Here is a 61,865-nt window from a genome sequence, read left to right as displayed (position 1 = left end):
GCATTCTTTCACCCAGGCCGTGGGTGTGGAGGAGAGGATGTGTGGGTGGCCAGCCAGCATCACTCCTTTGACTGAAACTCGTCATTTTACCTGGAAAGGCACGAGGCATGTGACAGAAACCAGTGCTTAGGTGATATCACCAAATGTGTGCTGCGTGCATTTCCTGAGAGTCAGAGTTGAGCAATGCAGTGATGTGGACAGAGATCTCCATATTGCATGGTGAGGGTTGTGCCATATCATTTCCTCCTGGAAAGGGCTGCATTTATAACTTACAACTTACCAGAAGGAACTTTCTCTATTGCTATTGCAGGCAGAAAGGACGTGTCTATACAGCTGTGGGGTTTTTTGCAGTCTGTAGGACCTGTGTCTGTCTCTGCTATTCCTGATCTCCTGCGTGGTTGAATCCTGTTTCGTTTCCAGGTCATCTTTTGAGATTTCAGAGCTGTTTCTGTGACCTCTCCTGACTTTTTCAGACTGTGTTGTTTACTGTGTTTCCAGGTCAGTGCTGCAGGTGGGAACACTTGAGATTGAAGGTATGCCCCTTGTCTCCCTCCATTCATGGTTTGAAAGTAGCATTTCTTACCTTCATTCATTGTTTGGTGTTTTGCTTCTGACATCCCTCCAGCCAGTCCTCAAACCACAGGCCTACACCCCAATCATATTCAATTTTCAGTAGAGCTGTTGAGGGGATTGAATCTGTACCAGGATATTGCAATGAGCTGAAGTTTAACTTTAGCAGTGTTTGGGATGCTTGCACCAGTTTTTATGGTTGCATGAAATACATTTTCAGAAGTACAAAACAGCCAATGATCTTGGGAGCATCCATGCTTCTGACCATTCTGGGAAGTTTTATCCCCAAAGCCAATCATGCTTTGAAGCATCAGCCCTGGGTGGGTGAAAAGACAGACCTTTATTTTCTTCTCCAAAGCTGCTTCTAAAGCAGGAAATGTCCACACCTCCCTCAGACTTGATCTCAATGTTCTTCACGGCACATATGCGTAATCTTAGCTGCTGCTGCTCCTCCTCTTTGCATCTTTTTTTATTCCCTCCCATTTAAGTAGCTCTGTGATCTGAACTTTATCCCTGACATACTTGACCTTGTTTTTCAGCAGATTATTCACAGACATCCCCAGAGTTTTTCATGGCGTGTGTCAAGCCCTTGGGCTAAAACCTGTCTCCTGGTTTATTCCTGCCTCCCAGGGAAAGGAGAGCATGGCTGAGTGATTGTCGTGGTTTAACCCCAGCTGGCAACTCAGCCCCACGCAGCCGCTCACTCCCTCCCCACTGGTGGGATGGTGGAGAGAATTGGGAGAGTAAAAGTGAGAAAATCTGTGGGTTGAGATAAAGACAGTTTAATAACTAAAGCAAAAGTCGTGTATGCAAGCAAAGCAAAACAGGGAATTCATCCCCTGCCTCCCGTGGCAGGCAGGTGCTCCAGGAAGGCAGGGCTCCATTGATTACTTGGGGAGACAAACCCAGAATGTTCCCCCTTCCTCCTTCTCCCCAGCTCTGTGTGCTGAGGGTGATGCCATCAGGTCTGGGGTGTCCCTGGGCTCAGCTGGGATCAGCTGTGCTGGCTGTGCCCCCCAGCTCCTCTCTGGTGAGGGTGAGGAGCAGGACAGGCCCTGGCTGTGTGCAAGCCCTGCTCAGGGAGAGCTCAAACACCCCTGGGTTATCTGCACAAAACCAAACCCAGCTGCTGTGAAGGAAATTCAGTCTGCCCAACCAGAACCAGCACGGTGATGTGCAGAAAACAGACACTGAGGAGTCAGTGAGAGGAAGGGGCTGTGCTGAGTGAGGAGGTGGTGAGCAAAGGGCAGCTTTGATGCAAGCATCCATCAGCAGAGAGCCGTGAGCCTGTGGAAGCGTTCAGCAGCCTGTGAACAGCTAGCAGGCTTCATATTCTCACCTCTCTGTGTCTGACATCAGCAGCAAGATAAAAATATATGCTCCTTACAGCAACACATGGGTCTTTTGGCATTTCTTGAGCTGATTTGTTTTCCCCAGTGTGAGGAAATAACACATGAAGTAGTTCTGTGATGGAGCGTTTCCTAAATGGATGTAGCTTGGCAAGCTGCAGCTATTAATTTTCCTTGGAAAAGCTGGTATCAGAGTAGCTGGGTTTGAAACTTGGCACTTCTGCATCTTTCAAAACTCTCTCGAGGATGCCTGTGCCAGGATTTGCTGCCAGAGTAGTTTGGGGGATTAAGTTGTGTAGTGGAGATAAACACATATTGGAGGTGAGGAGGTCACAAAGGCATCTGCAGAGATAAGGATGTTTGGTAAAGCTTCTCCTCCCAGTGCCCACTGTGCCAGCACCATGCTGTGCCCCATGAAGTCCTGTGGCTGCAGCCAGCAGCCCTGGCAAGGCTTGTGGGGACCCAGCCTGTCCTGCCCTTGGTCCCAGCGTGGCATGGGGGTGTGCAGGAGCAGGCAGGGGTGCAAGGAGCCAGGGAAGAGCAGTGGTGTGTTTCCCCTCAGCTCACTCTGCTGAAGGCACTGTGGCTCTCTTCATCCCATCACTGAGCTGGAGCTTTAGTCCTGCATTTCCTGGGCAGCCTCCCTCTGCTCTGCAAAGATCTTCCGTGGGAAAGGGCAGCTGCTCTCAGGGACAGCTGAGGGAAACTTGTCTCCTCACACAGGACTGGGCTGCCTTTGCACTGTGTTTGGCACTGCTTATTCCCTTTTATTCCCCATGAGGATTTTTCTCAGTGCTGAAGTTGGCTGGATTAGCTGCACCTGTGGCCTGTGAGGCAAAAGAGTTTCCAGCTGCAGAACCCCAAGGCAGAAATCAGCCCTTGGCACACTGATCACCCAGCACAGCAGAGAGATGGGGCTCCCTGAGCTTTGGGAATGAGGCCATAACCCCCAGCAAGACCCTTGTTTGTGAGCAGGCCCTGAGGTATCAGCTGCAAGCACAGGTCTGCCCAGGCAGGTGGAAATTTATTGTGTGCTAGCAGGGTCCTGGCAGCTCCCTGGGCTGGGCTATGGGGACTTTGCTCTGGGAGCCACTTCCAGGGGCTTGCCTTGCAACAGAGGGGTCCTTCCCCTTACCGAGGATATCCCTGGACCCAAAGCCTACTCTCCTTGCCTTGAAACAAGGAGCTAATTGTTTGTCTCCCTGATATCTCTCCCCTGCCTCCTCCCCAGCAGCACGGAGGTGGAGTGAGCCTTGCCCTGCCAGCAGCCAGGCCTGGGGCGAGATATCCTGCCAGTTCACCATCTGGAAACATTAAAATAAATGGTGTTTGGGAAGGGCAGGAGGCTGAGGAGGAGGTGCTCATTTGTGGGAGGATCAGAGGCTCCAATGATCAGTGAGATGTGTGCTTGGCTCCTGTGGCAGTGGGGAAGAACAGAGACAAAGAGCAGTGCCCTCATTCCTGTAAAAGTGTGCTGGAATTGTTCAAAGGGCATGTCAGCATCACAGTGGTGCATCCAGGGATAGCTGAGGTCAGCTCTTAGCTCTGTAATGCCTGCAGAGTCTCTGGGCTTTTCTATGCCCTGAAAAATACTGAAGGCTGAAATTGTGCCCACTGCCTCAAAAGGAAAGGGCTAAAAATTTGAGTAATGAAAATGCATCTGTTGGAGAAATCTTGGGAGCACCTGCCAGGCAGAACTGGTGCTGTGGGACTTTGCTCCAGTGACCTGAGAAACCTAGAGAGACAGCTTTTCTGAGAAAGCAAGTTCGAGGCAATCGTGCTGCTTGTGACGTGAGTCTTGTTCTGCTCTCAGACCTTTTTAGGAGGCTGGACATCCCAGAAATAGAGGGTGTTGTAAGTTCTGTGAAAAAGACACCTGACTTGGGGAAAGATTAGCTTGCCAGTGAGGGAAAAACTTCATTCAAAGCACACCCCGAAATCCTGAGTGGAGATAAAAGGCAGCCCCAAAGCTGACTGGTTTAACTGCTTATGGGGACATCTGTTCCTTCCAGACTCGTGGTGCTCAGCAGAGAGCCTGGAGGAGCTCAGCTGTGCCTGGGGTCTGAGCATCTTCTAGGCATGAACCTTTGTTAGCAGCTGCCAAAATGTTGGTGCCCTCAGGCATGGAGGTGCCAGGATGGCAGGGATTGCTTGGGGTGACTCTCTAGACTTGCCAAGGGGGTTGCAGCTCTATTTGTCCATGTAAAGGTGTTTGGGATCCTCTGCTCTTCCTCTCTTCTGTCCATCACAATTTATCTGCAATTCTCTAAACCAGTTCTCCAAAGCAGATTTTGACAGATTTTGGAGATGTTTTTCCCAGTACTTCTGTAAAATCTGTGGAAGACCTTATGTTTTACCACTATAAAAGTATGCCATGCTCCCAGAATTGGTGTGGGTTCTACTGCAAAGCCTTTTTTTGCTGCTACAGATTGCAGGTACATGAGGCTTGCTGAGATCACTAACCTGAAGCTCCTCCAGTAGAGATTAGACTCCAATTATTATGGAACAATCTGATTGTGATGTTAATGCAATGCCTGGAAGATCAAACATCCCTGTCCTCTCCACGGGTATCAGCTTTTCTGAGATAAACACCTTTTATAACCCTCCTGATTGATTTCTGAGCTGCTGTTCAAACAGGAAGGTGCTTTCTAGCAATCTCCAAAGGCCTCTGTCCCCTGCAGTGTCATGGGGTTCATTCTGCCCTCATATCTTTCCTCCAAGACTGAAGGATCCTTTAAGGTGCCTTTAAACAGGTCTCACCTGGGAGGCTGTGGACAGCCATGAGTTTGTGCACCAGTTTTTCCCCTGATAGGAGGTGTTTTCCAAAGAGGAGCTTGTTGCTCACCTCCAGTGCCAGGTGTCCCAGCAGGACCAGAAGAGCTGGGTACCAACAGCCTGTGCTTGCTGTGTGCCCTGACTCCATTCAGGGCCATCCCCACAGCCCCAGGAGGGCAGGCAGCCTCTGGAGGTGAAATTGAGTGCAACTGCCAGCTGAGCACCACAGATACCAGAGCTGAATCCATCAGGCTCTTTCCTGGGCTCAGGGGCATGGCTGGAGCAGGGAATGCCTCTCCCATTCTGTTGGAACTCAGTGCATCCCTCTGGGTGTCCAGAGTTGCTGGGACCCTGCCCGGGGGGCTCAGAGACCCTGGCACACAGTCCAGAGCACCTGGGGATTTGATTTTGACCCCTGGAGCAAGTTACCAGCTTTGTATGAGGACATGAAAGTCACAGAGGTTTGAATAGTGTAATAACAAAATGATCACAGGGTGAAAATGTAGATTTTAGGATTTTTGGTATGGGGGTTATGGGGACAAGATGGAGGAACTTGGGCATGTCTAGCTTTTCTCCTTCTTCTTTTTCTTGTTCTCCATTTTCTGCAGTGCTGTTGGCACTTTGGGATTGGTTTAGAGTAGAAGTGCACTGTCTAACATAGGTGATAGGTATTGGGAATTAAGTGTAAATATGTTATATGTAGTTTGTAGTATAAAAGGACAACACAGAGTGCCTGTGGCTGCCCTGCTGAGCAGATCTCAGCTGGGCAGAAAGAAAATTTTATAGATAAGAATTAATAAACAACCTCAAGACCGAAAAGTGAAGAGTCCAGACTCGTTCTTCAGTTGCATGGGCTGAAGCAAAGACATCCTGCACATCTCAGGGCAGCAATTAACAACAGCAACCCGAGACCATTCCTGCCAGTGTGTGACTTGAGCCCAGCCTGGCAGTCAGGATCTGGGGTGTCCAGAGCAGCCCCTTTTGGTTGTGTATCCTCTGCTGTTCCTGAGAGGCTGTGCAGAGCCATGGGCAATGTTCCATATCAGCCCTGGCCTGCTGAGGGGCCAGGAGGCTCTGGCACGGCGTGGGAGGCAGCTGGGTGTGTGCTGTGGCTGGGGAGAGGGTGGAGGAATGTGCTGGTCCTTTCCAAGTGCCTCAGCCATCAGGAACCTGGCCTGAACCTCCTTCCCCCTCCCTTCTCTCCTATCTGAGCAATTCCTGGGGGCTGTGGGCAGAGATGGGCCCTCCCAGAGAGCTTGCATGGATTGTTTGCTGCTGCTCCAGGTCAGCTGTGCCAGGCAGAGATGAGCAGCAGGTTGGGAATGCTAGAAGGAGCTCTGCTTGCCTGGAGGGCTCCAGGGAGGCAGGAGGTGTGTGATCCTGGTGGCTCTAGGGCAAACCTGTGCCCTTTTTCACCTGGGCATCCCTGCCCAGTGCTCTGCATGAGAAGAGGCTCTGCTTGCATCTGGGGCAGTGCTTGTGGGCAAGGGCTGGGTGCAGGGCCCTTGCAGATGGGCTGGGCTGTTCCCTCTTTGGAAGAAGAAGTTGTGACTTTCTGCACATTTCTCGTGACCAGCTGATGAGGTTGCAGTCCCTGATCCTGGGTTGGGGTGCACTGAGTGTTTATAGTGCCTCTATCACTTTTGAAGATAAGGGCACATTATTTTATTGCTCCTTCCATCGAGGCATCATCCAGAGGGGAGAGAGGGGAAGGACTCATTTCCTTATGGCAGGGGATTAGTCACTGCAGCCTGGCCCTCCAGAGAGGGCTGCAAGGCTCCCCACTCCACCACACCATCCTGTGAGGTGGGGGCTTGAGATGGAGAGAGCCCTTCCCCACCCAGCCCTCTGCCCAGCCCTGCTTCCCCATCTAGTCCTGAACTTGGCTGTGCCCTCCTGTGCCTTTCCTGCAGGAATCCTGGAGCACCCTCAGCTTTTGCCACTGAGCTGGTGAGGGGCAAAAGGACATCTGAGGGGCTGGCTCTGTGCTGGCTGGCAGGGCTCCATCCCTTCCCTCACACTGTCCATCAGCAGAGCTGCCCCTGGGGCAGTCTGGGCTCCTGTTCTCCCTGTCCCCGGGCTGGGCCACATCCAGGCTGCCCTCAAGAACCTGCTTTATCAATAATGAGAACATGGTTATTGCAGGATGCAGAGATAACCATTGCCACCACAGCTGTGCACCCAGTGTCCTCCCCTCCCTTTCCCCATCCTCCTTCCCAAGTGGAAAATCTGTGTCACCGTGCCTTGCCCTGTAGCCAGGTTTCACATCTTTGGGTGCATTCACACTGAAGGCCAGGAAAGCTGGAGGGGAGAAATGTTCCCTTCCCTGAACCCACCCAGTGCTTGATGCAGGGGCTCCCCTGTGGCAGGGCTGGTGGCCCAGGGGCCTGGGGAACTGGCCCCTGTTCAGTGTGATGGTGTTTCTGTGCCCCAGCTCTGAGCTCTGCCTGTGCCAGCCGCCTTTCTCCTTCTGGGGGAAACTTCCCTTCTGCTCCTTGAATTAAAGCATTAATAAGCCCAGCACCAATCAAGCTCTGAGCATTTCAAATGCCCCTTTGTTTAATTAGCACAGCCTCTGCCTGCAGACAGGGGTGGGAGGCGAGGGGCAAGGACTCAGTGCCCAGGAATTCCTCCTCTTTAAGGTGTGACGTTTTGTGCCAACTATTTGCTCTCCCACTCTCTCCACCAGCTGCCCAGAAAAAATAATAAATTAAAATTTATAGCCAAAGCACCCTCAGAACTTGCAGCATCTCCTGGGGGGCTGCACCAGCAGGTTGAGCCTCTTTCATGCCCCAGGGCAGGAATAAATAACTCAGCTGGTCCAGGGTTGATGCTGTGCTTTGTCCCTTGGCCACGGAAATGGGGTCACTGGCCTTTGCCTGGAGATCCACCTTGGTCCTTTCAGCGAGTGTCACCCCAGGGTGGGTCCCTGTGTAGCTCCTTGCCCTCTGAGGAGGGGAGAAAGCGTGGCCCAACGTTATCAGGAGCGTGCTAACCCCACAGCAAACACGGTTTCACTGGTGCAAGGGTGATGCTGGTGACGTTCGAGTGTGCAACATGGTCCCCTCCTCTCCATGGCCTAATCTAAATTGCTTTATGAGGGGTCAGCAGGTAGACCAAGGCCTGCTGCTCCCTGGGGTGGTCTCTGGGTGGCCCTGAGCTGTGGCACAGCAGGGCAGGGGTTCTCTCACTGGGTTAGTGGTACAGCACATGGATTCAAATGTTCTTGCTCCCTGGTGGGCTGTGGGGCTGGGCTGCCTGCACCTCCTCTCCTGCCATGGCCTGGCATGTGCCAGCACCCCCCAGTGCCACCAGCAGCCTGTGTGGATGTTCCTGTGCAGGGCTGCAGCCACACAGCCTGTCCCTCCACACCATTGCCTTCTGCCTGCCCATCCCTTGCAGCTTTCCAATGTCTCACTGGTGGCATTTTCTCCCAAAACAGACCCTTCAAGGACCTCGGGGCTCAGGACCTGCCTGTGAGGCCTCTCTGCAGCTGAGCTGGGCTGCTCAGACTCCACCATAGCCAGGAGCTGCCCCTGGTTCTTGGGAACATGTTTGCCCAGGGTGCCAGTGCTCACTAGGGTGGGGATGTGGGAATGCCAGGGCTGCCCAGCACCTGGGGACTGGGGTGTGCCACACACAGGGGCAATGAATCCCCCTGTGGGCACCCCAGCCTCATCACACCTGCACTCCCAGAAGCAAGAAGGGCTGGGGGAACAGAGGGAAGGTGTTATTATCCCGCAGGGAGCTCTGCATGTCCCTGCTGGCACCTTGGCAGTAGTGGTGCATGGCAACGTCCCAGCGTGGTGCCCAGGGACAAACTGTGCCAGGGAGTGGCCCTCCTCCCCCTCAGCAGGGCTCCCACCTGCCGGGGCTCCCGGGTGACAAAGCCATCAACCGTGGGGTGGGGGAGGCAGCCAGAGCAAGGGCCAGGGGCACCTTTCACATCCTGCCCCCCTCCACAGCCCCTCGGTGCCGGAGAAAAGCTCGGATACAGTGTGGCTAGAAAGACGTATTTATTGCTACATCGGTTTGCAACCAGCACTCACCCCCCACCCCCGGCAGCACCTGCAGACCCACGCACATGCCCTTGACCCTGCTGCGGTGCCTCCATGGCCAGCGGGCCGCCCCCTGCGGCCACAAGCCCGCTCCCCTTTGCAGGCAGGGTCATCGGGGCTGCGGGCTGGGGTCCCGCCGCGCCAGGAGCTGCACGGAGTAAGGAACAGGAGCCGGGTTCAGAGTCCTTCAACAGTGTAAGCCACCGGCTGGGACCTCCGAGCAGTCACAGGCTCTCAGAATGCCGGGGAGAGAGCGGGGCCAACCCCCCCAAGCACCCGGCGATGCCCGTGCCCTCTGCTCTTACCGCGCTCCCTCGGTGCCAGCCCGGCTGCCCTGGGAGCCGGGAGAGGTGCCAGCCTGGTTCCCCCTGCAGCCACTACACGTATCCTGTCAGGTTGTAGGAATTGACTTCACTCTTGGTCTTGTGCACCTGGCTGACGGAGGGCTGGGGGCTCTTGCTCGCCAGCAGCTGGGGCTGGTAGGCGCTGGAGTAGGCGGTGGTGGTGTCCCGGGCAGGGCAGGACGTGCAGAGGATGCAGCCGCCGACGAGGGAGAGGAGGGAGGAGATGATGCCGAGGTAAAGAGCCTCGCCGAGCTCGAACTTCATGCTGTCGGGAATGACGGGGTTGCGGAAATCCCGCAGCACCACGTGGATGTTCCACACCAGCGGGATGAAGCACAGCAGCCCCCCGAGCACGAAGACAGCGCCGCCCGCCACCGCCACGCGGTCCTTGCCCGGCGAGCCCTGGCTGAACACGGTGCACCTCATGCCGAACACGGAGAGCAGGCAGGCCAGCGAGGACACGGCGCAGGAGCTCACCATGAGCGCCTGGGCCGCCTGGATGTCGGCGGGCAGGTTGAGCAGGGAGCTGTAGATGTCGCACTGGGTGATGCCCGTGCTGTACGTGGCGCACTCCATCCACAGCCCCTTGGTGAAGCTGATGGCTGTCACGATGCTGGAGCCGATGTAGGAGCTGGTTTTCCAGCTGGGCAGCAGCGTGGCGGTCAGCGTGCCGATGTAGCCCAGGAAGGCCACGGTGTAGCCCAGCAGCTGGAGCCCCATGGACACCATGGTGGCGGCTGGCTGTCACCTCTGTCGCTGGCCGAGGCTCGCAGCTTGTCGCCCAGGTCCCTGCCGTGTGCTCACGTTCCCATGGCCCTGCGAGAGGCTCCGCTCGCAGCGCTGCAGCTCCACCCCGCTGCCGGGGGTGCCGGTTTTGTGCGGGGTGGGAGCCCGGGGAGTTACCTGCGGGAGCGGAAAGCAATCCCTCCCGATTAACGATTGACCCGAGCCCGTGCAGGAGCGCCAGGCGCCCTTTCACCCCCGCTATCTCCCCTGGCAGGCTCCAGAGGCAGAGCCGCGCTGCCCAGGACGGACGCCAAAGCCCTCCCCTGCACTGACGCCGCGGGCAGGGATGGAGAGGCAGCTGCTGCTGGGGGGAAAGTGCCCACTGCCTTCCTCGAGCAGTCTTCCCTGTCTGCTGTGATGCCTCGAGCTAAGGAAGCCAAAAAAGCCATGGCTGCACCACCCTATTTGGGACCTGCTGGAAGTGACTGCAGGTGGTGAAGGCAAAGCTCCCCCAGCTGAGGAAAGGGGATGGCACCTTGTCCCCGTCTGCATGGGGCTCCCCCGAGGCATCTGCAGCCACCCACGACCCACTCCGAGCTGCTGAGGCTCCTTTGGCACAAAGGGACACGGCCACCTGAGATTGAACCATGGATATCAGCATTTCTGAGCTGCTGAGGACAAGGATGGAGAGGGATGCATGTGACAGTGACACCTGCATCCCCAGGAGAGCCTGGAGGCCCACAGAGGGCAGAATTACATCAGGGCTGGCATCTCCTTTGGGATGCTTCCTGGAAGCATGCCAGCCAAGCGGGGTGACCTGTCCTGTGGAGGGGTGAGCAGTTCGGGGTGCAGCTCCTCTGGGATTTTGTGCTGGTGCCACCTCCCGCCCACAGCTCTGTACACAGGCAGGGGAGGTTGGCCGAGGTGGTGGAGAGGTTGGTTTGTTTTCCCTCTGCTTTGTTTAAAAATTCCTCCTCCTGTGGTGCCTTGCGAAACCGGGCTGAGCCCGGCACCGCGGCCAGTGGCCTCCCTCCCCCGGGAATGCTCCTGGCTGAGCGTGCTGCCACCACCCGGGGCCTGCCCTGCTCCCGCCCCCCCCGCTGCCACCTCAAATGCTTGGCACCAAAGCTTGCCAGCTTTCTGTCTGCTCTCCTGTGCTCTCACCAAGACCTCCCACACCTAGAAAAGAAAAACCTGGGTGCTCAGGGTGCTCTGGGTGCCGGCAGAAGGCGAGGGAAGGGGCTCTGAGGTACTTACGGAGGTGGCTGGAGGTGCAGGGTGGGACCCGGGGTGGCTGCAGCCGGGGGTCACCCAGGACTGGCGGCGGCTGCACGGGGCAGGGTGAGCAGCCAGGGCCCCAGCCCAGGGGATCAGGGGCTGCAGTTGTTCAGCTCCAGCTTTGCACAATCCACCTGCAAATCTCCTGGATCAGAGGCTTATTGCAGATCAGAATTAAACCCTTTGGGTGTCGGGAAGGATTGGGGAGTTGGGATGCCCAACGTTTTGCTGGTTGTCTATGAATTATTGGGGTAGATTCACCTAATGGGTTCAGCTTTGAGGCTTGCTGTCATCCTTCTGGACAGCCTTAGTGGCTGGCAGGTGACTGTGCCACCATCCATGTGTCCCCTCTGGGCTGTGCTGCCTGTTTTGGGGTTCAAGGGGCAGTGAAACACCAGCAGGTTGAGCTCCCCACTCCTCAGAGCCAGCCTGAACTTTTGGTTTACTCTTCCTGGCCCTGCTTGTCCTCCACGGGGTTTGTTGTTGTAAGACTGCTGGCCCAAATGAGGAGCAAATGGGGAAGGTAATGAGAGCCGTGCTGGCCCCGTGCCCCCTCCTGCTCACCGGCTGCCACAGATGGACAGGGGCAGGCAGGGCCTCTGGTGACAAATTGTGCTCAGAGCTGAGCAGGGTCTGGCCGGCGTTTGGACAGCAGTGTTTGGATGCTGATAGCAGAGCTACAGCAGGGACCATTTGCTATTTTCTTTCCTTGTCCCAAACTGAAACTCTCCCAGGAGCTGGAGGTGACCTGTTTGCCAGTGGCATTTTCTTTGAGTGCTTGGCAGGAGCAGTGGGCAGCGACGGGATGAGTGGCCCTGCTGGAACCAGGGGCTGCATCAGCCTTGCACCCTCACATTGAGGAGCTTTTCTGTCCCTCCTGGTGTGGTCCACATCTCAAAAACTCAGAGGAGACGGCAGGGAACACTGGCAAGTACCTGCTCTGCCATCTGTGGAAATGGGATTGGGCAGCTCCCTGGGGTGATGGGCCATGGGTGCCTGAGCAAGCCCATTGACCTGACAGTGCCTGGGGTTGATCCCTGCCACATGTCCTCCCTCCCTGTCTGCCCTTGAGCCTCTCTGGAGCCATCAGGTGCCTCCTGGTGGCTCTGTGCTTGCCACCGTTGTAGCCCATCACTGTCCTCCTCGTGCCCTCTGTGCTGTCCCCAACACAAGGCCACCACACTGTGCCCATGGCATGCCCAACACACAGTCCCATCCCATGCCCACTGCACTGTCCCAATCCCATACCCATCATGCTGCCCCACCATTTCCCATCCCTTTCCCATCTCCCTTGCCTCCCTTATGCAAATGGCTACACAGAGCACTTAATCATCCTTGTTAATTGTCTCTACCCTCCCCTGTTCCCCCCCGGGGATTTTCTCACAAATGGTGTCCAAATTTTCCCTTTTGTGTTTTGCTTTTCCACCAGAGATCGCAGCCCCTCCGCCCCCAGCCTCCCCTCGATCCTCTGTTTACACAACTGGGACAAATTTCACACTGCTGTCCCCACAGCCCCAAAGAATTTGTGAGTCACGGCCGAGGCAGAGCTATAAATGTGTCCCCACCGAGGGTCTGCAGTGCCACAAGGGACAGCATCTCCTGCCACCATGCAAGCTGCTGCCTGCTGCCTGACTGCCCACGGGCTCCGGGTGCCAGTGCCCAGTGCCTGCCCAGCCCCGGGGCTGGAGCAAGGGGCAAGGTACTGGGGAATGGGGCTGGCAGGAGGGTGAGGAAGGTGGGATGGGGGAGCTCCAGCTGGGTTTGGGTGAAGGCTGCGGTGCTGGGGACACTCTGATGCCATCAGCCATGGGTGGCACGGAGTGTGCTGGGGGCACTCTGATGCCAGTGGCCATGCGTGGCACAGAGGGTACTGGGGACAGACACTCTGATGCCATCAGCCATGGGTGGCACAGAGGGTGCTGGGGACACTCTGTTGCCAGTGGCCACGGAGGGTGCTGGCACTCGGGCAGGGCTGGCCGGGCGGGTGATGCTGTGGGGCTGCCTCACCCGAGCAAGGCAAAGGCAGCAGGTCAGGGTGAGCGGCTGTGCGGCTAAAGCTGCTTTGTCTTTCTCTCCCCCTTAGAGCCCTTCCTCTCTGGAGGCCGTGGCTGCCCCGAGCCCAGGAGGGACCCGCGCCGCGGCGGGAGGAGACGGACGCTGTGAGTTTGGCACTGTCCCCATGCTCGTGGGGTCCCTGCTGGCACCAAACCAGCCTCTCGGGCACTTTGTCCCACGGAGTCCTTTGTCCCAGGGCCGTGCCATGCCCAGCTCCCCTGGAGCACCGGCCGGGCCAGGTAGAGCCCCTGAGGGGACAGGGCCACAGCAGCCCTGAGGGGGCAGCCTGTTCCCAGCCGGGCGGGCATTCCTCAGGGCGTTAGCGGCATGCCTGGGCACCTGCTCTGGAGCACGGGGCAGAGATTACACTGGCAAAAAGCCCGTCGGGAGGGTGTGGGGGTAGATGCCAGCTTCCCCGCGGGGCTGTGAGCGCCTCAGCTCGGGGGCAGGGGAGGGGGGAGTCGCTGTGTGTGTGGCACCCCGGTGCCAGCCCGGGCAGCGGGAGCGCGGTACCACCCGGCTGTGTCTCCCCAGGCTCGGGCAGCGGAGGGGCACGGCGGTCCCGGCAAAGCGCTGGCGTTCTTCCAGCACCCGGTCAGGTACGTGCCCTGGCCCCGGGGCCGCGGGCGGGCGCGGGGGCGCGGCGGGCGGGGGCTCACCCCGGCTCTCCCCACACAGGCTCCTCTGGCCCAAGTCCAAGGCCTTTGACCACCTGTACAGCGTGGGGGAGAAGCTGCTGGAGAACTTCCCGGTGCAGGCCACCCTCTGCTTTTATGAGGATTCGGGCAGCGAGGAGGAGGAGGATGATGAGGATGAGGAGGAGGAAGAAGAGAGGAATGATGAAGAGGAGGAGGCGACAGGGGATGTGACCGCGGGACATCCGCGGAATGCTGGCAGCCCTGACCCCAGCAGGCCGGCGTGAGACAACAGGCAGGGGAAGGCACACAGCGCTGCGTGCGGCAGCGGGGCCAGACCCGCCCGGAGCCCCGGCCAACCCCCGGGGCCACCCCCGGGCTGCGCCCGCGCTCCGCGGAAACACGGCGGGGCTCAGGACTACGGCTCCCAGCGGCCACCGCGGCACCGCCCGGCAGCCGCAACGCGCTCTGATTGGTTACCGATCCAACCCGAGCTGGGGGAGGAGCGTGTGGCCACGCCCACCCTCCCGCCCCGCATCCTCATTGCTAGAGGAAGGCGGCGCGCGCAGGCAGCGGAGGGACGCGATTGGTCGAGAGGCGGGAGGGGGCGTGTCGGGGGCGGTGCCTGCCCTCCCCTGCCCGTCGGCGGGAGGGAGCGGCTGCGGCGGGCGCGGGGCCGCCATGAGGTACCGGCGGGGCGCGGGGTGCGGCCGCGGGGCCGGGGGGAGGACAGCAGAGCCCTGGGACCGCGGCTGCGGGGCTGGAGCGGGGATGAAGGGGCTGCTGCCGCGGAGAGGGGAGCCGGGAGCGCTCGGACTGGCGCGGCGTGTCTGGGCGCGCGGCGAACAGCAGAGCGGCAGAGACGAGGAGGACGTGTCGGTGGGGCGGAGGGTGGGGCTGGAAGGACCCCGCATAGCCGGGGAGGTGGGGCTGGGGGACTCTGCTGTGGGGTGACTGGTGGCATGGGGGTCTTTGTTGTAGGGTGACAGGTGAGATAGGGGACCCCGCTATGGGGTGGCAGGTGAGGAAGGGGACCCCGCTATGGGGTGACAGGTGAGATAGGGGACCCCGCTATGGGGTGACAGGTGAGATAGGGAGCCCCGCTATAGAGACAGGTGAGGAAGGGGACCACGCTATGGGGTGGCAGTTGAGCTAGGGACCCCCGCTATAGGGGGGCAGGTGAGCTAGGGGACCCCGCTGTGGGGTGACAGGTAGACAAGGGGGATCTGCCATGGGGTAGCAGGTGAGCTGGGGGTCCCTGTTGTGGGGTGACAGATGAGCTGGGGGTCCCTGTTGTGGGGTCACAGGTGAGCTGGGGGCCTCAGCTGTGGGGTGGCACTTCGGCATGAGGGCTTTGCCGTGGGGTGGCAACGAAGGCTGAGGGGGGACTGGAAAGCCCCTGCACACCCGGGCAGGTGGGCTGGGGGTCCCAGCCGTGGGGTGACAGGTGAGCTGGGGGTCCCTGCTGCAGAGTGACAGGTAAGCTGGGGTGGCTCTGGGAGCCGAGCACCGTGGGGATCATTGGAGCTGGGTTTGGGCACAGAGGGGCCGGGCTGGCACTGCCAGGGCAGCGTGAGCAGCAGGCAGGGAGCAGGCTGGGGTGTGACGGCTGTTTTGGGAGGGCGAGGCTTCCTGCCCTGTCAGGCGTAGCCGGCGTAGCCTCTTCTCCTCGCCGTGGATGTTGGCACGGAACAGCCCCAATATTGCTGGCATCCAGCCGGCACCGCGGCTACGTGATGCTGGCACTGGCAGCACCCTCCCTGCGTGCATGGCGCAGCACTGGGGGTCGGGGGGACTGGGCCACCCCCAGCCTGTCGAGGAGGTGCCACCTGCCATTGTGGACCCCCCTGTCCCCTCGGGGCCCGCGGGGAGCCGGCTCCAGGCGCGCTCCGTGTTTTCCCGGCACGATTTCCTCCTTTGGCAGCAGTGACGGGAGCGGGGGCGGGGATGGGGGGAGCCTGGGGGGGACACAAATGTGCGACTGCAGCATCCTCACTCCCATGGCTGCATCCCCCGCGCCTCCCCACGGTTGCCGTAGCAACCTCCTATCGATGGGGTATTTATAGAGGATGGGAAGCCGGAGGGGGGGCATCGGGAATGGGTGGGCGTCTGCTAGGTCAGCCTCCAGCTTCAGGCTCCTCTCGGCTTGCGTGGGGGCAGGAGGGATGCTGCTCCCCTCGGCGTCAGCGTGTGCGCTGCTCCCGCTTTTCCTGCTCGCTGGCGCCAGGGGAGGTGGCCGGGAATTTGCATGTGGAAATAAAAATAAGCGGCTGGGACGTCTGCCCTTCTCACCGGCATTGTTTGTGCTTGGAGGCTTGTGTGCAGCTCCCTGGTTGTGGCACTGGGTGCACTGACACAGATACGTGGAACAAAGTAAAAGAGTGTAAATGAAATGAAACAGCATTAAATTTGTTGCCTGGTGTGTGATGTGAGAATATCCTTCTTTCTGTGTCTTTGTTCTCCTGTCCATCAGAGGGGGAGGATGCCTGTAACAAGGAGGGTTTGTGTGGAAACTGTGGCATGTGCTCTGTGCTGTGCTTTCTTTTTTATCCTGGGGCTTTGGGTCTCTGTAAGAACTGATGACAGCAGAAGTGGGTCAAGTGGTCCCTGCCCAGAGCCTGTGGGGGAATTCATGGATCCAGAGGCCTCTCACACCCCCAGAAGGGCTCAGAGAAGCAGGGTTGGGCTGTGGGGCACTGGAGGCAGCAGACCTCTGCTGTGTACTTTTGGTGCTGCTTTCCTTTGCTTTTGCTTCAACTCCAGCCTGAGGTTTGCAGTCTGAGCTTCCCACACTGTTGGGAAGAAGCTGCTTTCTCTCTCTGGACACTGCTCCAGGCTTGCATGCCCTCTTGGCACTTTGAGGTGTAGGAGCCTTGGAAAAGCACAGCAAACCTGATGCTGGCAGGGAGAGGGGCTGCATTTACTGGAAGGTGGCTGTTGTGGGGTGTGCTGGTGTGCAGCATCAGCCCTTCTGTGTGCCTGCCTTTTGTGTGAAAGGAGAAGTGTGTTTCCAGCCCTGCTGACCCTCTGAGCAGCTCTGTGCTGTCCCTCACCTCACCCCAGCAGAGCAGATCCAAGTGCTTTGGGAATAACTGGATGTCTAAAGTCCTGGGCCTGACACCAGCGTGTGGTTTAGTTCCTGCTGTTTCCAACCATGCTTGCTCCTTCATCTGCAATAAATCCCTGCAGGAGCTGGGCAGTCCTGTCCCCTCTGTCTCCTGACAGAGTTGTGGCTTTGCCACAGCAAGTGTCACACACAGCAATAGCCAGCCCAGGGCACTCTGATCCGTGGGGCATTGAGCACAGGGAGAAAAAAAAGCATGGAAAACAAGCAGAGATCCTCTGCTTCTGCAGGGCTTCATGTAACTTCTGCGGGGTTTTGTTTAGTTCAGTTTTGCTTTTGAAGCACAAAAATTGCTTGTCCAGCTGGAGAGCTGCTGTCCTGGCTGTGCAGGCAGCTCTGTCACTCTGTTGCTGCCCTTAGCTTGGCCCAGCAACCAGATTGTGGGTAGGAGTTGCAGAAGTGAGAATTGGCACGTCTGTGAAGTTGCTCTAAAATAAGATGATTGCTTCACCTGTATCCATCAATCTCTTGTGGAAGGGACGAGCACCAGGCTGCTCCCAGCAGTCTGTGGCATGCAGGTCATCTTGTCTGCTGGTGAGAAATTGATTTTATCCCTCATCCAGTTTTTCCTTCTTCCAGTCTGCAAGGGCCCTGCTTCTCCCTGGGAGCTGAGGGTGCCCTGAGCCCCTCCAGCCCCTCCAGGCAGGTGAGGAGCAGGGAGGCAGCTGGAATCCTTGGCTCTCTGCAGGGGCACTGCTGGGCTGGATCTGCCATGGATGCACTGCTCAGCACTATGCTTTCTGCATCAATCTGATCTTGGGTGATGGAGGCTTGGGCTTTGAAACTGGGGTGGAAATGTAAGCTGTCAGTGACTCTCTGTTTTCTTTCCCTGCAGGTAGGCAGGAGCCCCCCTGGCCGAGTGAGGCAGCATGGCAAGTAAGTGCTCCCAGGCAAGGCGGAGAGGGGCCGATGGTGCTGGAGAGAAGGGGATGTTTGACAGCCGCCTCTGAATGCCTGTGCATTTTGGGGGGTGTTATCCTCTCTGGGGAGCAGCTGCCATCAGCTGTTGGCCCTGGGTGAGGTCTGAGGTCTGGCCTGACTTGTGCTTCTCTCTCCCCTCTGCAAGGTGGGAGTCGAGAGGAGGTGCTGAAGGTCTGACCCCTGCAGCATTTCTGTCTCTGTGTGCTGCTTGCTGTGCAGGAAGGGCCTCCCCAGGGCTCTCTGGGCTGCCTGTCTGCTCTGACATCTCTCATCAGCAGTGCTCCTCGTGCCCATGGCTGGCACCCTGGCAGTGCCCACCCTGGGGGCCACACTGCCCTGTGTGCCCGGTGGCATCGGGGCTCTGTGTTCTGTGCAAGCTGCCGAGCTCAGCCCCACCCCGAGCTCGCTGTGCCACACCCAGAGCACTGCTGGGCCAGCACTAAAGATGGGCTGAGCCTGGCAAGGCTGCGGAGGGGTGTGTGGCCTGTCCAGAGCTGGGCTCAAGCCTCCCTCTGGCTCTCCTGGGCAGCCTGCATGGAGGCTGTGTGCCCTGGTGTGATGGGAGCACAAGGAGGAGATGGAGAGATCTGTCTGGGATCTCAGGATTTGCTTGGAGTGCCACCAGAGCCAGCTGTGAAGGTGGAGGCAGTAGCCACGCTGGGGAGGAGGAGGACCCCAGGGATGACAGGTATGCCTTCTTTCATTATCTCTGCTGTGCTGGTGCGGGAGGGAGCAGAGATCTTCAGGCAGTGTTTTTAAAAGGCTGCTTTAATCTTCAGTTAATGAGGAGGGTGCCCAGCTGGGTCCCTGCCTTCCTCCACTGCTGCCTTTTCTCCTTCCCAGAGCTCAGTGCTGGCTCACCAGCATGTCCTGGTGGTGCAAGGTGTCCCCTGTGGTGGCAGTGTCCCCTTCATGGTGACCCTGATGTGCAGGGGGGATGTGGTGATGGGCAGGTTCTCCACCACACGTTCCCTGCCATCCCTGGCTGTCCCTCTGCAGGCACAGCCACAGTCCTTCCCCAGAGAAGCAGCCCCAGGGTGTCCCCTCCAAGCAGGGCAGCTGAGACATGGGGTGGTGTCCACCAGGGGCCAGCAGCACCTCAGGAAAGCCAGCAGGAAAGGGCTGAGGTGAACCCAGCCCTTGCTCCTGCTTCCCCTGCCTAAAAGCTCTGATCTTTCCTGAGCACCGGTTCTCCAGCTGGTGTGGGGAGGCTTGGAGAGGCACAGGGGATCAGCACTGGGGCTGCTGGGCATTGGCAGGTCCCCTCAGCCCCCTGGGTTGGGGACAGGACCTGCCTGGCTGGCTGCTCTTCATGTCAGCTGGGGATCCAGCAGAGATGAGAGGTTTCCTGAGGGCCACTGGTTTTCCTGCTCTGGTCCTGAGCCACTTGGCACTTTGAAGGGGAGGGAGCAGTGGCTCAGTTTCTGCTCTCCTGCCATTTCTATGTCCCTGAGGGAAACTGCATGTGGGGAAAAACACACACCTCTGTCACAGCATGCTTGCAGTTGGGACAGTGCTTTTGATACCTGCCTGCCTGTGTGTCTGTTTTTATTTCCTACCTTAGTGGCCAGCTCAGCATGGCAAAGCAGGGAAGGGGTCCAGTGACTGCTTTCTGCAGGGATGGATGGAAAACCCTGACGGTGAGATCTGCAGCCAAGCCTGTTGCTCTAAGATGTGCTGAGGAAGTTGAAATCCAAGTCTCAGGCCCAAGGGCCAAGGAGGGGAGAGTTTATACCACGGCCTGATCAAGGTGGGAGGCAAAGGAGGTGAGGCCAGACTTCTCCAGCAAAGTACAGGACATTTGCAGAGTGAATGTTGTCTTTGTAAAATTTCATCTCCTTCTGGAAAGGCTCAAGACAAGGTCAGCCTGCCAGCCTGTTCCCTCTGCAGCCAGCATAGCCCTCAACTGTGAAAGCCAAGGCAAGCTGATCCCTGCCCTTCTGCAAGATGCCTTCTGTGCCTCTTGAAAATGCTTTTTCGGTTGTCCTTGTAAAAAGAAAAAAATGGTTTGCATAATAAAGTCGATTCTGAGGGAAGATCTGTGACTCACATCATTCATGCTGCTCTTCATTCACACCTCAGTGGTTCAGCCCTCTGCAAACTCTCACAGATGCAAGGCATTAATAAATCACAAGGGGAAAATGCACCTACACCGCACAAAAGCAGCTCAGTGCCTCCAAGCCCAGGCTGGTGTAGCACAGTAGTAGTTGTTTCTTACACTATGATCTTGTCCCTGTTGATATTTCCAAATACTCCCACAAATACCTTGCTGTATTGCTTCAGCAGCAGGATACATGGAAGGTAAAGCAGAAGGAAACTTGCCTTTCTCCCTGGCAAAAGGCTCCTAAGGAGAGAAGTTGGTGGCTTTTCACTGACTGTTTTGCTTGTGGAGCCAGTATTTTGTTAGCACCAAGCTGGTCAGATGGGAGATTGTGTCCCCCTGCCTCCTCTGCTCCTGCTGCTGTGTGAATGGGTTCACCTTGTTGATCCAGTGGAAGACTGAGCCTGAGGGTGAAGGAGGTCAATAGGTTCCTGTGGATCACCCAGCTGAACTGATTCATGCTCCCAAAGGAAGCAGCAGGATTTTGTGGCTTGGTGAGAAGAGCTGGAAGCAGCCTGGAGCTGAGTGTGTTGAACTGCATTGTGGAAACACTCATTCATGAAATGTGTGTTTGGATCCTGGAACGATCATGTTCTGTGTGAAGTTTCTGCTCTCTGAGCAAACAGCTTCTTTGCCTCCTGTGCTGCTGCAGGTCCTGGCAGGTGCTGGTCTCCTGCACCCCCTGGAGGTGTCCCTCCTGCAGGATATGGAGAGAGGCTTTGGTGTCCCTCTTGCAGGCAGGAGGGTGCTGTTCCTGCTCTGTCTGGCTTCAGGACTGCATGCACTATGGGAGGATTTGAGGAATCTCCCAGGTTTTGGGAGCAGAGGAAAGTTTGTGAGGCCTCTGCACCAAAACACAGTGGGGATGAGAATGTGCTGCTGTGTGAGGAGAGGTTGCTCAGGCCCCTGACTCACATCCCCCTGTGCTGTCCCTGTGTTCTGGGGATGCCTGCCCTTGTTCTCCTCGGCCTGGGAGAAGACAGTGGTTTCTCTAGGGCCTGGACAGAGTCCTTGGTGCCACCTGAGCTTGCATGACCCTGAGCAGCTGGCAGCAGGGACACCAGCTCCCAGCAGGCTGTCCTGTTGAACTGTGGGCTCTGAGTCCCTCTCAGTGCTGGCCCCCTGTCCTGGCACAGCTCTGTGTCCCAGCCCGGTGGGGTCTTGCTCTCCTGGTACTCCTTTGCCCTGCAGCAAAGGGGCAGAAAGATGAAATCCATCAGGGGCAGAAGGTTGGAAACAAGTATTTTTGGAGCCTTTTGTCTCTCTCAGTTGCTCTGTGTGGCTGCAGCTGCTGCTTCTGGTGTCTCTAGCACCTCAGCCCTGACAGGAGGGCTCCTGGTGCCATGTCCCTGGGCAGACCCCAAGAGTGCTGTGCCCCTTTGGCTGTCCCACCTGCTGTCCTACCTGATTGTAGTCCTGGGTTTTTGGTGTGGTGTCAGGAAGCTGGGTTGGAAAGCTTGGCTGGGCAGAGGCCAGCTATGGGGTGTGGGTATCTGTCCCTGCTCACAATGTCTGTGCCTTGTGTGTTGCAGTGTTCTTGGGGGCCAGGAATGCCCACTCGCTGCTGAAACGCTTTCCCAGAGCTAATGGCTTCCTGGAGGAGATCCGGCAGGGCACCATCGAGCGGGAGTGCATCGAGGAGGTCTGCAGCTATGAGGAGGTCAAGGAGGTGTTTGAGAACAAGGAGAAGACGGTGCGTGTGTCCTGCATGTGTGTCCCAGGGCGTGTGGGAGGGCTCACCCTCAGCAGGCTGCAGACAGAGGGAGAGCACAAGGGGAACAGCCTCTCCTGTCCCTTTTGTCCTCTTCTGGCTGCAGGCAGCATGTTGTGGCCTCACTTCCCAGCACGGCTTTCCCTTCCCAGGCATTGCTTTTGCCAGGACTCCCTGCCCACAGCTGCAGGTTGAGCTGGTGCTCCCATGGCACGTGTGGCAAATCTGTGCTGTTGTCCATGATCCTCTAGGCTGGGCTTGGTGTGGAATAAATTTTTCCCTGCTTGCTTTGGGATATTGAGGGATGTTCCCAGGACCTTCTGTGTTAGTCCCACAGCACCTCAGGTTGAAGGGGTGTGGGATATCCAAAACACTGCTCCTTTGGGGGCCTGGGGAGGGCAGTGGTTATTGCTGGTGGTGCCTGCAGCACGTGATGGTTGTTAGATGGTTGTTTGATGGTTGTTTCTCTGTTCCCGTCACAGATGGAGTTCTGGAAAGGCTACACCAGTTCTGTGTACTCTGTCAAGGACCCCGGGCACAGCACGGAGCGCTCTGACGCTATGTATGTGGTGGTGCCCCTCTTGGGAGTGGCTCTCCTCATAGTCATCGCCCTGTTCATCATCTGGAGGTGCCAGCTGCAGAAGGCCACCCGCCATCGCCCCTCCTACGCCCAGAACCGGTACCTGGCCAGCCGGACGGGCCGCAGCCTGCCCAGGGTCATGGTGTACCGGGAGCGCTCGCAGAGCCAGGGGGAGACCCAGTACCAGCGGGAAGCCAGCGGCCGCGGGGCTGGGGATGCCCGGGCCGGGGGCGCCCCGCAGGCAGACAGCACCCTGTGCCCGCCCGAGCATTCCGTGTCCGTCCTCTCCAGACTGTCCAGCGCCACTCCCCCGCCCTCCTACGAGGAGGTGACGGGCCACCCGGAGAGCAGCAGCAGCGGCGAGGAGACCAGCGTCTCCTACAACGAGCCTCCGCCCAAGTACGAGGAGATCGTGGCCACGGCCCCCGCCGCGGGCAAATAGCGGGTGTGCCTCCCTGCTGCCTCTTCACACTGTCACACTCACCCAGCCACCCTCCCTTCACCGTGCCTGGCACCCCCTTCAGGTGTTCGTCAGGCCCCCATCTCACCTGTACAATCTGGTGCCATCACACAATAGCCTTACCCTCCTAACCAAAAATGGCTGTCCCCAGGTGGGGTGAGGCAGGGCTGGCTGTGGGGTGGCTCTGGAGCCATCTCCTGCCCCTCACTCCCCACTCACGTAAGTGCTGTAGCAGCCAGAGCAGAGCAGCAGCTTGTTCCTGGCTCAATGTGGGGGTCTCCCCATGGTGCATTTGATTTCCTCACTTCCCCCTCCAACAGACATAACATTTCCTATGATTAGAGCAGCCTTGCTGCCTCCCTGGGCTGCTGCTCAGCCTCACCCCCATGTTCTGGGCCCTGTTCTTCTGCTCAGGGCTCTGATTAGGTGATGGAGATGCAGGATTGGTGTGGCAAATTTTTGTCCATCCCTGCAGTTGGTGGGGCCAGCTCTGTGGGGAGATGGTGATTTCCCCACGTGGATTTGTTGCCGAGTGGGAGTGGGGAGCCCGGGCCACACTGTGGTACCTGTAGGGATATTTGCTGTGTGGAGATCAGGGAGGAGCAGCTAGAAGGTGCTCTCTGATCTCCTGGATCTCTTTGGAAAGGGAGAAAGGGCTCGTGGTGGTCTTGTCCTTGAGGTAAGTGACTTAGGAGTAGCAGGGCCTTTTCCTGATGCTCTCTGCTCTCCTTCTGTGGGTGCTGAGCAGCTGGAGGTGTGGCTGCTGCAGAGCTGGCCAAGGGGGTCCTCTGACCCCGAGCCAACTGTGGTCTCATGGCTTTAGGTGATGGGGATTCAGCTCTCCCCTGGAGCGTGGCCTGTCTGCTGTCTGCCCCAGAGGTGAGAGCCTGCAGACAGGCCAAACCTCGCCTCTCCCTACCCCAAACCTCTCTGCCCTGCCTGGCCCCTCTCTTTGGGGCTCTTTGTCCTCCAGAGCAGCTACAGGGGGATGTGGGACCCCACTCTCCTCCTGACCTCTCGGGTGGGCTGTCTCCAGGGCTGTGGCCTGGAAGTCCTGCTGACAGGGGCAGGAGCCACAGGACCATGCCTTGACAGTCAGGAGCAGGGCCAAACCTTGCTCAGGTGGTTGTGTAGCCAGGGCAGAGCAGGGAGCTTTGCTGTGGGATCAGTGTCCCCTTTCCCTGGGCAGCTGCCTGTAGGGTCCAGGCAACGGGGCTGTCCTTCCCCAGTCACATCTGATGGATTAATCCAAGGGTTGTCCTCCAAGCCCCCAGAAGCAGCCCAGCAGCTCCCAGCACTGCCACCACCCGCTGTTCACCCAGCAGCAGCCTCTCCACCAGCACCAAAAGGCTATTGTCCATCCATCAGTGGCCTGCACCCCGCCCGGCCCCAGCGATGCCCTCCAGCTGGTGCCCTCAGCCCACAGCTGGGGCTTGCCCAGCCTGGCTGCTCCTGGGGCAGGACATGCTGGCACCTCGTCTGTCCCCTCCCCAGCCTTAGCAGGGTGGGGGTATGGGGAGAGCTGACAGCTCAGGGCCAGAGCTAGAGAACAGCAGAGGGAGACACAAGGGTGCTCTGCATCCTCTGTCTTTGCTGCTCGGTCATTATCCCTGCAGTTTGTATTCTGTAAAACTTGGTATATTTCTGTGCAAAAAAAAAAAAAAAAAAAAAAAAGGTATTTATTAAAAAACCCTCACTGTCTGAGTGGCACTGGGGTGGCTTTTTCCCACAAAGGGTGTTGTGGGGGACAGTGACACCAATAACCCCCACCACAGCTGCTGGACTGTCCCTAGTGAGGATGGGAGCGTCCAGGAATGAACCCCACACATCCAACTGGAGCCCTGAACTTCACCTGGCCATTTGGTGAGGTCTGAGAAACCTGAAGGGTGTCCTGCGTGCCCCGAGCGGCCGGCAGGTGAGATGCAGAAAGGTTTTCTGAGGGTCTTTGAGGGGATTGGGGTGCACAGGTTGTCCTGCCGTCCTCTGTGCGCTCCTAAACCCCTTAGATAATCTCCTTTAAATAGCAAGACTAGGGCAGCGGGGGATTTATTTTAAGTCCTTTCAAACCCAGATTTTACGGTCAGGTCCTGGACCCTGTCCGCATTCAGAAAGTGTTTAAAAGTGCCGTTAATCCCGAGGGGATCATTTATCGCTGCGGAGGGTAGAGATTAGCTCCGGCACAGGGCGGCCCGGGGCTCTGCTGGCCCGGGGACCGCGGGGAGCGGGGCTGGGGACAGGGGGAAGGTCCTGGCGACAGCAATCCCTGTGTTCTAACCCGTGGCTGAGCAGGGCTGGGGACAGGAGGGCTCCCGGGGGAGGTGGCACCAGCATGAGTCGCAACGCGTTAACCACCGGCTGCGGCTTTAAGCGAGGGGGGAGCGGCGGGACACCGGGGGCAGGACTGGGCACCGGGGGCTGGGCTGGACACCGGGGGCTGGGCTTATTACCGGGGGGCCGGGCTGGATACCGAGGGCAGGGCTGGGCACCGGGGGGGCCGGGCTGGACACCGGGGGGGCCGGGCTCATTACCGGGGGCTGAGCTCATTACCGGGGCCGGGCTCAGGGCTCATTACCGGGGGCCGGGTTGGATACCGGAGGCCGAGCTCATTACCGGGGGGCCGGGCTGCCCCCGCCGGCACCGCCCCATCCCGTCCCGGCTGTTTACAGGTCCGACGAGTCGCGTCGGTCTGCGCTGCACAGTAAGTGTCCCGTGTCCCTCCCCGGCCCGCAGTGTCGCCTTGTCCGCTCGCACGACTCTGCGGGCCGCTGCAGCCACCTCGGGCCAGGGCCGGGATGTCCCCAGGGCCGGGAGGGCGAGGGACCCCCCTGTGCCGTGTGTCCCCTGTGCCGTGCCGGGGCAGCGGGCTCCCCCCGAGCTGGGTGAGAGCCCTGCCGTGCCCGTGGCCCTCTGTGTCCCCGAGCCGGGTGATTTGTCCTGCCGTATCCCTCTCTGCCCAGACAGGGGTGTGACCGTGTTCACAGGGGTCTTAGGATGAGGGAAGAGACGAGGATCTGACTCCATGCTTCAGAAGGCTTGATTTATTATTTTATGATATATATTATATTAAAACTATACTAAAAGAATAGAAGAAAGGATTTCATCAGAAGGTTAGCTAAGAATAGAAAAGGAAAGAATGATAACAAAAGCTTGTGGTTCGAACAGAGAGTCCAAGCCAGCTGACTGTGATTGGCCATTAATTAGAAACAACCACATGAGCCAATCACAGATTCACCTGTTGCATTCCACAGCAGCAGATAACCATTGTTTACATTTAATTTCTGAGGTCTCTCAGCTTCTCAGGAGAAAAAAATCCTAAAGAAAAGATTTTTCATACAAGCTGTCTGTGACACAGGGGTGCCCCCGAGCCGCAGGGCAGAGCTGGGAGCAATCCCACTGCCCCCTCCAGCTCCTCGCCCTGAACAGGGTGTGCTGCACCAGGCCTGCCTCGTTTGGAGTGTCCCGGGCTGGAGAGAGACACAGAGAGGGAGGTTGTGGAGTTTCCTTCCCCAGGGCAGGTTTTCCTGGCTTGCAGGACTTAAAGCCACTCTGGTTTAGTGAGCCGGAAATTCCCTGTCGCTGCAAATCCAAGGAGAAGTGCCAAAGCAGAGGCTGAGCCTCTCCAGGAGAGTGGGGAGTGCTTGGCAAGAGCTCGAAAAAGCCCTAAAGAAAGTTAAAGGAGGAAATCCAACCACTTAAGCATTTTGTTCTTATGAGTTTTGACAGCTGATTTTTTTTTCCTCCTTTCTTAATAGCTCAGTCTCAGAGCCTGCTTCTCACCCCCTCCCATCCCTCTGTTCCTTGGGAGCTGCAGTGGTTTCACAGGTGATTAGAAAATGAACAGCTCTGCCCTCTCCAGATTTACTGTTATTAATATAAGCTGGTTTCCCAGAGAACAGTCTGGGAAAGCAGCACAGGCTCCTCTGCAGCACCACAGATGGGAAGGAGAATCCTGGTGCTCTCCATGGCTCTGTACCCTGCCTGGGGTCTGAGGCAGGTTCCTCCTGTGGGGCTGACACATCAGGGACCATCCCAGGAGTTACTCTCCAGTTTCTGAGTGGGGGGTGCCTGCAAAAATGCAGTTTCTTTGGGGTTTTGGGAGAAGAAAAAACAGTTTCTTTGGAGTTTTGGGAGTGTATGTGTGTGTGATGAGACCCCTGGGTTGGGGCTGGGCAAGGGGGTGGGAATGGTGTGGGGCCCCCACTGTGTCCCCACAGTGCCTCCAGGACAGACCCAACACAGGACAGGGATTCTGTCTGCAAGGAGGGAATCACCACTGCTGCTGCTGAGCAAATCCCTGTGAAATTAAAAGGTTTTTAATGGCAGAGGAGGAGGTGAGTGATCACTGGAAGTGCTGGCTGTGGCAGTGCAGAGCTGGTTCTGCCACCCTCCTGTACCCAGAGTGTCAAGGCCTGGCAGCTGCAGGGGACACGTCCCATGGTCCTTCCCCAGGGATTTCCTAAAGGGTTGCAGGGGGCTGGGGAAGGTGAGGGGGTGCAAAGTGCCCTCTTAGGGTGGAGAATTTTTTCTAGAAGCAAAGAAGGACCTTTTTGGGCACACTGATCCCAGCCCTCCGGAAAACATTACTTCTGGATGGCAAATAATTTTTTCCACCAGCACTGAGCTGTGTGCTGAGCCTGTCCTTGCTGTCAGTTGAGGCAGTGGGTGCTAAGCTCATCCGTGGCTCCCAGGACACCTGCAGCCTTGTCCCTGTGGGACATCCCCTTGTCCCAGGCCACTCCTGCAGGGTCTGCCTTTTGGCTGTTTCTGCCTGTGTTTCAGCTGTCTTACAGCATGTTGTGCTGTCTCTGTTGTCACTTTCAGAAGTGCTGCTCCTGTTGCCACTTTGCAGCTTTCTTTCCCTCTGTGTGAAACCCCAGGACACCTGAGGACATCTCCAAAGATGTGTGATGGATCTGACCTCTCCTTAGGGGTAGAAACGAGCCAAGGCACAGACTCTCATTTAACAACATGAAAAGGGGCCCTCTTTATTCTTCTTCACAGCTCAGCCATCCTGAGTGACTACAGCAAACTCCTGCTGTTGGCTTCTCTGACAGACTCTGCTGGCTGTTCCTGCTGAAGTATGACTGCAAATGTTTCCTTGGTATGACCAGAGGCTTTTACCTGGTTTGACTGTGGCTGCAGGCTCTAATTTTATGAGACCCAGACTGACCTCACAGCAGATCTTTTGTAGCAGCAACTCTTTCCCTTGTTTCATTCTTCTTTGTGTCTCTCTGGATTATTCCTTCTTCCTCAGGATCCTCTTCCTCCAGGCTCTGCCTGACCACCCAACCCATCCTTTTATCACCCTTACCTTCATTATTCACAGCTGTGGCCCATTCAGGACAAGGCTGTTCTTTGGTAATTAGTTCAGCTGTGCCTTTCCAGGGGTCAGTCCCTTGCAATCCCTCCTGTTTCACCCCCAGATGTGGCCGCTTTGGGGACTGGACCTGCACCGGGCACGCTGTGACCTGCTCTTCACAGAGGCCATCAACCAGAGGATGCAGGTTCCCCCCAGGCTGAAGGTGGCAGAGAGCTGCAGCCCTGGGGACAGGGCCACAGTGGCAGAGGATGTCCCTGCGTCCTTTAGGATGCACATCCCTGAGAGGATTTCTCTGGCAGGTAAAGCCCTGGGTTGTCTTTTGGGGTGGGGTAAACATCCTAGGGAGTAGAACCCCTTTATAAACCCCCCTTTTGTGTGCTTTGCTAGAGGAGAGGATGGGGGTAGATAATGCAGGCAGTTCTCTTCAGGAACGCAGGGCAGGATGGTGGATGGCTCAGGAGGAGACGGGAATGCAGGGCACCAGCAGAGATCTGGAGGGGCCTTAATGTTGTCATTATATTGCAAGAGTTCTATTGTCATTACATTGCAAGGGTTCTCTACTGCTAGAGTTTTGTACCTCCTTGATGTTTCTTGTAGGCAGCTCCTCTAGGCACTGACTCTTCCTTATCCTCACAGCAGCCAACTGACTCCAGTTCCCACCAATTCACTCTTTTATAACATTCTTCTCATTGGCTACAGCTGTGCCTGTTAAAATCAGGCCTGCTCCTAATCTTTAATAATTAACCCAGCTGCAACTCTATTACTTTCTATACTACCTTTATTTACTTATATTCTATCCCCCTACACCTTAATTCCAACAGGTGAGGAGCAAAATGTGGAGGCATCTCCCTCCATGCCTCCTGCAGTCCCCTCGTGGCCTTTGGGAGGGTCCCTGCTTTGGGATGCAGAATGTTTGGCCCTGTCTTTGACAGACAGGTCTGAAACCTTGCTGTCCTGAAGCAGTGGCTCTGCCTCTCTGGGTTGCCCAAAAAGCCCAGGGCATGGTGTTCATCTGGCACTAACCACAGGCTTGACTCTCCACATGGGTGCATCTCTCTTCCCTCTCCTGAGGCCATTCAGGTTGGCGTAATTCTTCCCTCTCTCCTTCCTGCAGAGATTCCAGACACGGGTTTGAGGCCAGTGCTGCTGACCCAGCCAAGGAGGGTGCCCTCTGTGGTGGTGCACGTGTCCCCAGAGCCCTCTGGGGACGTTCCTTTCCTGCCCCCAGCCAGCAGAGCCAGTGCCCAGCGACGCAAGCGAGCGGTACTGTGGGGTCAGGGATGGGTGCTGGGGTGGGGAAGGGGAACAATCCCAAATTCGGGGTTCTCCAGATAGCTGTTAGCACCCCAAGGCAGGATTCATCCTCCAGGAGGCCCTGGGAGTGAGGGGGTGGGGATGGTGGGGTCTCCTTCTGCCCCAGAGCCAGTGCACACCTGTGTGCTGGGACCTTGATCACATCTCCTGCTGCATTTTGTGGGCAGGGGGCAGGCTCAGGTAGCTGCAGTCTCACCACTGGCTACTGCTGCTGCTTTTTAAGTCCTGTTTTCCTTCTTGATGAAGTATGTGGCAGAGCTGGTTCATTACAGCAGTGTAAAGGGTTCTGGGGCCAGAGCCGAAAGCAGATTTTAGCTTTGTGTGAGAACCTTTCAAAGAGAGGTCCCAGGCATGGGCAGGCAAAGACTTGATTTGGCTGCTGGAGCTGCTGTTCTGCCTCCTCAAGTGCTTCAACCTCCCTGAAATTGGAGACCTGATCCTGGGTGGGTTAGGTTCAGAGTTTTGGATCTGGCTGGAGTTCAGCTCAGCAGGCTCCTTCTGGGGACCCTCTGTCCGCTCTGGGCACATCTCCCCACCTGCAGCAGCATCACCAGCCTGGGGCTCCTGCAGAGCTCCCCTGAGTGCTCTCCCTGTGCTGATGGGCCCCTGCAGCCCCCTCAGGGCACTCAGCCCTGTGCTGACGTGGTTCTGTTCCATTCCCACAGGGCCACCACAGCAGCAGGGCACGGAGGGACAGGACCCCGAGTGACAGTGCCCAGCTGGCCTTGCACAGCCCAGGACAGCACCACGAGGGGTGAGCAGGGGCCCAGAGCACCCAGGGTGGGTGGGGAGCAGCATCTGCTCTCACTGGGCTGTTTTGGAGCTGCTTTGGTGTTCTGGGAGGGACAGGGGGGATCCAAATCAGAGCAATGCAGTGCCTGGCAGGTCCTGCTCATCCATGGATGAGAGAGGAACGTGGCCTTTGCTGCCAGGGATGTTTGTGGTGGGCAGCTTTGAAGGCAGCTGTGTTGTTCCCCAGAGTCTCTGCAGTGGGGAATTTGTCTCTGAGCTCATCCTGGAGCAGGGACTGCTGTCCCCCTTGAAGGCCAGAGCTGCCCTGGGTGGCAGGAGAGCAGCATGGCACACAGCTGTGCTTGGCTTTGGAGCAATCAGGTGTCCCTCTGAGCCTGGGGCCTGCTGGAGAGGGTTCTCCCAGTGATGCCATCAGGGTGCCAGTGGCATTGCCCAGAGATTTGGAGCTGCTGGAGGGATGAGGGGCAGTGCCTTGTGCCAGGCTGTGTGAGACAGGCAGTAACAGGAATGATTCTGTGTGCACCCAGGCCAGGCTCCTGTGCCCTGCCTGCTCCCAGTGCCCCACTGCCCCTCTGCACAGAGGCAGGCAGGATCTACTCCATGCAGAACATCTTCCAGACCATGTACCTGCTGGGCCAGGTGCTGTTCCAGCGTGTCCAGGACTCTCTGTGGGACCCAAGGCCGTGCAGGTGACGTGTCCTGAGCCAGCTCTGTGTCACCCTGCAGGGACTGGGCTGGGCCTTGCTGGGACACGAGCTCTGTGAGCTCTGGGCTGCAGGGTGCTCCTGCATGGCTGCCTTGGGCTGCCCTTCTCACTGTGCCAGCTCTGGGTGCCAGGCCTGGGTGAGCCTCACTAACCAGCCTTGAGTCTGCTGCTCAGCTTAACACCAGTCCTGGGCACCTGAGTGCCCTGTGCTGCTCTGCCATTGCTGGGGGGTTGATGCTAAGCAAAGATAAATTTTTCTGTGTGCTTTTATAGCTTGTTGGAGAGGAGTGTGGGAAGGGAATGAAATCCAGAGCAGATGGCCTGACCCAGGGGCTGTCCCTGAGACAAGACACACCTTTGGCTGTGCCTTGGTCACTCTTAATTACCCTTTCCATGAACTCACCCCACAGCCAGTGCCCTGGCCAGGCTGTGGTGTCCCTCTGTGCTCCCTGGAGCAGGTGTGCAGTGCCCTCAGTCCCTGCAGATGTGCTGGAGGAACCATCTCCACCACCCTCATCTGTGCCCCTGCAGTGAATTCCCTTTGCTCAAAGACGTCCTTGCAGCCTTAAGGTGTCCCCACTGCTCTAAGGCTGCTGAGTACCTGCAGGGACAGCTAAATACTCCTCATTCTCCTTGAGCAAAGCCTCCAGGCAGAAAGGGAGGAGAAGCAGCATCCATCATCACATCCATCATCAGGGGCACATCCTGCCTTCCCTCCCCAGCTGCCTGCTGCTTGCTGAGCATCCAAAGTGATGTCTCTGCTCTTAAAAACTGGAGGCTGAGGCTGTCTTCAAACATCATTTTAATTTCTTAATGGCCAAGAGATCTGGTTAGTGGCTGCAAAGGACCTTCTCCCTCCTCCCTGTGGCAGTGCAGGGCATGCAGGCCATGGTAGCCTGCAGAGCTGCTGTGATGCACTGGGGTCACTCTGGGGCTTCTCCCCAGGCACTCATCTCCCTTTGGAAGCAGCCACCCTCAAACACCTCTGCTTAGTGCTTTACATCCCTTCAGATGCAGACATCCCCTCAGTATGACAGCTTTGTACCCTTGTGCAACAGTAAAAAAACCTAAAGGACTGTGCTGACTTGTTTGTCCTGGAATTTTAGCAAAGTCTGGTCTCAGACAGAGCCTGGAATATCTGGCTGACAGTGACCTCTTGAAGGGTATGAGTCACCAGAAAGCAATTTCTAGTCTCTACTTTAGAGGGTGTCTACCTGTATCAACTGGGATTTTGAGTGAAAAGCTGCAGGATGTGTCCTTTTTTCATGCTTCTCTACTGGGGAAAATTGCATTTTCTTTCTGTTGTGACTGTCATTTTACACTGCAGCTACATTTTGTGCAGGTATGATCTCACAAATGGAGTTTCAGACAGGGATTCAGTGAATCTCTGGGTTGTCTTCAGTGAGATCAGCATCATGTGGCAGAGATAAACACCCTTTCCTCCCCAGGGCTCCAAGGAGTGGGGTTAGGGGCTTGGTAACCCCCAGGGGATCAGTGAGTGCCTGTGTGAGTTATTGGTGATGGAATAGCTGACTTTGGACTAGCCTAGGATGACAGGAATTTATATTTTTCTCACTGTAGATCTGCTTTATTTTGTGGCTCAGTGGTGTGGACCCTGCAGTGAGGCTGTGCCTCCAGGGGCTGCCCTGGACATCGGTGGTCTGTGCTGCCTCTGCCAGTGCAGCAGCTCATTCCCTGTGTTTCCAGGGAGGGAAGAAAGTGCTGAGCATTGGAGTTGCTTGTTTATGTTTCAAATTGCAGATAAAATGTGCTACAAGAGCAAAAAGTGATAGTTCCCTCCAGCTGATGGCAGCTTCCTCACCTGCTGATGCAGACAGGATCACCCCTCCATTCCAGCACTGTCCTGTCACAGCTGCTTACCTGGCTGGCCCTAAAGATGTTTTACCCAGCCCTCAGTGAACTCCTGGCACTACAGAGGGTGGATGCTTAGTAGAAATGTTTCTCTCTGTTTTCTCTCTATTGCCTCTCTGAAGAAATACAAGCCTGTGTTTCCTGTTACCTGTCCTGGCACGTGCTGTCTGTCTGTCTGTCCCCTTTGGGTGCATGCTGGAGGGTACCAGTGTGCATGGGGGGGTTCAGGAGAGATGAGTGCATGCTGTGCAGGGGCTGTTTGCCTTGTCCTGGTGCAGCACAGCCTGGGCACACATTCCCTGCACTGTGGTGTTGTGAGGGTCCCCAGGATGAGGTGGGAGATGAGAATTTGACTGCATGTTCTCAGAAGGCTGATACATTATATGATATTATATATTATTATGTTATATATATAATATATTATATATAATATATTATATTAAATTATATATATTATATGTTATAAAATATATATAATATATTATAATAATATATTTTATATTTATATATAAATATATATTTATATGTTTATATATATTATATTTATATAATTTATATAAATATATATTTATTTATATTTTATATATTAATTATAATATTATATATGTTATAATATTATATAATATTATGTATATAATATATATTATTTATTATATTAGAAATTATATACTAAAACTATACTAAAGAAAGTGAAAAGGATACATCAGAAGGCTAGACAAGAATGATAATGAAAGCTCGTGACAGACGCCTCAGAGTCTGACACAGCTGATGGTGATTGGTCATTAATTAAAAACAATTCACATGGAACCAATCAAAGCTGCACCTGTTGGTAAACGATCTCCAGACCACATTCCCAAGCAATCAGATAATTATTGTTTTCATTCTTTTCTGAGGCCTCTCAGCTTCCCAGGAGAAGAAATCCTGGTGATGGGATTTTTCAGAAAATATCATGGTGACACTGCATGGCTCAGCTCCCTGGGGCAGCGCTGCATTTGTGGGGGTCAGCTGCACCCCACGAGCAGTTCTGGCCCCTCTGCATCTCTGCTTTCCTTCCCAGCTCCCAGGAGCCCGTGCCAGCTGCAGAGAGCACCTCGGAGGAGGCGGGGGTGACCGAGGTGGCAGCAATGAGAAGGCAGGTGAGATGGGGCAAAGGGATGCAAATGCTGTTTGCTGGGAAAGCCACAGGGGATGGGTGAGGAGGCTGCAGGGGCAGCTCTCAGGGCTGGTGGGCTGCTGCTGTCAGACTGGTCCTGCCTTCAGGAGAGGACTTACATGTGTGTTACCCATCGAGCTCCTACCCTGAGGGGCTGCAGGACCCAGCCAGGCCCCTCTGGTAGCACTGAGAGGGGCTCAGATGCTCTCTGAAGGGGAGAATCTTCCTGAAGCATCTGCTGCAGACCAAGGTGCTGCAGTCACTCCTCCCACACAAAGGTAGCTTCTGCTTTAGAGAAGGAGGACCTGAAGTGTTGGGGAAGATGAAACAGGAAAGCCTTATAAATATGATTGCCTGGCCAAAGATTCTGAGAATATGGAAACTATAAGCAAGATGGAAATGAAAGCAAGCTTTGAGATCCCTTAGTTACTGAACAACTGGAAAACAATGGTGTGGCCAGCTGAAGGTGATCCCCTTTTAGTGAAACAACACTCTCTGCTTGCAGACAGGCCCAAGTGTCAGAGCACACCCTGCCAGCTTGGCAGAAGGGGCCCAAAGAGGAGTTTTTAGGGTTTAAAATGTAACACAGGATGGTAATGCAATGATTCTTGTAGGCTGTATGTAAATGCTGTAGGATTTGTATCTTGTATTAGATTGATTAGTCAGAATCAGAATATTCAGCACAGAAGTAAGATTAATTGTATTGAAATGGAAACCTTGCTCTCTTTTACTCTTTCATCCTCTCTCTTTTACTCTTTTGCTCTCTCTCATCTTCTTTACCATGCTCCTGCCTTCTTTCTCTTTCCCATTCCCTTTACCTCTCTCTCCCTCTTTGGGGCCTGCTCTGAGCTGTGGCTGGCAGCTCCCAGCAGGGCCCTGCACCCAGGCCCTTTGCAATAAACCCCAAGTTCCAGCCCTGGCTGCAGAGATCTCTGTCTCTGTCCATCCTGACCATCCTACCTCTGCCACTCCTACACTGAAGGAGCAGAGCTCCCTCTGTGCCTCCCTCCTGTGCCCCTCTGGGAGGTGACAGTGCCCCTGTGGGTGCTGACAGTGCGCCTGTGCTTCCCTTGCAGCTGGCCAGGATCTCGGGGAGGCTGCGAGTGCTGGAGGAGCAGTGCCACGCCTGGAGGCAGAAGGAGGCCCTGGTGTACTCTGTGATGATCTCTGCTTGCCTCATCAACACCTGGCTGTGGCTCAGAAGATGACAGCCCGTGCCCAGCCTCCCCTGCTCACCTGGCAGGGTGGGTGAGGGCAGGCAGAGGAGCATTTTTTGTGTACTTGCCAGCAGTGAAACTTTTTTTCTTGCCTAAGACTGCTTTCTGCACTGTGGGCCCTCAAGAGTGTGTGTCCTTCAGGCCTTGGTGACAGTGAGGGTGTGAGAAGCTGCTGTGAGGAGCTGAGGTCTCTGAAGAGCTGGTGGCTGGCACAGGAGGTGTCCTGTCCTGTGCAGGTGCCCTCAGGCTGCCAGAGGAGATGCAAACCTGAGGAACTGAGTGTTTGTGGGTGTGGGGTCCTGTTACAGTCACAGCCTGGCCACATCCCACCTTGGAGATCTCAACTCTGACCCCATAAAAGTTCTCAGCTAACTGCTGTGGTCTGTTCCTCACTGAAAGTTTCTAAACTTCTGCTGGGTTTCCTTTTCTTCCTTTTTCTTCCTTTGGTGGAGGAGATGCTGCCAGTCTTCTGTGCCCCAGCCCCTCTTGCAGGAGTGGAGCAGGAGGGGCCAGGAGCTCCATCCCTGCAGCCACAGCAGGTTTGCAGATGTTCACATGTGAGAGCCTTGCTGGCATCTAGGCTTATCCAGAGGCTTGGCTCTTTCCCAGAGAGATTTACATGGGAAACCTCTCCATGGGGACTCTCTGGATTATAAAACCTCAGAGCAACAGCAATAGCACCAAACAGGGCAGAGTAAATAGATATTTGTTAGGCTCCCCTGGCAGAGGGGAGTGGAGGAGTGTCTCTCCTGGGTCTTGCTGCCAAGCTGTAACTTCAGTGATGGTGCAAGAGCATGGGTGAGGGAAATTCCTGACCCAGATGCTCTTTAGCTGTGAACAAGCTCAGTTTAACAGCTTTTCTGTTTGTTCCCTTCTCTAGAGTTTATTAACACTTGGTTCTAAGGTGACTTTGAGATGTTTTTGGTGGCTCATCCAGCACATCTGCTGGAGGTGTGCACGCAGGCCCTGGGGGCAGGTTTTGGCAAGGCTTAACAGGACCTCTCTGTGTCACCTGTACCTAATTATAGCTGGATCTACATGTCATCCAGATGTCCCAATAGCTTATTTACAGACATCAGAGCTCAGGTGTTTTCTGCTTGACACCGCACCAAGTGGCCGTGACTGCAAATCTGGCAGCTGGACAGGGACTGATGAATAACTGATAAATAACTGTCCCCAGGAAATTGCAGCTCTGAACCTGGGGCTGATTGCTGAGCTGGGGACAGAGCTGGCATTCACTGCACACCAGAGCCAGGGTGGTGTGCTGGGTGCTGTGGCAGGGTCACCAGGGGCCCTTGCACAGCTGTTGTGGGTAAGGGGGTGTGAGTGGGGCCAGGAAATGGGGTGAATTGTCTGGTTTCTCTCCTTTGAGAGGTGTTAATGTGTTGTGGAGGAAGCTTGTGTTTGGGGTTTATTTTAGGGATGACTTTGGGAAGGCACACCACCTTCAAAGTGTGGCTGGAAGGTGTTTGGAGGAGAGGTGGCCAAACTGGATGTGTTCTCATGGGCAGGTTGTGGAAAATATGACTTATATGTAAGGCATAAATGCTGGTGTAAATCTGGAAACACTGACCCCAAAATGCATATTTTAATAAAGTCTTTGTGTTCTGGATGTGTTTATTTTCTGTGGAGTCTGGTCCTGATGTCCCAGTCAGTGGGAGCAGGTAAGGTTCATTCCCTTGGCAGCAGGACTGTCACCTGCTCATGGGTGTCTCAGCTGCCCTGGCTGAGGGAGAATCCCGAGTAGAAAAGCTTCTGGCTAATGCTGTCCCTGTTGGAGTGTGATGCTTTTATTTCCTATTTTCCCCTCCTTGCCTCCTCCTCCTCCTGGCTGCTTTGTCCCAAGGCAGCACACGTGGCAGGGCTGGGTGTCCCCAAGGGCCACTGCCACGACAACTGCACAGCAAATAAAGTGTTTTGTGCACGATGGGGCTCGAGGGAGCAGCTCTGAAGCTCCCATGGTCCTTTTGGAGGCAGAGAGCAAACAGAGAATTGGAATGGGGGCACATTGCTGCCAGTGTTGCTGGTGAGCTGTCACCTGGAGTGTGTGATGTGGGGACAAGAGCAGGGGGACATCCTGTGCTGCTGGGTGCTCACCCAAGGCTGGGAAATTCTGTTTGTTCCCTTGGACTGCCTGCTGCGTGGGTGCTCAGGGAGATCAGAACAAGGGGAATTCAAGGCTTTGAAGGGGAAAGGAGAAGGTAAACCTTTGATAGCAAAGATAAAAGAGACTCCAGGCGTTGGTGCTTTCAGATCAGCCCTGCACAAGGTGCAGGACTCCGTGTGCCTGTCGGGGATGGATCCTCAGCCGCTGCTAATGGTTACATCCTGAGGGGGAGGAGAAAAGCTGACCTCTTCCTGGCTGCCTTGGGGATGCACATTTTTTGCTAACTAGGCATTAGAATGACTTCCTGAGCAAAATAAGAGGGCAGAAATTGGTGAAAGGCACGTTTCATGATCACCTTCAAACTCTGCAGCTCTTTGCTGGGACTCCAGAGCAGCACTTTTGGTCCCCTGCTCTGCCAGCAGGCAAAGAGGTAAGTGGTTGTGAGTGTGTTAAATGTGTCTGCCTTTCCCAGTTTTCCATCCTAGCAGCAGCTGTGCCACACCTCTGAAGCAGGGACAGAATCACTATTTTGCCCTTCCCCAGGGCAGGGCTGGGAGGGGAGTGGGAGCAGAACCCTGGGCAGCAATCCGGGTGCGTCCCCTGGTGTGGCAGCACCTGAGCCCAGCTGGGGCTGCTGGCTGTGCCTGTCCCTGGCTGCACAGAGACCCGGGACACAGAGCAGCTCAGCAGGGCTGGGGACTCCGGACACAGAGCAGCTCAGCAGGGCTGGGATCTCCAGCATGGCTGGCATCTCTGGGACACAGAGCAGCTCAGCAAGGCTGGGATCTCCAGGACACAGAGCAGCTCAGCATGGCTGGGATCTCCAGTGGGCACTGTTCTGGAGTTGTTGGGGTCCCTCCAGCCCCCAGGAGGCGATGGCTGGGGGGAGAAGGGAACATGTACACAGGGAAATGGAGCATCCCCGAGCAGCACATCTCCCTCCTCCCCTTTCATCCCCAGACACGGCTGCTGCCAGCTCCTCGGAGTGCACCTTGCTGCTCAGGGCACGGGGGCTGCTCCAGGGTGGTGACAGCCACACGGGGTGGGCACTGTCCCCCTGTCACTGTGCTGGTACACTGCTGATCCTGCCCTGCCTTCGCGTTTGAAAAGCCCGAGGGAGCTCCTGGGGCAGGGATGTGACCCAGCCAGCCCTGCCAGCCCGCCTGAGGCAGCGCTCCAGGATCCGGGGGACACCGGGCTCGAAAGTGGACGATGGTGGCAGCACTGGTGGCACCAGTGCTGAAGAAAAGGAAAGGGAGACAGAAAAGGAAAGGAGAAAGGAAAGGAAAGGAGACAAGGAAAAGAAAGGAAAGACAAGGAGAGGAAAAGGAGACGGAAAGGAGACAAGGAAAGGAAAGACAAGGCAAAGCACAGAGAAGCCAGGCAAGGCAACCAAAGCAAAGCAAAGGAGGAGGAGGAGGCAGGCAAGGCAAGAGAGGGGTAGGAAGGACAAGGCAAGTAAAGGCAAGGAAGGGGAGACAAGCAGGGTAAAGGAGGGGTTGGAGTGGGAAAGACAAGGCAAGGGAGGGGCAGGCAGGGCAGGGAGAAGGAGGACTGCACAAGGCGAGGAATGGGAAGGGGAAGGACAGGCAAGGCCAGGTAACAGAGGGCAAGGAGAGCGGGAAAGAGGAAAGGCAAAGGGGAGGCAGGCAGAACCAGGGAAGAGAAGGAAACAGAGGGGTTCCTGTGGCAATGAATGAGGAGCCTGAATGATGAGGAGAGCGTCTCTCATGGCTCCTGGCAGCTGTGGGATCTCTTGGGGAGAACAAAACACCCTGCATGATGCCTGGGGAACATGGTGTGGGCTCCTGCCATGGTGTGGGACCCTCTCTTCCCACACCGTGCTGGATTCCTGCGTTCAAATGTGTGATGTGTCCTGCATGTGTTTCCTGTGGCTGTTCTGTGCTCATTGCAGGTCCCCGGGGCAGGGTGTGTGCCCCTGGTCCCCTCTCCCTGAGGATGCCAGCCAGGAGCAATGGTGTGCACAGCTCCCCAGCCAACCACCAGCCCCAGGGTGGCACGGAGGGCACAGGGCTCAGCACCAGCAGGTCAGCAGCTCCCTGCTTTGGGCAGGGGAGGGAAAGGCCTGGCATGGGCACTGTCACAGACACATTTTATGAAAAAAAATCCTTTTGCTGGGATTTTTTCTCCTGAGAAGCTGAGAAGCCTCATAAACTAAATGTAAACAATAATTATTTGCTGCTGTGGAATGCAACAGATGCATCTGTGATTGGTCTCATGTGGTTGTTTGTAATTAATGGCCAATCACAGTCAGCTGGCTCAGTCTCTCTGGTCAGTCACAAGATTTTATTTTCATTCTATTCTTTTTCTATTCCTTGCAAGCCTTCTGATGAAATCCTTTTTTCTACTCTTTTAGTATAGTTTCATAATATAATATAATATAATATAATATAATATAATATAATAATCAGCCTTCTGAAACATGGAGTCAATATTCTCATCTCTTCCCTCATCCTGGGACCCCTGTGAACACCACCACAGGGCAGGGCTGTGGTGCCCAATCTCTGCTGCCAGCTTCCCCCAGTGTGCCTGTGTGTGTGGTGGCACAGGGTGGGTGTGATCCCACAGAAAGACACAGACTTTACCAGGATTTCCTGGGAGGGGCTGTGGGAAAACTCAGAGAGAAGAAAAACAATTATTATCTTCATTTGCTACATCTGCTGTTTGACACATGTGGAATGTGTTATGGAGATTATTTACCAAAAGGGATTTCTTAATTAGACTTTGGTGAGAGTGTTTTAATTTATTAACCAATTAGGTCAAAACTCTGTCGTGACTGTCTGTAAGGGTCACGGGTTTTTCTTTCTAGTATAGTATAGTTAATATATTATAACTTAATAAAATATTTAACCAGCCTTCTACAATCATGGAGTCAACACATTATTCTGGGGTTCACCACTACAATAATCTCCTTTTTCCCCATGGCAGGACCTGCTCAACCCAGGATGGCACCAGCTCAGAGCTGCAGAGAGGCGCCAGCCTGCCTGGGGGGGAGCAGAGGGCTGACCACGCTTTCCAAGGCCAGGGAGCCTTGGCCAGGTATTTGTGTGTGCCCTGGGGTGGGGTGAGGCCTTTGTGCACTGGGGCCTTCTGTAGGGTGAGAATCCCCTTCTGCTGTATGGAATTCATGGGATGAGCATCTGTGAATGCTGCCCTTGGTGCCCCAGTGCCCCTGGAGAGGGTTTTGGTGTGGGATGGCTTCAACCCCACTGTGCTCAGAGGCTCCTTTCCCTGCAGGCAGCCTCCCTCTGCCTCAGCGCCCCACAGGTCCCTCATATTCCTGTGGGAGTGACAGCAGGACTGGAGTAGAAGTTGTGTGACTCTGTCAGGGTGGTCTCTATTGCTTGTGTATTTTTGGTCCCACATCATCACTAAAAGGGATGAACCACAAATTCTTGTGCTTGAATGTCAGACGCATTTTATGAAAAATCCTTTCCTGAGGATTGTTCCTCCTGAGAAGCTGAGAGGCCTCAGGAACAAAATGTAAACAATGATTATCTGCTGCTGTGGAATGCAACAGGTGCATGTGGGATTGGTCTCATGTGGTTGTTTCTAATTAATGGCCAATCACAGTCTGGCTGGCTCAGACTCTCTGGTCAGTCGCAAGATTTTATTATCATTCTTTCTTTTTCCTTTAAAGCCTTCTGATGAAATCCTTTATTCTATTCTTTAGTATAGTTTTAGTATATAATTTTCTTTTAATATAATATATATCATAAAATTATAAATCAGCCTTCTGAAACACGGAGTCAGATCCTCCTCTCTTCCCACTTCCTGGGACCCCTGTGAACACCACCACGCTTGAGAGGAGCTGTGAGAGTTTTCTCCCCTGATGTCTCTGTTGAAGCTTTCCCTGTCCTTGCTGTGTGTTGTTAACCCCTGGTGTGCCTGTCTCCCTGTGCAGGATAGCACGGCTGGTGCTGGTGCTCAGGGACTGGGCCAACAAGAGCCTGCACGAGGAGCAGCAGAGGCCAGATCCCTTCCTGGAGCGATTCCAAGGCCCTGAGCTCCTGACAGTGCCCGCAGGAGCTGCTGACGGGCTCGAGGATGAGGAGACTGAGAAGTTAAACAAAAAGTAGGGTCCCTTTGCTGTGGTCCCTGCTGTCCTCGGCTGGGGATCAGCTGTGTGTGGAGCTCAAGGGGGAAAGAAGGGGGTGGGAAAGAAAGATCTGGGGTGTGGTGGTGGGAAGGGTCCCTCCTGCCCTCTCCAGCCCCTGTCTTGGCACCAGCCTGGCTCTGCTGGGCTGTTTTGTTGACACACAGGAGCTGGTGGAGTGTCCCTGTGGAAATCTCAGACCTGGCCTGTCCCTCAGCCATGGGATCTTCTCCCTCCTGCTCCATGCCCATCGGACCTCCCCAGTTCATACCAGCCCCACACTAGGGTTGTTTTTGGAGCCAGCCTGGGTCTGTAATAAGATGCACCTTGTGCATGTGAGGGGCTGGACACAAGGCAAGGGATGCAGGACTGCACACAGCAGCCACTGCATCCCACCCAGGAGCCACCAGCCTGGGATTTGCCACTCTCATTCATCATCTGCAGCATGAAGGGACTCTGTTTGCTGCCTGTGTCCCCACAAAGAGCAGCTTTGTGAAAAGGCTCTTTCAGATCCAGCCCTTTCATCTCCTCAGCTCACACTCCTGGTGAGAAGCAATAACCTGGCTTTTCTTCTGCTGGCTAATTAGAGGGCAAAGCTCACAGCCTACCCTGGACCCTGCCATTATACATGGTAATTAAAACACCAAGAAATAATTGTTTTCTGTAGGAGAAAAATAATCTGAGCCTTGTATCTGGGTCTTTATTAGTAATGGAAGAAAAGGCTGTTCTGCCCTGTGAGGCTGAGGGGGGCTTGCTCATGGCTAGAAGGAGCTGAGGTGTGCTGGGAAAGGGCTGCTCAGTGCCACTGGGTTCTGGGGGTCCAGTGGGAACTGCTGGGGTTTTCTAGGTGCTCATTTCCACAGGTAAGAAGAGCCCCAAGCCTGGCAATCCCACACATGAGCTGCTCATGGCCGTGGCAGGCTCCAAAGCCTTTGGGGAGAGGCAGATTGTTCCCTCCTCCTGGGTTAACTCTGTTTTTCCAGCCTTGGTCCTGCTGCCCAGAGTCAGTGATTCTGGCCTCCTGTCATGGCAGCACTGGTGATTTAAAGCTGAAATTACCAACCCCATGAATGAACAGCATTGCTGAGGTTTTGGTGGTGGTGGGTGCTGGCTGCAGGTGAGTCGTTCCCCTGTGCACTGCTGTCTGTCCCAGGGAGCAGAGCCCCTTTCTCAAAAAACAAATGTTCAAGCTGCACTTTCTGGTTAAAAATAAGCCTTTTTATGGGGAGGCTGGATCACCACTTGTCTGTGGGTGCACAGAGGATGAACAGAGGGACTGGGGCTGGCTTTGAGCCGAGTGCCAGGGCCCACACTCTGGGCACGGCCTGTACTCCAGGGAAAGGAGACTTCCAAGCAGGGGTGCTGCCTTTAAAGCTGCCACAGTAATGGGGTGGGCATGGGGAATCTGTTGGCAAGCGGGTTGGGTTTTTTCCTATCACTGGAGGGAGTTTTGTGGTCAAAAGCTGGGAGGGAGGGAAGGAGGAGAGGGTGTTTTGCCCCACCAGGCTGCTACAAGCCTATCAACCCAGCCACAGAGTTTCTCTTGCCCAGCCTCTCCAGTGAATCTGGCAAGTGGAGCACACACTCCTTATCTCAGCGTCCCAGGGCGAGCAGGATCAAACACTTGGGAGCAGTTCAAAGGCTGGAGCCGGGCTGTGCAGCCTGCAGGAGGCACAGGAGGCAGCCCTGCCGTGCCAGCTGCCCCCGGGGCACTGCTCTGGGGCTTGGGCAGCCCCTCTGTGCTGCCACTGATCTGCAGCACACTTTGCTCCCTGTTCCAATCACTCTTCTCTTCAGATGTGCCTGGCACGGGTCCCTGCCTCACCTGGGAGAAGCAATGCCATGTACATCAAGAGAACTTTCCTGATCCCCCCCTTTCCACACATCTGTTCCTGGCTCTGCACGGGGGTACTGTGGCATGTGGGCCATGTGCTTTGTCTCACCATCCACAGGTTCCTCTTCTGCTGCTTTCTCAGCTCAGTTTAGGGATAAAGGATCCTGAACAGTGCTGGGATTTGGCACTGCTGGGATTTGGCACTGCTGGGATGGTCCTGGCTCAAGGCTGGCACCCAAGCTGCAGCTCTGCTGGAGACACCGTGCTGCAAGGCATGAAGGACGGGGCTCACATGCTTTGTTCCAACCCTGTTTTCCACATTTCCAGGAGGAAATGGCTGTTCTTTGTGGTGGACCCTGCGGGGGACTGCTATTACCGCTGGCTGGCTGTGATTGCGGTTCCCGTCCTCTACAACTGGTGCCTGCTCGTGGCCAGGTGAGGTTGTAGGGTTCCCTGCCTCCTGTGACCCTCCTGATCACCTGCTGGCTGTGGTCAACCAGGACCAAACTGACACTGCTAGGCACTGAAAGGAAAGAGACGCTTCCCATCGCTGTCCATTCTGGCCCAGCTGGAAAGGACCTTGGTTTCAGGGTCATTTGGGAGGTGGCTTCAAGGGAGGGCAGATTTTTCATAGCAGAGAGTTTTAATTCCTGGAAGAGGAGCTCTCAGTGGCCAAGCTCTGTTGCAGAGCTGGGTGCCTCAGGATCAGCCAACATTCAGCTGTAATAGTTAGAGATGTGGGGATTTGTGGTCTCACACCCTGTTTGATGACCTTCCTCCACCAGGGCCTGCTTCACTGACCTGCAGAAGACCTATTTAGTGCTGTGGCTGGTGTTGGATTACATCTCAGATGCTCTCTACCTCGGGGACACAGTGATCCGCCTGCACACAGGTGAGCAGCAGCACCATCCTGGCTTTCCTTTAATCCCTTTCAAGTGCAGATGAGCTGCAAGGGACAGGCCCAATCCCCAGGTCCATTAGAAGGAGGGTTTTGCCTACCTCGGCGTTCACAAGTATGAAACAGTCTCCAGAGAAAGAATCTAATTAGAAGATCTGAGAAATGGAGCAAGTTTCAATATGAAAGATTAATCATCCCAGCTTTCAACTTCACCTTTGAATAATTGTACAAAATTACCTGCATTACTATTAGTATTCGGGCACAGTTGAAGGTCTGTATCTCTGATTTTGCATCAGTTCAGCTCATGAATTATCTGCATGGAAAAATGGTAGAATTTAATGTTCTCGGAAGGCAGCACTTGGCTCTACATTTTCTGTCAGAACTGCAATAATTAATGATCTGGAGGATGGAAACCTTTGTGTTCCTTTTTCTTCATGGCAAGAGACTAAATCCCTGAGTTACATCTTTGGGTGGCTTTTGCCAGATGAAGGCCTTGAGTGATAACAAACTGAGTAGAGCAGGTGTAACCATGTTCACAGGGGTTTTTGGACTGGAGAAGAGACAAGGATCTGATTCCATGTTTCAGAAGGCTTGATTTATTATTTTATGATATATATTACATTAAAACTATACTAAAAGAATAGAAGAAAAGGTTTCATCAGAAGGCTGGCTAAGACTAGAACAGCAAAGAATGATAACAAAGGTTTGTGGTCTGGCTCTCTGTCTGTGCTAGCTGGGCTGTGATTGGCCATTAATTACAAACATCCAAATGGGCCAATCAAAGATGCATCTGTTGCATTCCACAGCAGCAGATAATCAATGTTTACATTTTGTTCCTGAAGCCTCTCAGGAGGAAAAATCCTAAGGAAAGGATTTTTCATAAAAGATGTCTGTGACAAGCAGGAACTGGTAATATTTGGGTGACCCTGAGTATTTATGCACACAAATCCATGGCATACCATAGACTATTGCCCAGGTGCTCACAAAACCTGCAGAAAAATCAAACTTCAACCAAGATAATCCTGTGATTTGCTTCTCTTCAGGGTTCTTGGAACAGGGCCTCCTGGTCAAGGACCTGAAGAAGCTACGGGATAACTACATCCCCACGCTGCAGTTCAAGCTGGATGTTCTCTCCATCCTGCCCACAGACCTGGCCTATGTTTGGCTGGGGTTGCACCGCCCCGAGCTGCGTTTCAACAGGCTGCTGCGCTTCTCCCGCATGTTCGAGTTCTTCGACAGGACCGAGACCAGGACCAGCCACCCCAACATCTTCCGCATCAGCAACCTGGTTCTCTACATCCTGGTCATCATCCACTGGAACGCCTGCATTTACTATGCCATCTCCAAGGCCATTGGCTTTGGGGAGGACAGCTGGGTGTACCCCAACGTCACAGAGCCTGAGTACGGCTCTCTGACCCACGAGTACGTCTACTGTCTCTACTGGTCCACGCTGACGCTGACCACCATTGGGGAGACCCCTCCTCCTGTGCGGGATGAAGAGTACCTCTTCGTCATCTTCGACTTCCTCATCGGCGTCCTCATCTTCGCCACCATTGTGGGCAACGTGGGCTCCATGATCTCCAACATGAACGCCACCAGGGCGGAGTTCCAGGCCAGGATCGATGCCGTCAAACACTACATGCAGTTCCGCAAGGTGAGCAAGGACCTGGAAACCAAAGTCATCAAGTGGTTCGACTACCTGTGGACCAACAAGAAGGCGGTGGACGAACGGGAGGTCCTCAAGAACCTCCCTGATAAGTTAAGGGCAGAGATTGCCATCAACGTTCACCTGGAGACGCTGAAGAAGGTGAGGATTTTCCAGAATTGCGAGGCGGGGCTGCTGGTGGAGCTGGTGCTGAAGCTTCGCCCTCAGGTGTTCAGCCCGGGGGATTTCGTGTGCCGCAAAGGGGACATTGGGAAGGAGATGTACATCATCAAGGAGGGCAAGCTGGCCGTGGTGGGGGAGGATGGCATCACACAGTACGCTCTGCTCACTGCAGGGGGCTGCTTTGGTGAGATCAGCATCCTCAACATTAAAGGCAGCAAGATGGGCAACAGGCGCACGGCCAACATCATCAGCTTGGGCTACTCTGATCTCTTCTGCCTGTCCAAGGAAGATCTCATGGAAGCAGTCACAGAGTACCCTGATGCCAAAAGGATCTTGGAGGAGCGTGGCAGGGAGATCCTGATGAAGGAAGGGCTGCTGGATGAGTCAGCTGCAGAGGAAAGCACAGAAGGGAAGAGCGTGGAGGAGAGGCTGGACAGGGTGGCCTCGAGCCTGGACACGCTGCACACGCGCTTTGGCCGGCTCCTGACTGAGTACAACGATGCGCAGATGAAGCTCAAGCAGCGCATCACCGCTCTGGAGGCCAGGATGAGGCAGGAGGAACTGGAGGATTTCTTCTCTGACAGCTCAGACAGTCTGTTTGAGGATGAGGAGAAAGCTTCACCTGGGGGTGGGATGCAGTGAGGGGAACAGAGTCAGCTGGATGATGTCTGACCCGGTGCTGAGGCAGTGTTTGCTGTTTTTCAAGGCACACCCTGTGGCTGCCTTGCCAGGGCCTTTTCTCAGGTCCTTAGCACTGCTGCTGTGGCACTGCCCTGATGGCAGCCCCTGAGGTGGCTCCAAATCAGGGGATTCTCCCAGCTCCTCCTCTGTCCTGTCACTTTTTTTACTGTCTTTTGAGTTCAGCCTTTATAACTCACTCCAGGTGGTCAGTCCTCAGTGAGTGTTTGCAAACACTGCCCAGAAACTTTACCCACAAGGTGTCCAAACTCAGCTAAGACAGGACAAACTGTGCCTCTGACACCTGCAGAGAGAGAGGCTGGTCTGGGTCACTGTCACTGCCCTGGGCACGGAGCTGGCAGGGCCTGCAGCTGCTGCCAGGGGGCACCTGGGGCAGGTGGTTTGGTGCCCTGAGCACTGCACCTGCCTGGGGACAGCGTTCCCAGCCCTGCTGCTGTGGAAGCAGCGTGATCCCACTGGGCTGTGGGTGCTTGCATGACAAGTGCAATGCAGAGGTGCAGTGCTAGGAGCAGGAATCAGACTGAGAGCGTCTCTCTCCTCTATCTAATGACATTCAGATGTGCCAGGACAGGTCTGACTGAAAGGACATGTTTTTAAGGAACAAAGCCATGGTGGGAGCCAACTGTGCCCATATTTGCTTGGCTGTGGGTAGCTCAGAGAGAGCACAGAACACATTTATTTTCTTAGGCGGGGGGTTTTCTTGTACTCAGTGGGAGTTTTGGGGCTTTGCAGGCTGCATGGGCCTCCCCTGCCTTCTGGAGGAGAGATGAGTGGCAGAGCCACAGGGACACGTGTGAGAGTGGAAATGTGGCACCACTGTGAGAGCCAGCAAAGCTCTGCCAGGCTGTGCTGCAGCCATGGGGGCTCCGTGGTGTGAGCAGCTTGATGGAGAGATGGGGACAGTGCAGGGACAGCCCCAAACCCCTGCAAGCAGCAGCAGCACCAGTGCCAGCAGCAGTGTCACCCCTGCCTCAGGGCACAGGACAGTGCTGGCACTGGAGGATGACACCTCATTTCTTGGTGATGGACCTGTGAGCCCACTGCACCCATGGGGTGGGCCTGGGCTGGTTTCCAAGCAGGGAAATATTTGCTGCAGCAGGGAATTCATGTTCTGGGTCAAACTGAGCCAAGAATTTGGTTAAAATGATGGGAGGACACACGGGGAAGTACCAACCCAGAAGGGTTCATAGTGGAAAACAGAGAGTGTTTCCTTTGTTCTTTCTTTCTTTCCCTCCAATCTAAAACTGCTCTCTGCATTTCATATTAATGTTTTTCAATTAAAAAAAAACAGCCTAGCGTTTTGGTATTGTGGGGGTAGGAACAGTTACATTACCAAAATTAGAAGTTGAGGTAAGAATAAACGTTTTTCATCATCTCTGAATTAAACTGTGGCACTTCTAGGTTTGTTGTTTTTATTTTTTTCCTTTTATGATCAAGACGCTCTTGACTGAAGTCGGCGTAGTTGCAGTTCTACTCCTTATAATGCCACGAGCCACGGCTCCCAAATTCCCCTTTCCTGGGAGAATCGGTCATGGATCTGCAGCTGGAACTTTGCAGAACCCGCCCTGCACTGCCTTTTACCCCGCACGTCGTGTTCCCTCCCGCACCTCCCGTTCTCCCTCCTGTTCCCTCCCGCACCGCCCTTTCCCCGTTCCCGTTCCCGTTCCCGTTCCCCAGCCGGCGCTGCGGTGCCGCGGGCGGCCGGCAGAGGGCGCTGTGGGCCGCGGAACGGCCGCGCCCGCGCGGGACCCTCCGGGCCCGACCGTGCGGGATGGGGACACTGAGTGCGGGAAAAGGGACCCTAGGTGAGACAGAGGGACACTGAGTAAGACATCCCCGGGCAGAATAGGGGACCCTCAGTGCAACATAGGGGACCCTGAGTGAGACTGCGGCGTGAGGGAGAGCAGGGACCCTCAGTGCGACATCCCCGTGCGGGATGGGGACCTTCAGTGCGACATCGCCGTTGGGGATAGGGGAGACCCTCAGTTCGACACAGGGGACCCTCAGTGCGACATCCTCGTGCAGGAGCGACACTCAATGCGACATCCCCGTGCGAGAGAGGGGACCCTCAGTGCAACATCCCCGGGTGGGAGAGGGGACCCTCAGTGCGACATCCTCAGGGCGGGATGGGGGGGACCCTCAGTGCAACACAGGGGACCCTCCGTGCGACATCTCCGTGCGAGAGAGGGGACCTCCAGTGCGACATCCCCGGGCAGGATGGGGACCTTCAGTGCGACATCCTCGTCCGGGCAGGGGGACCCTCAATGTGATATTTCCGTGCGGGATAGGAGGGACCCTCAGTGCGACATCCTTAGGGCGGGATGGGGGGACCCTCAGTGCGACACAAGGGACCCGCCTCAGTGCGATATCCTCCGTGCAGGATGGGGCACCCTCAATGCGACATCCCCGTGCGAGATAGGAGGGACCCTCAGTGCGACACAGGGGGCCTTCAGTGCGACATCCCCGTGCAGGATGGGGCACCCTCAGTGCGACATCCCCCGGGCAGGAGGGAGAACTCTATGCGGGACCCTCCTTGCGAGCGGGCGGGGACACTGCCTGCAGGACCCTCGGTGCGGCCTTTGGCAACGCCACCACGGCTGTTTCTCGATGTCCCTTCCTTCCAGCGCCCTGCTCGAGGGCTCTGCCCCGTCCGTGCCCCTGTCCGAGGGCTCTGTCTGTCTGTGCCCCTGCCCGGGGAGGAGCCGGGGCACGGATGGAGCGGGGCAGCTCCTGCCGCAGCTCGGGAGCTGCTGGAGGCTGAGGGAGCTCTGCTTTACCCCCGGGGATGGGCAGAAAAACCAATCAAGGCCCCTCCCTCCCCCAGTTTTAATCCGAGATAATAATGCACTCGGGAAATTTTAAGCCTTCAGACAAATGACCCCAGGGGATGGCTTTGTGAATTCAGAGCAGATCCCGCTTGTTTCCTCAGGGCGGCAAGCCAGGAAATCATGGATTGATGAACCGCTTGACGGGCCTGCTAATGAAATTAGCAGCAGCTCCGTGGCTTTTTCAGTGAGCAGGACAGGCAGATGTTGGAGGGAAGCACACAGTGGCACAGCTGCACTCGCAGGCTGCCTCCATTCCCGGCAGAGCACACACGGGGCTCAGCACATCCAGCTTTGGCTGCTGCCCGTTTCACAGGTGGCTTCCCTCAGGCTGGGCTGGAGATGGGGAGCAGAGAGCTGGCAAAGGCATCCAGGAGGAAAACCCCACTGGAGGGGTCTGCTCGGCGCCCTGCAGAGACACAGAGCACTGAGCTGCCTTGTCCGTATATTACTAATCATCTCCTCCTCTTAGCTCTCTCCAAAGATAGCTTCTGTTGTACAGAGGGGTGGTTCTCAGTGTGTTGTGGATGGGAGACATCAAATGTGCAGCAAATATATTGACTTTGGGAGAGGTTGAGAAATGTGTACTTCACCAGGCGGCCACCCATCACCCCCTGACATCTGCAGCAGATGTTTTCTGCTATCAAAAGATCTTCACAGCTGGTCTGCCTGCCAGAGCTGCAGGAAAAGGCCTGGGATGCTCAGGTGAATCACCCATAACTGTGTTGTGCCATGCTGGGTTTCCCTCCCCATCACTTCCAGGAATGTAATGGATGTCACCGGATGATACCAGAAAAAGCTCTCATTGACCTCTGGAGTGCAGGTGCCCATTTCACAGCTGGGGAAAAGGAGGGAGCCTGCCAGGACACCACAGTGATAACTGCTGCCTGCCAGCTGCCTGCTTGCTGTTCTTAATGTATTCATGAAAAGGCCACTTGGTGTTAGTGAGCAAACCCCAAAATACCCTCTGCTCAGGCTGTGGGCAGCAGGGCTGCAGCACTGGAGCCCACCTGGCTTTGCCCCTTCTCCAGAGCCCAGTGAGCTCAGCAAGCTGCAGACCAGGCTGGAGCAGTGGACTGGGGACTGCAGAGAGGGTCTGGCATGAAGCCTGAGGCACAGCAAACCCAGCCTGGTGAGGAGATCTGTGTGCCAGGGGCATGGTGTGAGGCTCAGGGGCAAGCTCCCATCTTGCTCTTATCCTGACCACACTGTGTCTCTCCTATGGGCTGGTTGGACTCAAATCTCTCAAAAATCAGGAAAGTTTGGAGGCAACTCCAGCATGGGCTTCTTTTAGAGCTCCCTAGACAGCTTTCCTTCCTCCAGCTCCTGCCTCCTCTGCACCCAGGGGAGCCAGGGCTGCTGCAAGCAGAGATTCCACCCCTTCCCAAGGGGCTGGCACTGGAGGTGGTCACCAGCCTCCCATGCAGCTGCTTCCTGCAAGGGAAATATCCTGCTCAGGCTCCTGTGGGTTCAGAGCTCTGAGATCAAAGCATTGCCTGCTTCTCCTGCAGGGAGGGGAAGGCTCCAGAGGAAAGGCTCTGCCCTCAGCTTGTTCTCGTGGTCCTTGGGTGGTGCTGGATGTGCCCTGTGCTGGGGCTGCTCTTGGAAATGAATGGCTGGAGAATAAATGGCAGGAGCCCCTGCCAGAGCCCTGGGGCGCTGCTGTGACCGTGTTCACAGGGGTCTCAGGTTGGGGGAAGAGATGAGGATCTGACTCCATGTTTCAGAAGGCTGATTTATTATTTTATTATATGTATTACATTAAAACTATACTAAAAGAATAGAAGAAAATGTTTCATCAGAAGGCTAGCTAAGCTAAGAATAGAATCAGAAAGAATAATAACAAAGCTTCTGTCTTGGACAGAGAGTCTGAGCCAGCTGGCTGTGATTGGCCATTAATTAAAAACAACCACATGAGCCAATCCCAGATGCACCTGTTGCATTCCACAGCAGCAGATAATCATTGTTTACATTTTGTTCCTGAGGCCTCTCAGCTTCTCAGCAGGAAAAATCCTAAGGAAAGGATTTTTCATGAAAAGATGCCTGTGACATGCTGCAATCTGGATTTTCTTTGAGCACTAAAGAACCTTTCTGAGCTGTAGTCCCCACTCTGGAGGGCAAGGCTGGTGCTGAGCATATCCCAGTTTTGTTCCTGTGCAGTTAAACCCTCCATCAGCCCCTGTTCATGTGGGGTCCCAGTGAGGTGTGGGCACTGTCACCACCCCCCTGAGCACATCCCCAGCCATGAGCAGCAGGACCAGGGTGGATGGAGGCTGCACCCCTCTTGTGGGTGCCAGGAGGCTGCAGAGTGCACACCAGGCAGGTCCAGCTGTGTGAGCTCCCTGCTGGCTCACTGCCTTCCTTCCCTCCTGCTCTGAACACCAGGATGCTGCCTCCTTCTTGGGTAAACAAGCTGAAGTACCTGTTCCTTCCTGAATCCAAGCCTGTGTTGCCATGACAGCAGCTCAGGGTGATGGGTGAGCAGGAGGTGAAGCCATCCCAACCACCTCCCTTGGAGGGATGGAATGGGAGATCCTGGGGTGCCTTCCCAACAGCCCATTTCCCCATCACCCAGCACTCTGGAGCTCCTGAGGGTGAAGGTTTCCTTGTCCCATCATGAAGCTCTCCCTGGTGCTCTCCTCAGCCCAGCCCTGCCTGGTCCTAAACGTTGCCTTTTGGTCTTGGCCACATGTCACATTTCATCTGCTGGTCTGGAGAGTGGGGGGAAATACAGGAGAGGATTTGGGTTTATCCTTCTGGGAGCCAGATAAAATCTGTCACAGAGAGTGAATCCCACTCCTGCTTGCCTGGGTGGGTTCCTCAGCAGGATCCTTGATCTCCTGCAGGGCTGTGATGCCCAGGTGTGGGGTGGGATGGGGACAGGCAGCTGTGTCTGGCTGTCACTGTAGGGCACAAAACAGCACAAGCTCACACTGCTGCTCTCAAGGTGAAGAAAAGGGAAGTTTATTTTCTGACTCCAACATTTATCGTTTTCCAAAGTGACAGTGGATTGGAGGGTGACAGTGCCACCTCTCCAATGACACTGGACTGTGACAGTGTTCACAGGGGTTCTTGGATGAGGGAAGAGACGAGGATCTGACTTCATGTTTCAGAAGGCTTGATTTATTATTTTATGATATATATTGCATTAAAACTATACTAAAAGAATAGAAGAAAGAATTTCATCAAAAGGCTGGCTAAGAATAGAATAGCAAAGAATGATAACAAAAGGTTTGTGGCTTGACTCTCTGTCTGAGCCAGCTGACTGTGATTGGCCATTAATTAAAAACAACCACATGAGACCAATCACAGCTGCACCTGTTGCATTCCACAGCAGCAGATAACCATTGTTTGCATTTTGTTCCTGAGGTCTCTCCGCTTCCTAGCAGGAAAAATCCTAAGGAAAGGATTTTTCATAAAAGATGTCTGCGACACTGGACAAACCAACAGTCCATCAAATTTCTCCTCCTCCATAAAAGAATGCAAACCAATGAGTTATTTACAGAAAGTGCATGAGGAAGTTCATTACAAGAATGTAAACATCAAAAGGCTTAGAAAATCTTAAAGAGTCAGGGTGAGTGCTGTGCTCTGGGAAGAGCTGCCAGGGTGCCTGGCAAGGCAGGAGGGTCTGCCATGGCCTGGTGGAGCAGGCTGCTGGCTGGGGACGCAGGAGAGGAGGCAGAGCAGGAGCCTGAGCTGTGCCTGCAGTCCCCACAGAGCTCAGAGGGTGCTGTGCTGTGACACCACCACAGGCAGAGGATGGAGACCCCCCCTGGGTCCATGCCCACAGTGTGGGTGCAAACCTCGCTGAGGAGGCTGCCAGGGCAGTGTTAATAATGAGAAGGTACTGTGTCACTTCTCTGAGAAGCTTTTGGAGCATATTCAGAGCAGGAGTCCTTTCCTGCAGGTTCCTCGTTGCTTCTAAGCCCTGGGATGGGGATGATGCACTTGGGGACTCTTGGGGACTCCCTTCGTACTCCAGGCCGTGGTGACATCTGCGTGCTGTGTGAGGCCAGAGGGACAGGGAGCAAGCTCTCAGGCAGAGTTTCTGGCTCTTTGGTGATCCCATGAGCACGGCTGTTGGTAGCTGTGCCACACAGAGGGATGGGGAGACGATGGGATGGGATGGGATGGGATGGGATGGGATGGGATGGGATGGGTGATGCAGAGCAAGAAGAGAGTGACAGTTTCTTACCCCATGAGTGGCTGTGGATGCTACTGAGCCTGTTCCCAGCTCTGTCTCTGGCACAGCACTCTCTGGATGCTCCTCACTTGGCTCGTCTCTTGAGGTGCAGAGTTTTTACTCTTGTGGGAAGTGAGGATTCAGCAGCACCTTCCCCTCCAGACAGACCCACCCTGGCCAGGCTTAGGCAACCCCAGCTCCTGTCTTGTCATCAGCATCTTCCTCTTCACAGAACTGTAGAATGGCCTGGTTGGCCTTAAAGATTACCTGGTTCCAACCAAACAGGGACACCCTCCCTTAGACCAGGCTGCTCAGAGCTCCATCCATCCTGGACTTCAGCACTTCCAGGGATGGGGCAGCCACAGCTACTCTGGTGCCAGTGCCTCACCACCCTCACAGAAAAAATATCTTGCTAATATCTAATCCAAACCTATTCTCAGTCTGAACCCATTTCTATCAACTCTCTGCTAAGAGACACCTGAGACCCTGGCGCTGGCCCCCATCTCTCCCATTCCCATGTGAGTGACAGACACTGGCTTTAAAAACCACCCAGTGCAATGGTGAGCAGAGCAGGTGAGCTGGAAGTTGTCTGGATTCTCTGTCCCCAGGCACGCTGTGAGTACTGCCTGTCCCTGAGTCACAGAGACAAACATCTCCCGTGTGCTCTCTGCTGATGTGGAGGGCAGAGGGCTCTGCCAGCAGTGACCTTTGAGAGCCTCGCTGCAGAGACACATCCTGACGGTGTCCCCCTCCATTTCTGGGTGCCTGCCGGCTGTCAGCCAGCCTTAAAAATACATGGGGCAAGTCAAACGAGCATGCACAGGGAGCTGAGGGAGTGGGAACCTTGGAGATTGCTCTGGGAAAACAGGGGGCTCCTCCAGCCAGGATCTATTTCACATCCAAGATATCTCAGCTACCTTAGAAGGCTTAAAATCAGCAGGATGGCTTCTATGGTAGTGTTGGAAACAAAAAGTTCTAATAAAAGGCAAAATAACAAAACTCTTCACAGAGAAAAACCGAGCCAGGTGCAAGAGGTTCTTGCTCCTGGTAAAACACCTCACAAAAGCAATTAGTTCCTTTGTTCTTTTTCTAGTGAATTGCTCTGGTGGGACTTTTTGGCTCCTGAACAATTGGCGATCCTTAAGTTTGAGGTGAAGTCCCCCAGGTGCTATGACGTGTCTTTTCACCTACTTGAGGAGAGAAACTTCTGGGCTCTTTTCCTTTTTGAGGAGACAAAGGATAATTTTGTCACTCCATCAATAGGGGATACAGTCCTACACTCTGGTAAGGAGAAGACCCGGTGTCTCAGGGATGGAGCCATGCAGGAGAGAGTTGTTAGGGCAGAGTTTTCCCCATGTAGGAAACCCCAGGGATCAAGAACACACCTGACTGCAGCCCTGCTGTGCCCCGTTCTGTTCCAGGCTCCCCATCCCTCCTTCCCTTCCCTGCCCCACCCTGCCTGGGTCCAGGTGCTTTGAATGCCACATGAATCGATACTTTTAATTAGCTGCCATTGCTCATTTCTGCTTTATTGCTTGGACAGCACATTAACAGGGAGCGTGCTGTGGTGAGCTGGTACCCTGGGTGGGCTGTGAGCACGGGCTGTCTCTGGCCCCTGGGAGCCCCGAGGTGCTGCCAGTCACTGGGACAGGGGGGCAGAGGATGGCAAGGGAGGGCGTGCAGGGGAGATGGAGAGATGCCTGGATTATTTGGGAGAATAGAGAAATGTCTGGTTTATTTGGGAAATGGAGACATGCCTGGTTTAGCTGGGAGATGGAGACATGCCTGGATTATTTGGGCTGCTGGGGGAAGCTGGGTGAAGTCCCCATTGAGCTGAGGGACCTGGGCTCAGCAGCTCTGTGCTGTTTGCCCAGTCTCCTCTGTGCCTCCACGGTGGGAACCCTCAGGACTGAGAAGGTGAAGCTGCCATGGGCACTCAGAGGGGCTTTGCCAGCCCCACACCGGGGCCGAATTTGGGGCTGTCGGGCTCGTGCCCATTTTCAGCATGGTGCCTGTCACATCTGTCCCCAGAGGCAGCCCGGGGATGGCTGCAGGGGGTGCAGCAGACAGGGATGGACCCTGCAGCAGGTGGGTGTGGGGCTGAGCTTTTCCTTGCAGTTAAATACCCTGAGCTCATCCCCCTGGGGCAGGGCAGGACTGAGATGGGTTAGCCCAGCTGGGGCTGTTACCTACCAAAAGCCAAACACACTGTCTTATGCCAAGCCCAAAATTCATTGTTTGGCTAATTAGAAGTTTTAACCATATAACCAAAAATGCAATAAACAGTTGTTGTTATTATTATTCCAGTTAAAATGCTACCAACACTGACAGCCCATCGATTGTGCAATCAATGCCTAGCAAATGCCATCAGCAGTGCTGCTGTGCAGTCAGAGCCAGGATTTCCCCTGTGCCCCTGGCTCTGGGCTCCCCCAGGTGCCCTGGGTGCAGAAGGGACCAGAAGCCATCCCCCTCCTCAGCTCTGTGCCAGGAGCTCTGTGCCACTCACCATGGGGGCTCCTTCTTCCTCCTGGAATCTACTTGGGACGGGTTTTACGCACTTTCCAACAGGATTTGTGCTCATCTCACTCTTCACTGGTCTGCAGGTTCCTGTGGCACCTCACTGAACCTGTTCCCTGCACATCCAGGGGACAGCTCCTGCCCCATGCTCCTGTTACCCTGAATTCTGCTCAGCTCTCAAGTGTGCACTGCCCTCCCTGAGACGCGGGGGTCCCACACCATCTCTGCCCACGTCTTCAAGGCTCAGCTCACAATGCTGCCTCTGCAGCTTTTTCTGGGGCTTAGGGGGTTCACCCTACCTCAGCTTTTAAATAATGCATTTATATCATGGTTTTGAGCTATATGAACTCCACAGTGAGACCATTGTGCCTCCCACCAGGTCCAGGTCGCTGTTCTGATGTACCCAGAGCCACCCTTCCCACCCTCAGTTAAATAAATCTGGGCTGCCTGAGCCCTGGCATGGCTCACACCTGCCTCCAGCACTGCCACTGTCACATTTTCTGAAAAATCCCTTCACCAGGATTCTTCTCCTGGGAAGCTGAGAAGCCTTGGAGAGAAATGAAAACAATAATTATCTGATTGCTTCTCCTGTGTTTGCTGCTTTGCTATGTGGTCTGGAGATTGTTTACCAACTGGTCATTGTTTGATTGGTTTCATGTGAGTTGTTTTAATTTAATGACCAATCACAGCCAGCTGTCGAGGCTCTGGAGAGTCACAAGTTTTTCATTATCATTCTTGTTAAACCTTCTGTCTATATCCTTCCTGTATTCTATAGTATAGTTTTAGTATATATAATATAATATAATATAATATAATATAATATCTGTTGCATTATATACTACATTATTTTATAGATGACATTATTTTATATATGACATATAACATAATATATATTATATTATATTATATTATATTATATTATATTATATTATATTATGCCTTCTAAGAACATGGAGTCGGATTCACTCATCTCTCACCTCGTCCTGGGGACCCCTGCAAATACCACACAGCACCTCACCAAAAGGGAGTGGAAATTATTCCATTTAATGCTGTGGGCTGACACAGCTCTTCTTGGAGCTGGTCCTGCCATGTGTGTGGTTTTTGGCCGTCCAGCTGCAGCCCCTGCTGGGGTGCTGCCCTCCAGAAGGACTGGCAGGAGCAGGACAAGTCTCTTGTGGAGTTCCTTCACCATTCCACACCCTGTGTCATGGTCTCTGCCAGCTCTGCAGTGATACAGAGGCATGTCCTGCTCCAGACAAGGCTTTGCCATCTCCTGGTGCTTTCCCAGCCTGCTCACTGGGGACACACAGAGTCTGGCTCCTCTTCAAGCTGCTGGCATCCCTGTGCATCTCACCTTTACCTGGATGCTCCCAAATTTGGGGCTGTTCTGTGCCCTCTTACCCAATGTCTGCTTTGGGCTCTCCTGCTGTGGCAGCCTGCATTTCCCTGGCAGTAATGTGCATTTTAAGGGTTCTCCTGTGCCAGCTCCTGCCTTCTGATAGTGTGCTAGCCTTGGAGGGAAAGCTCCATTAGGGGAATTAAAAATGTTGAATGTAAAACCTTGAGTGTAGCTGGGAGGCAAACTGTGGTCTGACAGATCCTCTGGCTTGTCAGAGCCTCTGACTGATGAGAGCCAGTGGGCTGCTGTCTGTGAGAATGACCTTTAGGGAAAGACAAATTGAGACAAAATGGCTCATGAAAAGAACAACCAAACCAGCAGTTTATGGAAATCTTTCCACTGCAAAGCAGTGGCAAAGGTTGCCTCTAAGCTGGCCTTGGCTTGATTGCTTTCTGTCAGACACACAGAGCTTGTGCTTGTGGGAGAGCTCAGCCTGACAGCCCTGTTTGCATGGAGGCTGTTCCTGTTCCCTTCTCCAGTTTTGGCCAGGAGGATGGTGGGGCTGAGGTGTTTCTACCAGCACAGGTTGTGCTGTCTCCTGAGCTCAGAAAATTTCTCAGCTGCCAGCTCCAAACCCAGATCTGGCCTGGACTGGGGAGTGCAGGTGCTGATGGAGCTCTGGGCACTGACCCACTGGACTCATCCTCTGGCTCCAGCCAGGATGCTCTGCACTGCCTTCTGCCATGGCAGCCCATGACTGTGCTGTGCAGCAAACGGGTTGTATTGATGCTGCTAACATTCTGTGTAAATTCAGAGAAATTCCCTTCCCTTCCCTTCCCTTCCCTTCCCTTCCCTTCCCTTCCCTTCCCTTCCCTTCCCTTCCCTTCCCTTCCCTTCCCTTCCCTTCCCCGTGTTGGAATCCAAAATGTAAGGAACTCTCAGAACTTTTAAGCCAAAGCTTAGAATTAAACACAGGATTTGATCTGAAGCCTTGGAAAATGCTTCCAAACTTAGGTGCTAGAAGTGAGAATGTGGATTTATAGTTTAAAGCAGAGACATGGTAAGAGAAGTAAAGGAAAGTTTAGAGTGCAAACCCCTAAGCTTTGATGGCCCTGAGGTGTATCTGTTTCCACTGAGAGGGGTCAGGTTTGGCAGTTCCATTATTTTCATGGCCATATTTTCATGGAGCTGCCTGTTCTCCCTCAGCCCTTCTTGCTGCTCCACGCTGTACTCTTGGTGAATTCAGGATTTGGGGATTCCCTGAGATTTTCTGAGGCCTCAGTCTCATTCAGACTGAAGCACTGGGCTCCCAGCTGGTTTTCACACTGTGTGTGTGTCCCTGCTTGCAGGGCAGGGTGTTTTTTAGTTACACACCATCCTTAGGGAAGCTGGGTTTCCTCTGTGAGGGTCTCGGCCCTGCCAAGCCCTGGGGAGGGGTCTCTGGGCATCCTCAGCTCAAACCCTCTGAAAAGTGGCTGTCTGCTGAGCAGGGAGGGGCTTCATTTCCCTGCTCTGAGGCAGAAAACCCTTCTCCTTCACCTTGTCCTGCCTGCCACAGCATGGCACACCTCAGGGATAATGAGTTAACCAGCCAGGCTAAGTGACAGCGCTTTGTTCTTGGCCTCTCTTTTCCCCAGCTCACCTTTCCAGACATGAAAGGTGATAACAAAACCAGAGCAGCTCTGAGGGCACACCTTCATCCTCCCCCTTTTCTCAGCCTTTTTCTCCCCTCCATTCCCCGCCTTCCCCTGCTCCTTGCTCTGCTGTGATCTAGCACTGAGGCTGCTGACACTGATGCCCTTATCTCCAAGGGTAAGGCTGGTGTTTGGGATTCAGAGGCAGCTTTAGGACAGGGCTCTGACTAATCTCCTCAGATAAGGAGTGTCACAGCAGGAGTTGCAGGCCAGAAGGTCTGGCACCACAGCTCTGCTGCTTGGTTTATATTTAACTCCCTCCCAGGAGAGGTCGAGGGGATGCTCCAGCCCTGCCAAAGGGGGCTGTTCCTGCACAGAAAACACTCTGTGTGCTCATCTCCCAGCTGGGTGGGCACTGCAGGCTGCCAGCAGGTCCCTGCCTCATGGGTCTCCTCACCAGGGAAGGGGAAATGTGGAAAAAAAGGGGCTGGAATGAGCTGCACATTGTAAACCAGGACAGGCGTCCTGCAGTAAATGGAGTGACAGGCAGGAATGAGCACAAAAGAATGAGATGGATAGATAGGAATGAGGGATCAATAAACTGAGCCTAAAGATAGCAGGAGAGATGCACTGAGGGCTGTTGACAGAGAAATGGATGTTGGAGCCAGAAAGATCCTCGAATAAGAGAAACATCAAATGAGAGAAGGGTCATCTTGAGTGCACTTCACTGCTGGGCCAGGATTAGCCCACACAATAAGTTTTAATGCTTCTTTTTTTCCTCTCCTAGGTTTAAACCTCCTAAATGGTGGCATGGGAGCAGCTCCAGTCATGCCAGTGGGTTCAGACCTGTGTGGCAGAGTCAGTTAATCGAATATTTTGGAATAATCCTTTCTCAGGCACCACCACAGCCAGGGAAAGAAAAGCCCAATTTTATGGGGGGCCAGGCTGCAAAACTGCTGCTCTTACACTTATATATATCTGAGCACAGACATATATATCTTGATCAAATCTATGCGCTCTGTATCATATCAATATAATATAATAAATACAATATAATTAATATAATATAATATAATATAATATAATATAATATAATATAATATAATATAATATCTTGATTAAATCTATGTGCTCTGTATCATGTATTGGATTTAAATCAATTTAGCTGTAATTGGAACCAGCTTTTCTCTGGACCCTGCCACTGTCATCCATGAGGAGTGGCAGTTTTGAGAAAAAAGGAATAAAAGGTGTAAACTTTTTTCTGAACTAAAAGGGAAAAAAGGGAAAGAAGGTGTAAACCCAGCAGGACTGGGGTGCTGAGAGTGTCCTGGAGGACCCAGCCTGACAGAGGGAAGTTAAAGGGAGGGGATTTTGGGGATTTTGGTGGGGTGAGGAGTATCAGCATACAGGTGTTGATCCCTGGCAGCTTGACTTGTTGCACCAGGCCTGGATTTGGTTTGTTTTTCACCACCCTGCTGACCAGTGAGCTTGTTACAGAGTGCCTGTAGTGTCCTGTAGTACCTGTCCTCATGGGATCTGCTCCCCAGGCTCCCAGCACAGCTCTCTGCCTAAAAGCCTGCTGAGTTTGAGAAATCTCAGACTCTGGAATTGCTTTGCTTCTTAAGGGCTGGTCTGGGCAATGAGCAAAAGACTTCAGCAGCTTCAGAGCAGCTGTTGATTTCCTCTTGTTTTATTAATCAGGCAAGTTATTCCCCATCTCCCTCCTTCTTTGCAGGTAATTGATTAAAACCTGTGAAGCCACCAAGGCAGAGGATCCCATCACTTTTCTGCAGGGTCCTGGGAGCCCAGGCAGGGTGGGCATCTCTCTGGTTGCTGTTGATAATTGCTGCCCTGAGATGTGCAGGATGTCTCTGTTTTGGCCTGCACAGTCAGAACTCTTCACTTTTCGGCCTTGAGGTTGTTTATTCATTCTTATCTATAAAATTTTCTTTCTGCACAGCTGAGGTCTGCTCAGCAGGGCAGCCACAGGCACTCCGACTGCCCCTGAGGCGGTGTTGTCCTTTTATACTACAAACTACTATAACATATTTACACTTAATTCCCAATACCTATCACCTGTGTTAGACAGTGCACTTCTACTCTAAACCAATCCCAAAGTGCCAACCTCACTCCAGAAAATGGAGAACAAGAAAAAGAAGAAGGAAGGCTGGACACGCCCAAGTTCCTCCATCTTGTCCCCATAACCCCCATACCAAAAATCCTAAAATCTACATTTTCACCCTGTGATTTTATTATTACACTATTCAAATTTTATTATTACACTATTCAAACCTCTGTGACTTTCATGTCCTCATACAAAGCTGGTAACTTGCTCCAGGGGTCATAATCAAATCCCCAGGTGCTTTGGGCTGTGTGCCAGGGTCTCTGAGCCCCCCGGCGGGGTCCCAGCAACTCTGGACACCTGGAGGGATGCACTGAGTTCTGACAGGGATCTCCCTCTGGCTCAGTGTCCCTGGAGCCCTGCAGCCCAGCTGGCATCTCTGAACAGCCAGGAGGACTTGCAGGGGCTCATCCTTCCCAAACCTGACCTGAAAACAGAGGGGCCAGGACGAATCCAGAGCCTGAGGGCAGGGATGTGTCTGAGGATGGCTCAGATCCCACCCCAGGAAGGTGTCTCTGCCCATGGATGAGCTGCAGGAGGGGTGAGCTGGGCTCTGTGGAGCTGCCTCCCTCCCCTGCCACCCCCAGCTCATCCAGGCCTTCCCAAGGGAGGTGTCCATGCCCAGGGCACTGTGCTGGATCCCAGCCTGGCAGGGATCAGGAGCTGGAGCCATCTATCAGCCCCAATGCATATTTAATGCCCCAGTGGTGAGCAGGGCCGGTGTTTGCTGCCAGGGGAGC

General features: G+C 54.7%; 5 protein-coding genes across 7 annotated transcripts; 4 read left to right on the top strand and 1 right to left on the bottom strand.

The window, feature by feature from the left end:
• Positions 1-8,885: 8,885 nt before the first annotated feature.
• CLDN2 (claudin 2) lies at positions 8,886-11,162 on the bottom strand. The gene is made up of 2 exons (XM_054289384.1): positions 11,080-11,162; positions 8,886-9,999 (listed from the first exon to the last, which is right to left on the bottom strand). Exon 2 carries the CDS (start codon positions 9,823-9,825, stop codon positions 9,130-9,132), a length of 696 nt encoding a protein of 231 aa, XP_054145359.1. The 5' UTR covers positions 9,826-9,999; positions 11,080-11,162; the 3' UTR covers positions 8,886-9,129.
• A 1,545-nt stretch (positions 11,163-12,707) lies between these two features.
• RIPPLY1 (ripply transcriptional repressor 1) lies at positions 12,708-14,262 on the top strand. The gene is made up of 5 exons (XM_054289908.1): positions 12,708-12,799; positions 13,184-13,259; positions 13,690-13,754; positions 13,834-13,984; positions 14,068-14,262. Exons 1-5 carry the CDS (start codon positions 12,708-12,710, stop codon positions 14,260-14,262), a joined length of 579 nt encoding a protein of 192 aa, XP_054145883.1.
• Positions 14,263-14,433: 171 nt separating this feature from the next.
• On the top strand, positions 14,434-23,528 carry PRRG3 (proline rich and Gla domain 3). 2 transcript variants are annotated; one of them, XM_054289383.1, is made up of 4 exons: positions 14,434-14,476; positions 17,750-17,790; positions 21,469-21,629; positions 22,130-23,528. In XM_054289383.1, exons 2-4 carry the CDS (start codon positions 17,784-17,786, stop codon positions 22,667-22,669), a joined length of 708 nt encoding a protein of 235 aa, XP_054145358.1. In that variant the 5' UTR covers positions 14,434-14,476; positions 17,750-17,783; the 3' UTR covers positions 22,670-23,528. The 2 variants fall into 2 exon arrangements, 1 of the variants encoding a protein (XP_054145358.1); XR_008483886.1 differs by lacking the exons at positions 21,469-21,629; positions 22,130-23,528 and adding exons at positions 17,981-18,523; positions 19,400-21,079 and having other exon boundaries at positions 14,452-14,476.
• Positions 23,529-27,506: 3,978 nt separating this feature from the next.
• On the top strand, positions 27,507-36,298 carry LOC128945629 (mitochondrial fission factor-like). 2 transcript variants are annotated; one of them, XM_054289386.1, is made up of 7 exons: positions 27,507-27,788; positions 28,111-28,306; positions 29,122-29,270; positions 29,987-30,075; positions 30,602-30,763; positions 33,710-33,788; positions 34,882-36,298. In XM_054289386.1, the coding sequence occupies exons 1-7, from the start codon at positions 27,768-27,770 to the stop codon at positions 35,011-35,013; spliced, it is 828 nt and encodes a 275-aa protein (XP_054145361.1). In that variant the 5' UTR covers positions 27,507-27,767; the 3' UTR covers positions 35,014-36,298. The 2 variants fall into 2 exon arrangements, with proteins under 2 accessions (XP_054145361.1, XP_054145360.1); XM_054289385.1 differs by lacking the exon at positions 30,602-30,763.
• Positions 36,299-37,476: 1,178 nt separating this feature from the next.
• On the top strand, positions 37,477-46,448 carry LOC128945618 (cyclic nucleotide-gated olfactory channel-like). The gene is given in 8 exon segments (XM_054289373.1): positions 37,477-37,496; positions 37,498-37,559; positions 39,045-39,177; positions 40,079-40,189; positions 41,055-41,225; positions 43,408-43,515; positions 43,866-43,972; positions 45,022-46,448. Coding segments are annotated over 8 exon segments (2,139 nt in total).
• Positions 46,449-61,865: the final 15,417 nt, after the last annotated feature.

This window comes from Melozone crissalis, unplaced genomic scaffold, assembly GCF_028551555.1.
Source record: "Melozone crissalis strain CALT ecotype California unplaced genomic scaffold, PUWL_Pcris_2 ptg000068l_1, whole genome shotgun sequence".
Lineage (NCBI taxonomy): Eukaryota > Metazoa > Chordata > Aves > Passeriformes > Passerellidae > Melozone > Melozone crissalis.
This window is presented reverse-complemented; position numbering and strand designations above follow the sequence as displayed.

Bases quoted from the DNA above. Each gene is read 5' to 3' on its own strand.
- LOC128945629 (XM_054289386.1), top strand. From the start codon at position 27,768: ATGACTGCAAATGTTTCCTTG. The intron at 30,764-33,709 runs GTGACGTGTCCT...TTTCCTTCCCAG, and splicing joins TGGGACCCAAGGCCGTGCAG to CTCCCAGGAGCCCGTGCCAG. The intron at 33,789-34,881 runs GTGAGATGGGGC...CTTCCCTTGCAG, and splicing joins TGGCAGCAATGAGAAGGCAG to CTGGCCAGGATCTCGGGGAG.
- RIPPLY1 (XM_054289908.1), top strand. From the start codon at position 12,708: ATGCAAGCTGCTGCCTGCTGCCTGACTGCCCACGGGCTCCGGGTGCCA. The intron at 12,800-13,183 runs GTACTGGGGAAT...TCTCCCCCTTAG, and splicing joins GGGCTGGAGCAAGGGGCAAG to AGCCCTTCCTCTCTGGAGGC. The intron at 13,755-13,833 runs GTACGTGCCCTG...CTCCCCACACAG, and splicing joins TTCTTCCAGCACCCGGTCAG to GCTCCTCTGGCCCAAGTCCA.
- PRRG3 (XM_054289383.1), top strand. The intron at 21,630-22,129 runs GTGCGTGTGTCC...TTCCCGTCACAG, and splicing joins TTGAGAACAAGGAGAAGACG to ATGGAGTTCTGGAAAGGCTA.
- CLDN2 (XM_054289384.1), bottom strand. From the start codon at position 9,825: ATGGTGTCCATGGGGCTCCAGCTGCTGGGCTACACCGTGGCCTTCCTG.